Source organism: Lepidochelys kempii, chromosome 24 (assembly GCF_965140265.1).
Source record: "Lepidochelys kempii isolate rLepKem1 chromosome 24, rLepKem1.hap2, whole genome shotgun sequence".
Taxonomy (NCBI): Eukaryota; Metazoa; Chordata; order Testudines; family Cheloniidae; genus Lepidochelys; species Lepidochelys kempii.
In genome coordinates, this window is record NC_133279.1 from 16,111,461 (window position 1) to 16,180,075 (window position 68,615).

The window sequence follows — 68,615 nt, forward strand, 5'->3', positions numbered from 1 at the left end:
ACCGCTCATCGTCTTGAACACGCTGCAGACACTAATCACTCACCCCGAGCTGAGATGTGTCCGCGTCTGGGGTGGGGCAGCTGGGGAAGAGCCGCACAGCGACACTGTCCAGGGGTTGCTCACCTGGAGCTGAGATGCGTCCGCCTCTGGGGTGGGGCGTCTGAGAGCCGCACAGCGACACTGTCCAGGGGTTGCTCACCTGGAGCTGAGATGCGTCCGCCTCTGGGGTGGGGCGTCTGAGAGCCGCACAGCGACACTGTCCAGGGGTTGCTCACCTGGAGCTGAGATGCGTCCGCCTCTGGCGTGGGGCGTCTGGGAACAGCGCACTGGAACAGCAGATGCCCAGTTAGGACGGCTAGCCAATCCTGACTCCAATGGGAAGAGCCGGGTGCGTGCAGAGACCTGCCTGGCAGGGAGCGGGTGCGAGTGTCAGGGCGAGGGCTGGGGCGAGAGGTGAGATTTCAAGACAGGAAGGGGAAGTCAGTGTGTGAACCTGGCCCTCGCATGTCTTGCACAAGCTGGTTCCAGTGGCTGGAGATCTCGGGGCCATCGACAGAAGAGGGAGATTGTCACAGATACAGGCCAGCTCCTCCTGGCAGCCGGCTTCCGGCCCCACCGTGGGGGGATTGGCTCGGGGTGGGAGGAATGGGGCATGGGGCCTTTCCCCTCTCGGGAGCGCTGGATGTGATCTGCTGCAGGGTGGGGAACTGGCTGGCTCTGGGGGGTGGGAATGGGACCCGGGGTCCTTCCCCTCTAGTGTCTCTCAGCAGGGGAGAAGCCAGCAGATCGGAGCTGGTCCATTGAGCGCAGATGTTTGTTTTCTGTCTCTCAGGTCCTCAAACGCCTGTTTGAGGTCACTGAGTCTGGGGACTCCCTTGTGATGGGACCCGGGTCATCGGCTGGATCAGGAGAGGCAGCTGGATTCCACGGCCCGCCACAGACTCCGTCCTTCGACTTAAGAGGTGAGATGCAGCTGAATCTGGCCTGGGTCCTGGGGGCTGTTTACACAGGGACCTCTCCCCAGCGCTGAGATGTGGCTGCCTCTGGGGTGGGGCTCGGGGGCTGTTTATACAAGGACTCCTTGCCCAGTGTTGAGATACACAAGGATTTGGGGGAAACCTATAACTAAAAGAAACACAGCACCCCCTAGGGGCATTGGGACCAGCCCCAATAGCCAGGCCCTTGCGAGTCTCCCACCCCAGCCAGACCTTGGCCTGCTCTGCCCCAGGCCAGCGGTACCTCAGCTCTGCCCCCCTGCGTGTGGGCACCGGCGGCTGTGCTGGGAAGCTGGTCGCTGAGCGGATCTTGCATAACAGGAAGTTTCCAGTTGGTGAGTTTGCTCCACCTCCGGCCGGTCGGCCCCAGTTCGGGGCTGAGTGAGAGCCACTGAGAGCAGGTGAGAGGGTCCCATTGAACAGTGGGGCGCAGCTGCTTGGACATAGGTCCCCAGCCAGTGGGGGAAGGAGAGAGCCCGGGGCAGATTCCTGCTGGGACTGTGGCTGCCAGGTCTAGTGGGTTAGAAGTCGCTGCGCTGATCCATGCGGATCAGGCAGACCCCTGGTCGCTGGGGTGAGCTCCGGGGCAGGAACCCCGGGGTCTGGGCCGGCCCCGAGTTTGGTGTGTTACATTCTGCCTGTGGTTAATCCCCGTTTGGTTTCTGACTCTTTTTAATGAGCTGCCCGGGAGGTTTCCCTCCGTTGCTGTTTAATAGATGCCCCTGTCACGGAGTCCCTGGGCGATGCTCTGGAACTGCTCCCTACGAAGCCGGTCAGGACTCTGGGGATTTCGCCTTTCTGGGAGCAGCCTGTGTGCAGGACACACAGCTCACCCAGCTTCCACCTTCCTGGGTCTGACCTCGGAGCATTCAGCCTCCTCTGCCCCTCTGTGCGCTTCCCAAAGCGAGTCCACCCAGGCGGGCTCCTGGGGAAGCCAGAGGGTCCTGCACCCCAACTTCGCAGTCAACGTGACTCTCAGTCAGACAGTAAAACAGAGGTTTATTAAACGACAGGAACATGGTCTAAAAGAGAGCTTGCAGGTGCAGAGAACGGGACCTCTCGGCTGGGTCCATTTTGGGGGGCAGTGAGTCAGACATCCACGTCTGCCCTTCACTCCCTGGATTGGTTCCCTGGATTCAAATTCAAACCCTCGGCAGTTATCGGAGCATGGCCTGGATCCTGTCCCAAAGAGACACAGTCACCCCACAACAGGGTCTCGCAGCTGGTGTCCTGGAGAACCCCAACGACCAGCCAGCCCCACCCCCTCCTGGGTCTGCACAGGGATCTGGGCCATAGGCAGGGCGAGGGGCTTCGTCCCTGGGACCCTCACCCAGCTCACACAGCCCCTCAGCCTCTGTGGGTGCACCACCAAGGGCCTGACAACAGTTCTCTCTGTCCCAGGATCTCGCCACCCCAGGAATGTCTCCCCATTGACCATCACCTTCCGCTCCCACTGGGGGTCCGAGGGGCCTGTGTGACGAAGTGGGACTCTTCTTAATGGTTCCTCTGAATAGTGTGGGGGTGCCTCAGTTTCCCCTAGGCAGTTCTTAAGTATCTAGGGGGTGGGGTAAGGGTGTATGATCATTGCAGAGCCCTAGAGGGCCGGTGTGTGCAGGAGTCTGGACACAGAGAATGGCCGACACCCTGTTTCCTGGCCACTGATGGCCTGGGCCCTTCCCCCCTGCCAGGTGAGAGCTAAAGGGTTGGAGAACAAAGGAATCAGGTGACCACCTGGCCCAGGAAAGGAACAAAGCCCAGAGGAGGAGGGGCTGGAGGGAGTTTCAGTTTGGGGCTGGCTGGGACATGGAGTGAAGTGCAGATGTGGTTGTCTGGCTCACTGCCCCCCAAAATGGACCCAGCGGAGGGGTCCCGTTCTCTGCACCTACAAGCTCTGTTTTAGACCATGTTCCTGTCGTCTAATAAACCTTCTGTGTTACTGGCTGGCTGAGAGTCACGTCTGACTGCGGAGTTGGGGGGCAGGACCCTCTGGCTTCCCCAGGAGCCCTGCCTGAGCGGACTCGCTGGGGGGAAGCGCACAGAGGGGCAGAGGAGGCTGAATGCTCCGAGGTCAGACCCAGGAAGGTGGAAGCTGTGTGAGCTGTGTGTCCTGAAGACAGGCTGCTCCCAGAAAGGCGACTACCCCAGAGTCCTGACTGGCTTCATGGGGAGCAGTTCCAGAGCATCGCCCAGGGACTCCGTGACAGCCTGGCCCCAGGAAACTCCACACAGACAGATAGGTTGGGGTCAGGAGTGGGAGCCTGTCCACCTCCCCACCCATCTGGCTGACAGAGTCTATGGCCTTGGGACCCAGCAAGGGAGCTAGACACCGGAGCTCTTCCGCAGGGTCCCCCTGGTTCAAATCGCCAGCCTGCTCAAAGGCAGAGAGGTGGCATCCACATCCCCCCCCCTCCTTAACCGGGGCAGCAATTTAGTTTCGAGGTTCCCTGCGGAACTGGCCCCCCGGGGTCTATCCCCACTCGCCCCTGGGAGGTCCCCTAGGCCTCTCCGCTCCCCCATCGCCAGTTCATGCTGCTGCTGCAGCTCTTTCTCGGGCTCTCGCCGTCTCTCACAGTCCTCTTGCTCTCTCGGACTCAGCTTCAATCCCGTCTGTCTCTGATTCCCCGATGGGGAACCCGATCGTGAAGACCCTCGTCTGGTAGGGGACAGGAGTCTTGGGGGTGCCTGGCTCCCACTCCAGCTGCTCCCAGATCCTGCTGTAGCCTCATTTGGGGTCAGGAATCTGTTCCTTAGAGCGGTCATCCTCCTCCAGCTGCACGATGAACTGTGCCTTGGTGAACTTTCCAATGCTCAACCCTCTCTTTCTGCACAGGGTTACAATGTCCTTCTTCAGGAGACGGTGACAGGCCATCACTCCGCTCTTCCCAAGCTGTTGTGGACTCACAGGCCTGTGTGCTCTCAGCTCCCCACGGTTTCCAGGAAGAACCCCTAGTGTGCCAGCCCTTCTCGAGGTCACCCCCTCTTTGCCAGGGTTGAGCTGCAGACTCCTCCGCTCCTGGGACCGCTCGCTGCAATCCCCAGGGGACCCTGTTACTGCAAAAGTCCTTCTCTCTCCCAGGGCCAAGCCGCAGGCTCCTCCACCCCTGAGACTGCTCATCGCAGTCCCCAGGGGCACCCCATTACTGCACATTTCTTCTCGCTGGTCACAAACTCCCAGGGTTTAACTGCCCCCCGAAACCGTTCCTCTCTCAGCCTTCAGCACGCCTGGTCCTCGTCCGTTCCCCTTCGTTTTATTGCTCCCCAGTCACTTACTGCAGGAAGCGCCATCCGTGGGGTGCAGTACATCCCACCGCTCCCACCAGTTGTCACGGAGTCCCTGGGCGATGCTCTGGAACTTGTCCCTACGAAGCCGGTTAGGACTCTGGGGAAGTCACCTTTCTGTGAGCAGCCTGTCTGCAGGACACACAGCTCACCCAGCTTCCACCTTCCTGGGTCTGATCTCGGAGCATTCAGCATCCTCTGCCCCTCCGGGCGCTTCCCACAGCGAGTCCACCCAGGCGGGGTCCTGGGGAAGCCAGAGGGTCCTGCACCCCAACTTCGCAGTCAGACGTGACTCTCAGCCAGACAGTAAAACAGAGGTTTATTAAACGACAGGAACATGGTCTAAAACAGAGCTTGCAGGTGCAGAGAACGGGACCCCTCAGCTGTGTCCATTTTGGGGGGCAGTGAGTCAGACAACCATGTCTGCCCTTTACTCCATGTCTCCAGCCAGCCCCAAACTGAAACTCCCTCCAGCCCCTCCTCCTCTGGGCTTTGTCCCTTTCCCGGGCCAGGAGGTCACCTGATTCCTTTGTTCTCCAACCCTTCAGCTCTCACCTTGCAGGGGGGATGGGCCCAGACCATCAGTTGCCAGGAAACAGGGTGTCGGCCATTCTCTGTGTCCAGACCCCTGCACACCTGCCCTGTAGGGCTCTGCAATGATCATACACCCTTATCCCACCCCCTAGATACTTAAGAACTGCATAGGGGAAACTGAGGCACCCCCACAATATTCGGAGGAAACATTAAGAACAGTCCCACTTCGTCACAGCCCCACCTGGAGGTGGCTGCATCTCAGCGCCAGCCGGGATCCTTATATAAACAGCCCCCATTCCCCACCCCAGAGGCGGTCACATCTCAGCGCTGGGCAAGGGCTCTTTGTGCATTGTATTGAGCTCAGTATTTGACACGTGTGTGTTTCCTGGGTCTTGGGAATTACCAGATTCAGATGCAGGAAAAAAATGAAATTCTCTGGGACACCTTGGACCCACCAGGTCGAGATAGAAACCTGACATGGCTGATAACGCTGGGATCATGGTGACTGCGTCTGTCGGTATGGGAGGGCAAGGGTTAATCATCTATCTATCTATCTATCTATCTATCTATCTATCTATCTATCTATCTATCTATCTATCTATCTAATAATTCAAATGTCTGTTTTTTTCTGTGTCCTGAAGATATTTTAAAGCCGAGGAGGTGTGGGGGCGGGGGGGAGGGGGAGGCAGGAGAGATTGAAACATTTGGGATATTTTTGTGAAAAATTCCTAGCTAGTGAATGTTTCCCAGGGATCATTAGTTTTAAGTGGCCCAGATCCCTGTGAAACCTTTCTAAAAACCAAAAAATCCCGTGATTAGTTTTTGGGGCAGGGAACCTTCGCACAAAACTTTTATTTTGAAAAGCACCTGTGACGAAGTGGGGGATTTTGTTAGAGTTTTGCATGAATACTGTGTCTGCCTCAGTTTCCCTGTGTGCTGTGTGCGGAACGAGGTGGTGGGAGAGGGGGATAGTGGTTGCAGAGGGCCAGGTGTGATGTCACCTGGCAGCCGGGACCCTGGACAATGGCCGGGATATTATGGACATTAGCAACCAGTGGCCCAGAGGCCGAGCCCATCTTGGGAGCCAGACGGTTCTGGCAAGTGGGAGGACAATGGAGGGAAGAGAGGAGGCCCAGGTGACCTGTTCTATGTCTGCTTCTACCCCTGGGCTCAGCTGAGGTCTCGTTCTCCTTTTCCTCAATCCTGTGAGATTCCAATTCCTTGTCGGCTCTTCGGTGGCTGAGGAACGGCCCGATCTAGACACCGGACTCGGGCACCATGGATTCCCGGGCCCCCGGCCTGTCCTTTCTTCTCCTTCCACGACAGCAGCAGGGTGTCCTGGGAGAGAGATTCTGGGATATGTATGTGGGTGGAGGTGTGGATAGATAGATAGATGGGGTGTATGGGGATAGATAGATAGATCGATAGAGGGGTGAATGGGGATAGATAGATAGATCGATAGATAGAGGGGGTGGATGGGGATGGATGGATAGATAGATAGAGGGGTGGATGGGGATGGATAGATAGATAGATAGATAGATAGATAGATAGATAGATAGATAGATAGATAGATAGATAGATGGGTGTATGGGGATGAATAGACACAGAGGTTGGTGGGTTGGTACATAGTTGGGTAGGTGGATAGATAGACGGTAGGTAGGTGGGTAGATGGGTGGGTGGGTAGGTTGGTGGGTGGGTCAGTGGCTGAGTTACCGTCCGTAATAGAGCAGGGTGAGGTAATAGGCCAGGAAGAATCCAGTCGCCATGAAGACGAGTTTGCAGCTGATTTCAATAAATGCCCGAGTGAGGCCACCTGTGGGAGCTGGAACAAGCCGAGAGTCTGGGATAGATGCCTGCAACCCCTGCCCCAAGCCAGCCAGGCCCAGCCCTGGGACCAGGTCGGAGCCAGTGGCCCCTAGAGAGGAAATTCCCCATTCCCTGAGCCAGCCAACCCCACCTTGGGGTCAGGTCGGAGCCAGCACCCCCTAGAGGGGAAATTCCCCAGCCCCTGAGCCAGCCAACCCCGCCCTGGGGTCAGATAGGAGCTGGCATCTCCTTGATGGGAAAGGTCCCGTGGCCCAATCCCCGCCCCACACCAAGCCAGCCAATCCCCCGCCGGGGTCAGATCAGAGCCAGCGCCCCATAGAGGGGAAGGGCTCCCACCTGTTTCTAGTGGGCTCAGCAGGACAGTGTAGATCCCATGGGGGTTGGAGCCGAGGCAGAAGAGAAACTTAGTGGCAGGGAGTCCCATGGGTTAACACTTCTAACACCCAGAAGAAGGGAGTCCCATAGATTAAACTGTAAATATCCAGTGGGAGGGAGTCCCACAGGTTCTTCTGCCCTTGTTTGTCAATTTTGGCTTGCCCCAAGGTGCTGATCCGGCCCCATCCTTGGCCCGCTGCGCTTCACACCAACCCACCTGTTTCTCCACCCTTAGCCTGGGTGCTCACGGCCCTTTTATGCAGCCTCAGCTGCCCCTCTTGGGGCTACCCCGAAGCAGCTAATTAACTATGGCACGGAGGTGGGGGGGTTGGCTGATTTAAAAGGGCCAGGCACCCTGCGACACCAGCTAGAACTCAGTGGCGAGGAGTCCCACGGATTAACACTGCTACTCTCCAGTGTCAGCGTCCCAGGGCTGATCCCCACTCACACTCGACGAGCAGCTGGAATGTCCCCTGGGCAGAGCTCTCCCCGTTCCGGGCCCAGCACCCGTACAGCCCCCCGTCCTCCGCCGTCACGTTGGGCAGTTCCAGCTGCAGCTGATTCTCCCCCGTGGGGCGGGCGCCCTCGACGGCTCGGCCCCCCCTCACCCAGCCCAGCACAGCCGGGGGGTTGCTGGCGACGGAGCAGAGGAACCGCAGGGAGTCGCCCTCCCGGGCTGTGAGTTGTGAGCCGTTCCCCACCGGGGTGCCGGGATCTGGGAACGGGAATAACACAGAGCCACTCGCACCCTGAGCCAGCCAGGCCCTGCCTGGGGGCCGGATTGGGGCCAGCGCCCCCTAGAGGGGGAAGGCCGCATGCCCCTTGCCCTGCCCCCTAGCGATACCTTGGAACAGCTGGGGGTCGCTCCTGTTGGCTCTGGAGACGGTGATTTGCAGAGTCCCCACTGGAGCTGAAATACCCACGGCAACATATTAGATTGGAGAGCGCCCCCCACGGACCCCCTGCTCCGCTGCCCAGCACCCCCCACTGACCCCCTGCCCCCCTGCAGCCCCGCGCCCCCCATGGATCCCCCGCCCACCCCCTGTACCACAGCCCCCCCTCCTGACCACCCCCACCCCCTGCAGCCCAGCACCCCCCACTGGGGCCCCTCTGTCTCGCCCAGCACCCCCAAATGCCTTACACCGCACGTGCACACACAGGGCCCGGCTGGCCGACCCAAAGGGATTCTTCGCCCAGCACCGATACTCCCCAGCGTCCCCTCTGCTGAGATTCAGCAGCTCCAGGCGCCCGGCCCCTCCCTGGCCGGGGCTCAGGGACTCGTTCCCCTTGGCCCAGCTCAGGGTGGCCTCGGGTCTGCCCCCAGCCTCACAGCCCAGGCTCAGGGAGTCGCCCTCCTGGGTCTCCAGAGACACGACGTCGCCCTCAGCTCCCCAGGCATCTGGCACTGGAAGAGAGGAGCAGGCGGGTTTGGTCCCCCCAGAGATTCCCCACCAAGGAGCCAAGATGCGGAGTCACTACTGGGGTGGGGTGGGGGGCTGGTTATGCAGGGACCCCTCACCCGGCGCTGAGACCTGGCCCCTCTGGGGTGGGCGCACAATCTCGGTGCCTTGCCATGGCAGCAGGTCTCCGTCGCAGCGATCGGTCCCTAACCCATCTCCTGCCCGCTGCCCAGCGCCCCCTTAACGCCACCCTGGGCTCTAGAGAGAGGGAACCAGGCTTGCTCCCCCCACCACTGCTCCCCACAGCCCCGCGGTTCCTCGGGCTCTCCGGACCGCGGGCAGAGCGTGACTCGGAGGCGATCGCTGATCCCCGGGGCTTGCAGCGCAGCCTCTCACCGGGACGTCCGTTCCTGGTCAGGGTCCAGGTGATGTTGGGAGGGCTGGGCAAGTCTGTAACACAAACCAGAGAGGGAGGATCAGGGGGGCTGGATATCACCGAGGGGGCGGGGGCGCTAGTGATCACTGAGCTTAGACAGGGACACTTGTGTGACAAAGTGGGACTGTTCTTAATGTTTCCCCTGAATAGTGTGGGGGTGCCTCAGTTTCCCCTAGGCAGTTCTTAAGTATCTAGGGGGTGGGGTAAGGGTGTATGATCGTTGCAGAGCCCTAGAGGGCAGGTGTGTACAGGGGTCTGGACACAGAGAATGGCCGACACCCTGTTTCCTGGCAACTGATGGCCTGGGCCCTTCCCCCGTGCAAGGTGAGAGCTAAAGGGTTGGAGACCCCCCTTGTGGGTCCTTTGCCTTCTCCGCTCGGTTCGTCTCTCCCCAGCCTTCTCCTTTGGCCCCCGGCCAGGCCTGGGTATTTTGAAAGCAACATCCGGAGGAGCCGGATGCTGGTGCCCTCTGGCCAGGCCTGGCAGGGTCCGTCCATGCTGCCCTCAAAGCCCCGCGGCGCCGAGGCCCAGAGCCTGGGTCCGTTGGGTCGGGCTCGCGGGGCTCGGGCTGCGGGTCTGTGATTGCAGCACGGACGTTTCCTCCGAGGCCTGTGTAGACGTTCGGGGTCGGGCTGGGGCCTGGGCTCAGACACGGGGCAGGGCGGGGGGCGAGTTTCCTTCTAAATCTCCCTCCGGCTGATGGGAACAAGGGCCGTCCTTACAGTGAAGCCCGATTTGGTCCTTCACCTCCCAAAGGCGGCTGCTGATTTGCCCTCTGGCCTGGATCTGCAGCGCGGGGGTCACGGGCCAGTTAATGGGGGTTTGCCCTCGGGTAGGGCGGGCCGAGGTCTCTGGGCACGGACCCTGGAGTGTGTTTTGTGCCAGACAGCGACTGGGTCCCGTTAACACTCTGCCCCACAGAGAGCATCCACCGATCCCGGCAGAAAGGGGACGGGGTGGAGGAGAGGCGGTGGGACAGCGCGGGAGGATCTCGGGGGGAGTTGGGGTGTCTGGTGTGAGGGGGGGAATCCCAGCAAGGGGGGACTGGAATAGTGGGTGGATCCCAGCACAGGAGGATTCTGGGGGCAGGGCAGGTCGGGGGTAGAGAGGATCCCAGAGGAGAAGGGCCTGAGGACGGGGCATGTGGATGGGAGGAGGAAGCCATAGCCAACGTGGCAGGAAGGAGTGAAAATCCCAAGAGAGAAGGGGCTGCATGGTGTGGGGGAGAAGGGGTCTGGAGTAGAATTGGCTGAAGGTGCAGGGTGGGGGGTGGGGATCTCAGCACAGGGCTGAGTTAGGGGAGGGGCTGGAGGGCAGGGCTGGGGAGCCCAGGGGGGTGTGGATCCCAGCAGGGGGGGCTGGGGCCCGGCATGGAGGGGCTGGGGGGGTCACTCACAGCCGACGTGTAGCCGGACGGTTCTGCGGGTGGAAGGTCCCCGTGGTGGGCGGTAGGTAATTCTGCAGACGAGCACTTTGCCGTGGTCCCCCGGGGCGGGTGTGAAGTGCAGCGCGGAGCTGCGGGCCCAGGTGTCGTTCGCCAGCAGGGCTGAGACGTCCCGGGCTGTGTCGCTGAACGGCCCCGTCCAGGTGATTCGGGGAGGGGGCCCGGAGCAGCGCCCGGGGGCCGTGCAGGTCACAGTCACCGGCTCCCCGGCCAGCAGCGTCCCTGGCAGCCCCCGCGCCGGCGAGATCTGGATCTCTGGCTCTTCCGTCAGCCCTGAGACACGGGGAGAGGGGAGAGAATCACTGGGGGACACGGGGCCTTTCCCCCCAGGGGCTCTGGCCCCGATCCGGCCCCAGGCCAGGGACTGGCTCAGGGGGGCTGAGGAGCGGTGACTGCGGCTGCTCTTACCTGGAACAGAGATCGCGAGCGTAGGGTGAGCGCGATACAGATTGGGGCGGTAACTATATTTAAAGTTTCCTTTCTCAACCCTAAGGAAATATCTCCCTGCATCCGTCCGTCGGGCGTCGCTGATTTGCAGGGAGCAGTCGCCACGTGCCAGATCCCCCGCCAGCCGGAACCGGCCCTGGGTCTCTTGAGACACGCTCTCGCTGAGGTTAGTGCTGGCCACGGGCGGATCCTGGCCCGCAGTTGCGGGCTCCTTGTACCAGTGTCCTTAGAGCCAGTCCTGGGGATTGTCGGTGTCGTACCAGGCTGGGTACGCGAAGGTGCAGGGGACGAGAACGCAGAGACCCGTCTGCACCGACACCGACTGCGGCAGCCCCAGGGAATAACCAGACTCCAGGGACAGGGACCCTGCAGGGGACGGAGAGGGATCGAAGTGGGAGCCACAGAGAGCAGAGACCAACCCTGAGCTCCCCCGACACCTCTGCCGGTGCCCTCACTCCCGACCTGCAGCCCCCTGTGAGCCCAGCCCTGGGTCCTCAACCAAACCTCACTCCATTTAGTTTCCATCCCTCCCTAAGTCGAGCCCCCTGACCGCTCCCTGTTGCTCGGTGCCCCCTCGCACCGCACGAGGGCATCGGGCTCCCCTCCCCCTCTGGCCAGTCTCCCTTCCGTGGCCTGGGACAGACCTGGCCCTGCGTAGCGCGGGTTCTGCCCTTCCCCCTGCACTGGGGCTGCAGGGGCTGCTTACTTACCCCTCCAGAGCAGGGCGAGGATCAGGACTCTCAGCGTGGCCATATGGAGGGCAGGACTCCCTTCTCTCCAGGGGGGGCCCTGAGCTGGGAGCTCCCATTCTCCGGCATCCTGCTGTGGAAGCAGGGCTCTGCCCATGGCTGGGGCGTCCAGCTGGGACAGACCTAGAGACAGACCGGGAGGGTGGGGTGTGTGAGAGCAGAAGCTGTTTACAGGGGGAAAGATCTGCCTTGGGGACCATCAGTGCTGCTGGGCTCTGCAGGGGGCTGATCTGGGGCTACTGACAGCACAGTGACCCCTCCAAATCCCCAAATCAGGAGACGGTCCCGAGAGATCGTGGGCTAAAAAAATCCTTCAATTAGTGAAAAAGCTGAGATTTTCTCCAAGAATCACGAGATCAGCCAGAAAATCCCGAGCTGGTGAGAGAAGATGGTGGGAAGGCAGCGCTGCTCAGAGCCTGCTCTGCTTCCATCTTCCCACAAACACCAAGATGTGAGCGGGCGGCCAGCAAAGTTACCACGGATGACAAAGGGGAAGGGCGTCAGTTCGGGAGAAGGAAAGAACCCGTCAGAGATGTTCTGACCAATATGAATGAATTCAAATCAGTGGGGCAGCACGCTTTTCAACCTAGAATGCTGAAGGAATTAATTGAAGAAAACTTGGAGCCACTGGCAATAATATTTGCAAACTGATGGATGCTAGGAGAGGTCGCAGAAGACGGGAGAAGGGCTAACGGAGTGGCCATCTTTAAAAGGGGGAAAAGGAGCAGCTGGGCAACTGCGGACCAGTCAGCCTGACCCCGACACCTGGAATGCTACTAGAGCAATGTATAAAACCTTCAATACGGGAGGACGAAGGGGTGATCACCAGCCTGGATTTACCAAGAACAAATCCTGCCAAACCAGCTTGATTTCCTTCTTTGACAAGCTAATTGGTTAATGGCAGGGGAAAACGGTGGACATCACATACCTGGACTTCAGCAAGGCTTTTGACATTGTCCCACAGGACATTCTCATAAGTAAGCTGGAGAAGACTTCTGAAGGAACTCAAAAGTGAAACTGCAGAACTACTAATGATGGTATGTAACCTAGCATTTCAATCAGCTTCTGTACCAGATGACGAGAGGATAGCGAATGTGACACCAATTTTTTTAAAAAAGCTCCAGAGGTGATCCCAGCAATTAGAAGCCGCTAAGCCTAACTTCAGTGCCAGGCAAACTTTTTGAAACTATAGCAAAGAACAGAATGATCAGACGCCTAGATGAACATCATTTGTTGGGGAAGACTCAACACGGTTTTTCTAAAGATTCTCACCAATCTACTCAAATTTTGTGAGGGAGTCAACAAGCATGTGGACAAGGGTGACCCAGTTGATGTACTTAGATTTTCAGAAAGCCTTTGACAAGTTCGCTCCCAAAAGGCTCTTAAGCAAAGTAAGCTGTCATGGGATACGTGGGAAGGTCCTCCCCTGGATCAGTAACTGGTTAAAAGATAGGAAACAAAGGATAGGAATAAATGGTCAATTTTCACAGTGGAGAGAGGTAAATAGCGGTGTCCCCCAGAGGTCTGTATTGGGACCAGTGCTTTCAACATACTCATTAACGATCTGGAAAAAGGGGTAAACAGTGAGGTGGCAAAATTTGCAGATGATACAAAACTACTCAAGAGAGTTAAGTTTAAAGCTGAGTGCGATGAGCTACAAAGGGATCTCACAAAACTGGATGACTGGGTAACAAAATGGCAGATGAAATTCCGTGTTAGTAAATGCAAAGTCATGCACATTGGAAAGCATAATCCCCCCTATACATATACAATGATGGGGGGCTAAATTAGCTGTTACCGCTCAAGGGAGAGATCTTGGAGTCACTGCGGGTAGTTCTCTGAAATCATCCACTCAATGTGCGGCGGCCGTCAAAAAAGTGAACAGAATGTTGGGAATCATGAAGAAAGGGGCAGAGAATAAGACAGAAAATATCACATTGCCTCTATCGAAATCCATGGGGCGCCCACAGCTTGAACGCTGCGTGCAGTTCTGGTGGTCCCATCTCAAATTGGAATTGGAAAAAGTTCAGAAAAGGGCAACGAAAATGAAGCAGGGTATGGAACAGCTGCCATATGAGGAGAGATTAATAAGAGTGGGACTCTAAAGCTTGGAAAAGAGACGACTAAGGGGGGATGTGATCGAGGTCTGTAAAATCATGACAGGTGTGGAGAAAGTAAATCAGGAAGTGTTCTTTATTCCTTCCCATAACACAAGAACTAGAAGTCCCCAAATGGAATTAATAGGCATCAGGTTTAAAACAAACAAACACACAGTCTTCACACTACACACAGTCAACCTGTGGAACTCCTTGCGAGAGGATGTTGTGAAGGCCAAAACTATAACATTGTTCAAATAAGAACTGAATAAATTAATGGAGGATAGGTTGTTACCTAGCAGCTCTGTGTTCTTGGGGAAGCATGGCGCTGTACCCAGTCTGTCTGTCTCACGAAGACCGTGTCCCACCCCCCCCCCCCCAACCTCTGCTTGAACCAAATCTACACCAGAAGAATGACTTATGAAAACCAATGAAAAGGCCGTGGGAGACACACCTAAATCCCTGGGATAAGGATGACAGAATTAAGGCAACTCCCCTAGCCTCATTTGCATCGAAGATGGGACAAGGAGGCGTCTCCATTAGCAGACAGAATGGAGAACAGAGATTCCAAGGCAAGAACCGCAGGGAACTCTGGGGCCAGAAAAGCAGGGAAGCACTGCATGATGGGGGATCTCTGCTCCAGATGTTAATGAACCCACGCCTGCACACCCCCAGCTCATTAGTTATCAGACCAATTTGAGTAATAAATCCTTTATTGGGATCCAAAATAATGAAGCCGCCTGACTGCATTGTGAGCTCCCTCCAAGGAACACCGCCCATAGCCAGGAATGATCAGCTCCCATGGTCTAGCCTGATCAAAACAGCTTTGGTATTCTCCCTTGTTTACACATCAACAAATCTAGAGTTCTCCCTTGAACCATTGTTGTTTCTCTGGAAAATCCCCGACCCATGCTCAAGTAAGTGTTCTGATGCCTGGATCCAAAATCTGCATCACTTCCATTGGGACTTCATCTTCTCCTGACTGATCGTGCTGGGGGCTCTGCCTGTCTCCAGCACGCCGGACCCTCAGCTACCACCAACACCTGGGTCCCCCGATCGATTCCAGCTTCACGGAGTGGTGAGAACCCAGCTCTCGCTCTCTGTCTCTCGAGGTGTAGCCTTCTGACCCTGACTTGTGTGATCAGTTAGAGTGTTATAAACCTGAGTTTAATAATCAAATTTGAGTTGGATTTAATAGTATCACTGTTTTGTTTGTTTGGCTTCCCTGTGGTTATGACCTGGCAATAGAATCATAGAATCATAGAATATCAGGGTTGGAAGGGACCTCAGGAGATCATCTTGTCCAACCCCCTGCTCAAAGCAGGACCAATCCCCAACTAAATCATCCCAGCCAGGGCTTTGTCAAGCCTGACCTTAAAAATATCTAAGGAAGGAGATTCCACCCCCTCCCTAGGTAACGCATTCCAGTGTTTCACCACCCACCTAGTGAAAAAGTTTTTCCTAATATCCAACCTAAACCTCCCCCACTGCAACTTGAGACCATTACTCCTCATTCTGTCACCAGCTACCACTGAGAACAGTCGAGATCCATCCTCTTTGGAACCCCCTTTCAGTAGTTGAAAGCAGCTATCAAATCCCCCCTCATTCTTCTCTTCTGCACACTAAACAATCCCTGTTCCCTCAGCCTCTCCTCATAAGGCATGTGTCACAGTCCCCTAATCATTTTTGTTGCCCTCCGCTGGACTCTTTCCAATTTTTCCACCTCCTTCTTGTAGTGTGGGGCCCAAAACTGGACACAGGACTCCAGAGGAGGCCTCACCAAAGTCGAATAGAGGGGAACAATCACGACCCTCGATCTGCTGGCAATGCCCCTACCTATACTTCCCAAAATGCCATTGGCCTTCTTGGCAACAAGGGCACACTGCTGACTCATATCCAGCTTCTCGTCCACTGTCACCCTAGGTCCCTTTCTGCAGAACTGCTGCCTAGCCATTCGGTCCCTAGTCTGTAGCGGTGCATTGGGTTCTTCCATCCTAAGTGCAGGACCCTGCATTTCTCCTTGTTGAACCTCATCAGATTTATTTTGGCACAATCCTCTAATTTGTCTAGGGCCCTCTGTATCCTATCCCTACCCTCCAGCGTATCAACCTCTCCTCCCGGTTTAGTGTCATCTGCAAACTTGCTGAGGGTGTAGTCCACACCATCTTCCAGATCATTTATGAAGATATTGAACAAAACCGGCCAGAGGACCGACCCTTGGGGTACTCCACTTGATACCGGCTGCCAACTAGACAGGGAGCAATTGATCACTACCCGTTGAGCCCGACAATCTAGCCAACTTTCTATCCACCTTATAGTCCATTCATCCAGCCCGTACTTGTTTAACTTGCTGGCAAGAATACTGTGGGAGACACTGTCAAAAGCTTTGCTAAAGTCAAGGAACAACACTTCCACTGCTTTCCCCTCATCCACAGAACCAGTAATCTCATCATAGAAGGCAATTAGATTAGTCAGGCATGACTTGCCCTTGCTGAATCCATGCTGGCTGTTTCTGATCACTTTCCTCTCCTCTAAGTGCTTCAGAATTGATTCCTTGAGGACCTGCTCCATGATTTTTCCAGGGACTGAGGTGAGGCTGACTGGCCTGTAGTTCCCAGGATCCTCCTTCTTCCCTTTTTTAAAGATGGGCACTACATTAGCCTTTTTCCAGTCGTCCGGGACGTCCCCCGATCGCCATGAGTTTTCAAAGATAATGCTCAAAGGCAGTGAGGTGTTCTTAAGGTTTCCTCTGAATAGTGTGGGGATGCCTCAGTTTTCCCTATGCAGTTCTTAAGTATCTAGGGGGTGCGGTAAGGGTGTATGATCCTTGCAGAGCCCTAGAGGGCAGGTGTGTGCAGGGGTCTGGACACAGAGAATGGCCGACACCCTGTTTCCTGGCAATTGATGGCCTGGGCCTTCCCGCCCCTGCAAGGTGAGAGCTAAAGGGTTGGAGAACAAAGGAATCAGGTGCCCTCCTGGCCCGGGAAAGGGACAAAGCCCAGAGGAGATGGGGCTGGAGGGAGTTTCAGTTTGGGGCTGGCTGGGACATGGAGTGAAGTGCAGACATGGTTGTCTGGCTCACTGCCCCCCAAAATGGACCCACCTGAGGGGTCCTGTTCTCTGCACGTGCAAGCTCTGGGTTAGACCATGTTCCTGTCGTCTAATAAACCTTCTGTTTTACTGGCTGGCTGAGAGTCACGTCTGACTGAGGATTGAGGAGCAGGACCCTCTGGCTTCCGCAGGAGCCCCGCCTGAGCGGACTCGCTGTGGGAAGGGCACGGAGGGGCAGGGGATGCTGAATGCTCCGAGGTCAGACCCAGGAAGGTGGAGCCGGGGGAGCTGTGTGTCCTGAAGACAGGCTGCTCACAGAAAGGAGACTTCCCCAGAGTCCTGCCTGGCTTGATGGGGAGCAGCTCCAGAGCATCGCCCAGGGACTCCATGACAGCAGCGCCCTAAAATCCTGTGGGGTTTGCTCATCAAGCGGGTTACGACCAGAACAATTGTAACGTTGAAGTGGGGATAGAGACGTGCTGAACCAGGGACATAGGAGGGTGGGAGCTTAGAATAGCTGGTCGACCCAGCCTACTGGGGCCAGGGACATCTAAGGGGTTAGGTTGGGAGTGCTGATTAACCCGGTCCTCTCAGACACGCTCTGTTAATTTGTGTGTGTTTGTCTGATTCTGGGGCTGGAAGAGCCCAGCCCTGGGGAACCGAGGTCCTGCAGGATAGCGCCATTGGGAGGGCTGAGCAGCAGGGAGAAGTTGAGCTCCCTGTGAGAACACAAGTGACACAAGCGGTATCTTGATAGAAATACAGAACACCTCCCCCGCCCAGAAGGGTAACCCTAATAAATGAGCGTACCCCAAAGTAACGGGCAAAGCTGGTGAGAAAGTCAATCAATGGCTATTAGCCAGGATGGGCAGGCATGGTGTCCTTAGCCTCTGTTTCCCAGAAGCTGGGAATGGGAGACAGGGGATGGATCACTTGATGATTACTGCTCCGATCATTCCTTCTGGGGGCACCTGAAGTTGGCCAATGTCGGAAGATGGGATATTGGGCTAGACGGACCTTTGTTCTGACCCAGTCTGGCCGTTCTTGTGGAGAAGTGTGGGCTGGGTGGAACTACCATTAAGTGGATACATAACTGGTTAAACAACGGCAAATAAGGAGTAACTATTAATGGAAGATATTGGATTCTAGAGAAGTCTCAACGGAAGTCCCACAGGGGATCTGTTCTGGGTCCTGTGTTGTTTAACATCTTTCTCAATGACCTGGATGTAGGACTAAGGAGCAGACTGATCACATCTGCAGATGACACAAAGCTGGGGGGAGTTGCCAACTGGATAAATTGCAGGACTGGGCTGTAGACGACACAATGAAATTCATGAAGGACAAATGGAAGGTGCTCCACGTAGGGAAGAAAACCCAACTGCACAAATACAGGATGGGGAAGAACTGGCCGGGCAGCAGCACTGCTGAGAAGGAGCTGGGTGTTGGGGTGGATCACAACCTTGACAGGAATCAGCAATGCGATGCTGCTGCAAAGAAAATCAAATGCAATTTCCGGTTGCATTACCAGAGGCAGAGCATGCAAGTGTCAGGGAGTGTGGGGGAGTCCAGGCCCTGCACCCCTCTTCCTGGGATTCACTGAGACTCTCAGCCGGCCAGTAAAACAGAAGGTTTATTGTATTTATTATTATCAGGAACACAGTCCAAAACAGAGCTTGTGGGTACACCCAGGACCCCTCAGTCAAGTCCTTCTGGGGGAGCAGGGAGCTTAGACCCCAGCCCTGGGGTTCCCTGCGTTCCTCCACCCAGCCCCAAACTGAAACTAAACCCCCCCAGCAGGTTCCCTGCTGCAGCCTCCCTCCACATTCCCGGGCAGAGGTGTCACCTCCCCTTCCCCCTCCTGGCTCAGGTGACAGGCTCTCAGGTCTCCCCTCCCCAGGGCACATTCCCAGGTCAACACTCCCCCCTCCCTGCTGCGTCCCATCCTCACAGCAAGTCCCAGGAGGTGCCAGTCCCACTCTACTCGGCGCTGGCTAGGCCTCAGCTGGAGGACCGTGTCCAGTTTCGGTCACCAATGTGTAGAAAGGATGCAGAGAAACTGGAAAGGATCCGGAGGCGAGGGAGAAAGATGATCAAAGGGATGGAACGGAAGCCCTAGGGGCACAGCCTGAAGGAACTGGGCACGGTTAGTTTGGAAAAGAGATTGGGGGCGGGGGACATGATCAGGGTTTCAAATACTGGAAAGGCTCCCAGAAAGAAGCTGGAGAAAAGTTGTTCTCTCTCCCCACAGAGGGCAGGACAAGGGGCAATGGTTCAAACCACAGCAGAATTGATTGAGATTAAATCTCAGGGCAATCTCCCCAGCTGTGAGAGCAGTCAGACAATGGACCAGATGTCCAGGGAGGTCTTGGAAGCTCCTTCACTGGAGGGTTTTGAGAGGAGGCTGGAGAGCATCTGTCTGGGATGGGTTAGACCCAACAAATCCTGCATCTTGGCAGGGGTTGGACTAGGTAACCCCTGCGGTCCCTTCTCACCCTGTGGGTCTGTGATTCTAGGATTCACTGAAACATCCAGAGATTTAATGTGAACTTCATGACAACCCCTTGTCCCCGAAATTCGCTAATCAATCCCATGGTTTGCTTTAAAAATCTTGAGACTGGTTAAAAATTGTGAGATTTGCTCTAAGAATCCTGAGACTGGCTTTTAAAATCTACAGATTTGTGCTTTGACTCCACACATCCTGTTGTTTGTGGCCCGTTGGCTTATCCCCAGCTGGGACTCTCCTCCCCCGATGAAAATGGTACTGGCCACTCCCTCCTCCCCATTCTTCTGAGAATGGTAGGGGCCACTCCTCCCCCCCTCCCCCCCGCCCGAGGACAGGCTCTTGTGAGACTAGTAAAGGCCACTCCCTCCTCCCCGCTGCTCACATGTTGTCATAAATATAAAGGGAAGGGTAACAACTTTTATGTATGCAGGGACATAAAATCCCTCCTGGCCAGAGGTACAGAATCACTTTACCTGTAAAGGGTTAAGAAGCTCAAATAACCTGGTTGGTATCTCACCAAAAGGACCAATAAGGAAAGAAGATACTTTCAAATCTGGGGGTGGGGGGAGAGGTTTTGTTTGTGCTCTCTTTGGGTGTTCCCTCTCTGGACAGAGAGAGAGACCTAGTAGGTAAAACATCTCCTGAAAAGATACCTGAAATGACACATCTAAAATTACAGAAAGTGTAAGTAAAGGCAAGGAAATGTGTTAGATTATCTTTTGTTTTAGCTTGTGAATTTTCCCTATGCTAAGAGGGAGTTTTATTCCTGTTTTTTGTAACTTTGAAGCTGAGCCTAGAGGGGAATCCTCTGTGTTTTAAATCTTTTTATTACTCTGGAAAGTTACCTTCCATCCTGACTTTGCAGGTGTGATTCTTTTACTTTTTCTTTAAATAAAGTTCTTCTTTAAGAACCTGTTTGATTTTCAGTGTCCTAAGGACAAAGGGTCTGGTCGGTATTCTCATTATTCTCAAGCCTCCCCAGGAAAGGGGGTGAAGGGGCTTGGGGGAATATTTTGGGGAACAAGGGACTCCAAGTGACTCTTTTCCTGAATTTTTGTCTCAATCACTTGGTGGTGGCTGCAGTACCATCCAAGGACAAGGAAGGATTTGTGCCTTGGGGAAGTTTTTAACCTAAGCTGGTAAGAATAAGCTTAGGGGGTCTTTCATGCAGGTCCCCACATCTGTACCCCAGAGTTCGGAGTGGGGAGGGAACCCTGACACACGTAAAAATGGTATTGGCCACTCACACCTTCCCCCCCTTCTCACCTGTTAATAGGGTTTGGGCCACTCCCTCCTACCTCTTCCTCACCCATGAGAATGGTATGGGCCACTCACTCCTCTCCCCTCCCCCCTATGAAAATATTGTGGACTACTGACTCCTCACCCCTCCTTTCCATTTAAAATGGTATGAGCCTCTCTCCTCCTCCCCCTTCCCTTTCTGTGCAAATGGTATGGGGCAATGGCTCCTTGCACCCCCAAGAAAATGGTACAGGCCGCTCCCCCTCTTTCCCTCCCCTACCTAAAAACTCCTCTCAGCTCCTGAAGGGGGAGCTGCCTCCCTCCTGCAGCACCCCTGATTGGCTGCCCTTCTCCAGGAGGCGGGATAAGTGGGCAGGACAGGAGGAGCATGGACCAGCCCTGAGAGGTCCAGCCCCCATCCCCATCCCTGGGGGGCTGCCCTGACCCCGTGCAGTGTCTGGGAGCCCCAAGGGGTCTGTGCCCCGCCCAGCTCCATGCGGGGCAATATGGGGAGCACAGCTGGGGGTTGGGAGAGAAGTTTGCACGTATGTGCTCCCCCTGGGGTATCTATAACTGCCTCCTCTGCAATGCCTGGCCTCCCTGCCCCCAAAACCCACCCCCATGGGGAAGGGGAAACCCCCGGCAGTTCCATTTCCCACCATCCCTCTGCTGCCCTCAGGTGCTCTCGGGAAGGAGGCGGAGAGATGAGAGCTGGGGAACCCCGGGCTGTACGTGGCCCCCTGAGCCGACGCCTCCAGTGTTGTCCCCAGGGTGGGGGAGCCCTGGGGCAGGACCCTGCTCGGGCTTGAGGGGCAGTGGCAGAGCTGTGGGGGCAGGGAGCCCAGGGCTGGGATAAGAAGGGGCTGCGGGTCGGGATTGAGGGGCACCCCAGTCTCCACAGACCATCCAGCTCCTTCCCGCACCCTAGTTCCACTCACCCCTAGACCTGCAGAGGGGGGCCCAGGCCTGGCTCTCCCACCCTGCAGCCCGGGTTCCTCACGCTTTGTGACTTGGAACCCGGGGAAGCGGCATGCATAGGAATGTGAAAGCAGAAGTCGGTGCGGACAGGGATGAAGGGGAGATGATGTCTCAGAAACCCCAGCATCAGCATCCTGCCGACTTCCTCTCCCTCTGTCTGGGGCTGCCTGTGGCTTCCTTGCAACAGAGGCAGGCTGCATCTTGCTTGTGGGGCTTGAAATAGAACCCAGGAGTCCGGGTCTCTGAGCCCTGCTAATCCCCACTCTCCTCCCAGAGCTGGGACACAACCCAGGAGTCGTGACTCCCTGCCTCCGCCCCCCACTCTAACCCACTGGACCCAGCTCCCCTCCCAGAGCCAGGGACAGAACCCGGGAGTCGTGGTTCTGAGACCCTCTACATCCCACTCTCCTCCCAGAGCCGTGGATGGAACCCAGGAGTCCTGGCTCCCATTACCCCCCGGCTCTGACCACTAGACCCCACTCCCCACCCAGAGCCTGGAGAGAACCCAGGAGACCTGGCTCCCAGCCACCCTGCTCTGACCACTAGACCTCACTCCCCTCCCAGAGCAGGGGGTAGAACCCAGGAGTCCTGACTACCTGCCCCCCGTCCCCACCCTATCCCTTTCTGACTGCGTTTTCCAGTCACACAATAATATTTGAACGCTAGCAGCTCACACCGCTCATCGTCTTGAACACGCTGCAGACACTAATCACTCACCCCGAGCTGAGATGTGTCCGCGTCTGGGGTGGGGCAGCTGGGGAAGAGCCGCACAGCGACACTGTCCAGGGGTTGCTCACCTGGAGCTGAGATGCGTCCGCCTCTGGGGTGGGGCGTCTGGGAACAGCGCACTGGAACAGCAGATGCCCAGTTAGGACGGCTAGCCAATCCTGACTCCAATGGGAAGAGCCGGGTGCGTGCAGAGACCTGCCTGGCAGGGAGCGGGTGCGAGTGTCAGGGCGAGGGCTGGGGCGAGAGGTGAGATTTCAAGACAGGAAGGGGAAGTCAGTGTGTGAACCTGGCCCTCGCATGTCTTGCACAAGCTGGTTCCAGTGGCCGGAGATCTCGGGGCCATCGACAGAAGAGGGAGATTGTCTCAGATACAGGCCAGCTCCTCCTGGCAGCCGGCTTCCGGCCCCACCGTGGGGGGATTGGCTCGGGGTGGGAGGAATGGGGCATGGGGCCTTTCCCCTCTCGGGAGTGCTGGATGTGATCTGCTGCAGGGTGGGGAACTGGCTGGCTCTGGGGGGTGGGAATGGGACCCGGGGTCCTTCCCCTCTAGTGTCTCTCAGCAGGGGAGAAGCCAGCAGATCGGAGCTGGTCCATTGAGCGCAGATGTTTGTTTTCTGTCTCTCAGGTCCTCAAACGCCTGTTTGAGGTCACTGAGTCTGGGGACTCCCTTGTGATGGGACCCGGGTCAACGGCTGGATCAGGAGAGGCAGCTGGATTCCACGGCCCGCCACAGACTCCGTCCTTCGACTTAAGAGGTGAGATGCAGCTGAATCTGGCCTGGGTCCTGGGGGCTGTTTACACAGGGACCTCTCCCCAGCGCTGAGATGTGGCTGCCTCTGGGGTGGGGCTCGGGGGCTGTTTATACAAGGACTCCTTGCCCAGTGTTGAGATACACAAGGGTTTGGGGGAAACCTATAACTAAAAGAAACACAGCACCCCCTAGGGGCATTGGGACCAGCCCCAATGGCCAGGCCCTTGCGAGTCTCCCACCCCAGCCAGACCTTGGCCTGCTCTGCCCCAGGCCAGCGGTACCTCAGCTCTGCCCCCCTGCGTGTGGGCACCAGCGGCTGTGCTGGGAAGCTGGTCGCTGAGCGGATCTTGCATAACAGGAAGTTTCCAGTTGGTGAGTTTGCTCCACCTCCGGCCGGCCGGCCCCAGTTCGGGGCTGAGTGAGAGCCACTGAGAGCAGGTGAGAGGGTCCCATTGAACAGTGGGGCGCAGCTGCTTGGACATAGGTCCCCAGCCAGTGGGGGAAGGAGAGAGCCCGGGGCAGATTCCTGCTGGGACTGTGGCTGCCAGGTCTAGTGGGTTAGAAGTCGCTGCGCTGGATCCATGCGGATCAGGGCAGACCCCTGGTCGCTGGGGTGAGCTCCGGGGCAGGAACCCCGGGGTCTGGGCCGGCCCCGAGTTTGGTGTGTTACATTCTGCCTGTGGTTAATCCCCGTTTGGTTTCTGACTCTTTTTAATGAGCTGCCCGGGAGGTTTCCCTCCGTTGCTGTTTAATAGATGCCCCTGTCACGGAGTCCCTGGGCGATGCTCTGGAACTGCTCCCTACGAAGCCGGTCAGGACTCTGGGGATTTCGCCTTTCTGGGAGCAGCCTGTGTGCAGGACACACAGCTCACCCAGCTTCCACCTTCCTGGGTCTGACCTCGGAGCATTCAGCCTCCTCTGCCCCTCTGTGCGCTTCCCAAAGCGAGTCCACCCAGGCGGGCTCCTGGGGAAGCCAGAGGGTCCTGCACCCCAACTTCGCAGTCAACGTGACTCTCAGTCAGACAGTAAAACAGAGGTTTATTAAACGACAGGAACATGGTCTAAAAGAGAGCTTGCAGGTGCAGAGAACGGGACCTCTCGGCTGGGTCCATTTTGGGGGGCAGTGAGTCAGACATCCACGTCTGCCCTTCACTCCCTGGATTGGTTCCCTGGATTCAAATTCAAACCCTCGGCAGTTATCGGAGCATGGCCTGGATCCTGTCCCAAAGAGACACAGTCACCCCACAACAGGGTCTCGCAGCTGGTGTCCTGGAGAACCCTAACGACCAGCCAGCCCCACCCCTCCTGTGTCTGCACAGGGATCTGGGCCATAGGCAGGGCGAGGGGCTTCGTCCCTGGGACCCTCACCCAGCTCACACAGCCCCTCAGCCTCTGTGGGTGCACCACCAAGGGCCTGACAACAGTTCTCTCTGTCCCAGGATCTCGCCACCCCAGGAATGTCTCCCCATTGACCATCACCTTCCGCTCCCACTGGGGGTCCGAGGGGCCTGTGTGACGAAGTGGGACTCTTCTTAATGGTTCCTCTGAATAGTGTGGGGGTGCCTCAGTTTCCCCTAGGCAGTTCTTAAGTATCTAGGGGGTGGGGTAAGGGTGTATGATCATTGCAGAGCCCTAGAGGGCCGGTGTGTGCAGGAGTCTGGACACAGAGAATGGCCGACACCCTGTTTCCTGGCCACTGATGGCCTGGGCCCTTCCCCCCTGCCAGGTGAGAGCTAAAGGGTTGGAGAACAAAGGAATCAGGTGACCACCTGGCCCAGGAAAGGAACAAAGCCCAGAGGAGGAGGGGCTGGAGGGAGTTTCAGTTTGGGGCTGGCTGGGACATGGAGTGAAGTGCAGATGTGATTGTCTGGCTCACTGCCCCCCAAAATGGACCCAGCGGAGGGGTCCCGTTCTCTGCACCTACAAGCTCTGTTTTAGACCATGTTCCTGTCGTCTAATAAACCTTCTGTGTTACTGGCTGGCTGAGAGTCACGTCTGACTGCGGAGTTGTGGGGCAGGACCCTCTGGCTTCCCCAGGAGCCCTGCCTGAGCGGACTCGCTGGGGGGAAGCGCACAGAGGGGCAGAGGAGGCTGAATGCTCCGAGGTCAGACCCAGGAAGGTGGAAGCTGTGTGAGCTGTGTGTCCTGAAGACAGGCTGCTCCCAGAAAGGCGACTACCCCAGAATCCTGCCTGGCTTCATGGGGAGCAGTTCCAGAGCATCGCCCAGGGACTCCGTGACAGCCTGGCCCCAGGAAACTCCACACAGACAGATAGGTTGGGGTCAGGAGTGGGAGCCTGTCCACCTCCCCACCCATCTGGCTGACAGAGTCTATGGCCTTGGGACCCAGCAAGGGAGCTAGACACCGGAGCTCTTCCGCAGGGTCCCCCTGGTTCAAATCGCCAGCCTGCTCAAAGGCAGAGAGGTGGCATCCACATCCCCCCCCCTCCTTAACCGGGGCAGCAATTTAGTTTCGAGGTTCCCTGCGGAACTGGCCCCCCGGGGTCTATCCCCACTCGCCCCTGGGAGGTCCCCTAGGCCTCTCCGCTCCCCCATCGCCAGTTCATGCTGCTGCTGCAGCTCTTTCTCGGGCTCTCGCCGTCTCTCACAGTCCTCTTGCTCTCTCGGACTCAGCTTCAATCCCGTCTGTCTCTGATTCCCCGATGGGGAACCCGATCGTGAAGACCCTCGTCTGGTAGGGGACAGGAGTCTTGGGGGTGCCTGGCTCCCACTCCAGCTGCTCCCAGATCCTGCTGTAGCCTCATTTGGGGTCAGGAATCTGTTCCTTAGAGCGGTCATCCTCCTCCAGCTGCACGATGAACTGTGCCTTGGTGAACTTCCCAATGCGCAACCCTCTCTTTCTGCACAGGGTTACAATGTCCTTCTTCAGGAGACGGTGACAGGCCATCACTCCGCTCTTCCCAAGCTGTTGTGGACTCACAGGCCTGTGTGCTCTCAGCTCCCCACGGTTTCCAGGAAGAACCCCTAGTGTGCCAGCCCTTCTCGAGGTCACCCCCTCTTTGCCAGGGTTGAGCTGCAGACTCCTCCGCTCCTGGGACCGCTCGCTGCAATCCCCAGGGGACCCTGTTACTGCAAAAGTCCTTCTCTCTCCCAGGGCCAAGCCGCAGGCTCCTCCACCCCTGAGACTGCTCATCGCAGTCCCCAGGGGCACCCCATTACTGCACATTTCTTCTCGCTGGTCACAAACTCCCAGGGTTTAACTGCCCCCCGAAACCGCTCCTCTCTCAGCCTTCAGCACGCCTGGTCCTCGTCAGTTCCCCTTCGTTTTACTGCTCCCCAGTCACTTACTGCAGGAAGCGCCATCCGTGGGGTGCAGTACATCCCACCGCTCCCACCAGTTGTCACGGAGTCCCTGGGCGATGCTCTGGAACTTGTCCCTACGAAGCCGGTTAGGACTCTGGGGAAGTCACCTTTCTGTGAGCAGCCTGTCTGCAGGACACACAGCTCACCCAGCTTCCACCTTCCTGGGTCTGATCTCGGAGCATTCAGCATCCTCTGCCCCTCCGGGCGCTTCCCACAGCGAGTCCGCCCAGGCGGGGTCCTGGGGAAGCCAGAGGGTCCTGCACCCCAACTTCGCAGTCAGACGTGACTCTCAGCCAGACAGTAAAACAGAGGTTTATTAAACGACAGGAACATGGTCTAAAACAGAGTTTGCAGGTGCAGAGAACGGGACCCCTCAGCTGTGTCCATTTTGGGGGGCAGTGAGTCAGACAACCATGTCTGCCCTTTACTCCATGTCTCCAGCCAGCCCCAAACTGAAACTCCCTCCAGCCCCTCCTCCTCTGGGCTTTGTCCCTTTCCCGGGCCAGGAGGTCACCTGATTCCTTTGTTCTCCAACCCTTCAGCTCTCACCTTGCAGGGGGGATGGGCCCAGACCATCAGTTGCCAGGAAACAGGGTGTCGGCCATTCTCTGTGTCCAGACCCCTGCACACCTGCCCTGTAGGGCTCTGCAATGATCATACACCCTTACCCCACCCCCTAGATACTTAAGAACTGCATAGGGGAAACTGAGGCACCCCCACAATATTCGGAGGAAACATTAAGAACAGTCCCACTTCGTCACAGCCCCACCTGGAGGTGGCTGCATCTCAGCGCCAGCCGGGATCCTTATATAAACAGCCCCCATTCCCCACCCCAGAGGTGGTCACATCTCAGCGCTGGGCAAGGGCTCTTTGTGCATTGTATTGAGCTCAGTATTTGACACGTGTGTGTTTCCTGGGTCTTGGGAATTACCAGATTCAGATGCAGGAAAAAAATGAAATTCTCTGGGACACCTTGGACCCACCAGGTCGAGATAGAAACCTGACATGGCTGATAACGCTGGGATCATGGTGACTGCGTCTGTCGGTATGGGAGGGCAAGGGTTAATCATCTATCTATCTATCTATCTATCTATCTATCTAATAATTCAAATGTCTGTTTTTTTCTGTGTCCTGAAGATATTTTAAAGCCGAGGAGGTGTGGGGGCGGGGGGGGAGGGGGAGGCAGGAGAGATTGAAACATTTGGGATATTTTTGTGAAAAATTCCTAGCTAGTGAATGTTTCCCAGGGATCATTAGTTTTAAGTGGCCCAGATCCCTGTGAAACCTTTCTAAAAACCAAAAAATCCCGTGATTAGTTTTTGGGGCAGGGAACCTTCGCACAAAACTTTTATTTTGAAAAGCACCTGTGACGAAGTGGGGGATTTTGTTAGAGTTTTGCATGAATACTGTGTCTGCCTCAGTTTCCCTGTGTGCTGTGTGCGGAACGAGGTGGTGGGAGAGGGGGATAGTGGGTGCAGAGGGCCAGGTGTGATGTCACCTGGCAGCCGGGACCCTGGACAATGGCCGGGATATTATGGACATTAGCAACCAGTGGCCCAGAGGCCGAGCCCATCTTGGGAGCCAGACGGTTCTGGCCAGTGGGAGGACAATGGAGGGAAGAGAGGGGGCCCAGGTGACCTGTTCTATGTCTGCTTCTACCCCTGGGCTCAGCTGAGGTCTCGTTCTCCTTTTCCTCAATCCTGTGAGATTCCAATTCCTTGTCGGCTCTTCGGTGGCTGAGGAACGGCCCGATCTAGACACCGGACTCGGGCACCATGGATTCCCGGGCCCCCGGCCTGTCCTTTCTTCTCCTTCCACGACAGCAGCAGGGTGTCCTGGGAGAGAGATTCTGGGATATGTATGTGGGTGGAGGTGTGGATAGATAGATAGATGGGGTGTATGGGGATAGATAGATAGATCGATAGAGGGGTGAATGGGGATAGATAGATAGATCGATAGATAGAGGGGGTGGATGGGGATGGATGGATAGATAGATAGAGGGGTGGATGGGGATGGATAGATAGATAGATAGATAGATAGATAGATAGATAGATAGATAGATAGATAGATAGATAGATGGGTGTATGGGGATGAATAGACACAGAGGTTGGTGGGTTGGTACATAGTTGGGTAGGTGGATAGATAGACGGTAGGTAGGTGGGTAGATGGGTGGGTGGGTAGGTTGGTGGGTGGGTCAGTGGCTGAGTTACCGTCCGTAATAGAGCAGGGTGAGGTAATAGGCCAGGAAGAATCCAGTCGCCATGAAGACGAGTTTGCAGCTGATTTCAATAAATGCCCGAGTGAGGCCACCTGTGGGAGCTGGAACAAGCCGAGAGTCTGGGATAGATGCCTGCAACCCCTGCCCCAAGCCAGCCAGGCCCAGCCCTGGGACCAGGTCGGAGCCAGTGGCCCCTAGAGAGGAAATTCCCCAGCCCCTGAGCCAGCCAACCCCGCCCTGGGGTCAGATAGGAGCTGGCATCTCCTTGATGGGAAAGGTCCCGTGGCCCAATCCCCGCCCCACACCAAGCCAGCCAATCCCCCGCCGGGGTCAGATCAGAGCCAGCGCCCCATAGAGGGGAAGGGCTCCCACCTGTTTCTAGTGGGCTCAGCAGGACAGTGTAGATCCCATGGGGGTTGGAGCCGAGGCAGAAGAGAAACTTAGTGGCAGGGAGTCCCATGGGTTAACACTTCTAACACCCAGAAGAAGGAGGTCCCATAGATTAAACTGTTAATATCCAGTGGGAGGGAGTCCCACAGGTTCTTCTGCCCTTGTTTGTCAATTTTGGCTTGCCCCAAGGTGCTGATCCGGCCCCATCCTTGGCCCGCTGCGCTTCACACCAACCCACCTGTTTCTCCACCCTTAGCCTGGGTGCTCACGGCCCTTTTATGCAGCCTCAGCTGCCCCTCTTGGGGCTACCCCGAAGCAGCTAATTAACTATGGCACGGAGGTGGGGGGGTTGGCTGATTTAAAAGGGCCAGGCACCCTGCGACACCAGCTAGAACTCAGTGGCGAGGAGTCCCACGGATTAACACTGCTACTCTCCAGTGTCAGCGTCCCAGGGCTGATCCCCACTCACACTCGACGAGCAGCTGGAATGTCCCCTGGGCAGAGCTCTCCCCGTTCCGGGCCCAGCACCCGTACAGCCCCCCGTCCTCCGCCGTCACGTTGGGCAGTTCCAGCTGCAGCTGATTCTCCCCCGTGGGGCGGGCGCCCTCGACGGCTCGGCCCCCCCTCACCCAGCCCAGCACAGCCGGGGGGTTGCTGGCGACGGAGCAGAGGAACCGCAGGGAGTCGCCCTCCCGGGCTGTGAGTTGTGAGCCGTTCCCCACCGGGGTGCCGGGATCTGGGAACAGGAATAACACAGAGCCACTCGCACCCTGAGCCAGCCAGGCCCTGCCTGGGGGCCGGATTGGGGCCAGCGCCCCCTAGAGGGGGAAGGCCGCATGCCCCTTGCCCTGCCCCCTAGCGATACCTTGGAACAGCTGGGGGTCGCTCCTGTTGGCTCTGGAGACGGTGATTTGCAGAGTCCCCACTGGAGCTGAAATACCCACGGCAACATATTAGATTGGAGAGCGCCCCCCACGGACCCCCTGCTCCGCTGCCCAGCACCCCCCACTGACCCCCTGCCCCCCTGCAGCCCCGCGCCCCCCATGGATCCCCCGCCCACCCCCTGTACCACAGCCCCCCCTCCTGACCACCCCCACCCCCTGCAGCCCAGCACCCCCCACTGGGGCCCCTCTGTCTCGCCCAGCACCCCCAAATGCCTTACACCGCACGTGCACACACAGGGCCCGGCTGGCCGACCCAAAGGGATTCTTCGCCCAGCACCGATACTCCCCAGCGTCCCCTCTGCTGAGATTCAGCAGCTCCAGGCGCCCGGCCCCTCCCTGGCCGGGGCTCAGGGACTCGTTCCCCTTGGCCCAGCTCAGGGTGGCCTCGGGTCTGCCCCCAGCCTCACAGCCCAGGCTCAGGGAGTCGCCCTCCTGGGTCTCCAGAGACACGACGTCGCCCTCAGCTCCCCAGGCATCTGGCACTGGAAGAGAGGAGCAGGCGGGTTTGGTCCCCCCAGAGATTCCCCACCAAGGAGCCAAGATGCGGAGTCACTACTGGGGTGGGGTGGGGGGCTGGTTATGCAGGGACCCCTCACCCGGCGCTGAGACCTGGCCCCTCTGGGGTGGGCGCACAATCTCGGTGCCTTGCCATGGCAGCAGGTCTCCGTCGCAGCGATCGGTCCCTAACCCATCTCCTGCCCGCTGCCCAGCGCCCCCTTAACGCCACCCTGGGCTCTAGAGAGAGGGAACCAGGCTTGCTCCCCCCACCACTGCTCCCCACAGCCCCGCGGTTCCTCGGGCTCTCCGGACCGCGGGCAGAGCGTGACTCGGAGGCGATCGCTGATCCCCGGGGCTTGCAGCGCAGCCTCTCACCGGGACGTCCGTTCCTGGTCAGGGTCCAGGTGATGTTGGGAGGGCTGGGCAAGTCTGTAACACAAACCAGAGAGGGAGGATCAGGGGGGCTGGATATCACCGAGGGGGCGGGGGCGCTAGTGATCACTGAGCTTAGACAGGGACACTTGTGTGACAAAGTGGGACTGTTCTTAATGTTTCCCCTGAATAGTGTGGGGGTGCCTCAGTTTCCCCTAGGCAGTTCTTAAGTATCTAGGGGGTGGGGTAAGGGTGTATGATCGTTGCAGAGCCCTAGAGGGCAGGTGTGTACAGGGGTCTGGACACAGAGAATGGCCGACACCCTGTTTCCTGGCAACTGATGGCCTGGGCCCTTCCCCCGTGCAAGGTGAGAGCTAAAGGGTTGGAGACCCCCCTTGTGGGTCCTTTGCCTTCTCCGCTCGGTTCGTCTCTCCCCAGCCTTCTCCTTTGGCCCCCGGCCAGGCCTGGGTATTTTGAAAGCAACATCCGGAGGAGCCGGATGCTGGTGCCCTCTGGCCAGGCCTGGCAGGGTCCGTCCATGCTGCCCTCAAAGCCCCGCGGCGCCGAGGCCCAGAGCCTGGGTCCGTTGGGTCGGGCTCGCGGGGCTCGGGCTGCGGGTCTGTGATTGCAGCACGGACGTTTCCTCCGAGGCCTGTGTAGACGTTCGGGGTCGGGCTGGGGCCTGGGCTCAGACACGGGGCAGGGCGGGGGGCGAGTTTCCTTCTAAATCTCCCTCCGGCTGATGGGAACAAGGGCCGTCCTTACAGTGAAGCCCGATTTGGTCCTTCACCTCCCAAAGGCGGCTGCTGATTTGCCCTCTGGCCTGGATCTGCAGCGCGGGGGTCACGGGCCAGTTAATGGGGGTTTGCCCTCGGGTAGGGCGGGCCGAGGTCTCTGGGCACGGACCCTGGAGTGTGTTTTGTGCCAGACAGCGACTGGGTCCCGTTAACACTCTGCCCCACAGAGAGCATCCACCGATCCCGGCAGAAAGGGGACGGGGTGGAGGAGAGGCGGTGGGACAGCGCGGGAGGATCTCGGGGGGAGTTGGGGTGTCTGGTGTGAGGGGGGGAATCCCAGCAAGGGGGGACTGGAATAGTGGGTGGATCCCAGCACAGGAGGATTCTGGGGGCAGGGCAGGTCGGGGGTAGAGAGGATCCCAGAGGAGAAGGGCCTGAGGACGGGGCATGTGGATGGGAGGAGGAAGCCATAGCCAACGTGGCAGGAAGGAGTGAAAATCCCAAGAGAGAAGGGGCTGCATGGTGTGGGGGAGAAGGGGTCTGGAGTAGAATTGGCTGAAGGTGCAGGGTGGGGGGTGGGGATCTCAGCACAGGGCTGAGTTAGGGGAGGGGCTGGAGGGCAGGGCTGGGGAGCCCAGGGGGGTGTGGATCCCAGCAGGGGGGGCTGGGGCCCGGCATGGAGGGGCTGGGGGGGTCACTCACAGCCGACGTGTAGCCGGACGGTTCTGCGGGTGGAAGGTCCCCGTGGTGGGCGGTAGGTAATTCTGCAGACGAGCACTTTGCCGTGGTCCCCCGGGGCGGGTGTGAAGTGCAGCGCGGAGCTGCGGGCCCAGGTGTCGTTCGCCAGCAGGGCTGAGACGTCCCGGGCTGTGTCGCTGAACGGCCCCGTCCAGGTGATTCGGGGAGGGGGCCCGGAGCAGCGCCCGGGGGCCGTGCAGGTCACAGTCACCGGCTCCCCGGCCAGCAGCGTCCCTGGCAGCCCCCGCGCCGGCGAGATCTGGATCTCTGGCTCTTCCGTCAGCCCTGAGACACGGGGAGAGGGGAGAGAATCACTGGGGGACACGGGGCCTTTCCCCCCAGGGGCTCTGGCCCCGATCCGGCCCCAGGCCAGGGACTGGCTCAGGGGGGCTGAGGAGCGGTGACTGCGGCTGCTCTTACCTGGAACAGAGATCGCGAGCGTAGGGTGAGCGCGATACAGATTGGGGCGGTAACTATATTTAAAGTTTCCTTTCTCAACCCTAAGGAAATATCTCCCTGCATCCGTCCGTCGGGCGTCGCTGATTTGCAGGGAGCAGTCGCCACGTGCCAGATCCCCCGCCAGCCGGAACCGGCCCTGGGTCTCTTGAGACACGCTCTCGCTGAGGTTAGTGCTGGCCACGGGCGGATCCTGGCCCGCAGTTGCGGGCTCCTTGTACCAGTGTCCGTAGAGCCAGTCCTGGGGATTGTCGGTGTCGTACCAGGCTGGGTACGCGAAGGTGCAGGGGACGAGAACGCAGAGACCCGTCTGCACCGACACCGACTGCGGCAGCCCCAGGGAATAACCAGACTCCAGGGACAGGGACCCTGCAGGGGACGGAGAGGGATCGAAGTGGGAGCCACAGAGAGCAGAGACCAACCCTGAGCTCCCCCGACACCTCTGCCGGTGCCCTCACTCCCGACCTGCAGCCCCCTGCGAGCCCAGCCCTGGGTCCTCAACCAAACCTCACTCCATTTAGTTTCCATCCCTCCCTAAGTCGAGCCCCCTGACCGCTCCCTGTTGCTCGGTGCCCCCTCGCACCGCACGAGGGCATCGGGCTCCCCTCCCCCTCTGGCCAGTCTCCCTTCCGTGGCCTGGGACAGACCTGGCCCTGCGTAGCGCGGGTTCTGCCCTTCCCCCTGCACTGGGGCTGCAGGGGCTGCTTACTTACCCCTCCAGAGCAGGGCGAGGATCAGGACTCTCAGCGTGGCCATATGGAGGGCAGGACTCCCTTCTCTCCAGGGGGGGCCCTGAGCTGGGAGCTCCCATTCTCCGGCATCCTGCTGTGGAAGCAGGGCTCTGCCCATGGCTGGGGCGTCCAGCTGGGACAGACCTAGAGACAGACCGGGAGGGTGGGGTGTGTGAGAGCAGAAGCTGTTTACAGGGGGAAAGATCTGCCTTGGGGACCATCAGTGCTGCTGGGCTCTGCAGGGGGCTGATCTGGGGCTACTGACAGCACAGTGACCCCTCCAAATCCCCAAATCAGGAGACGGTCCCGAGAGATCGTGGGCTAAAAAAATCCTTCAATTAGTGAAAAAGCTGAGATTTTCTCCAAGAATCACGAGATCAGCCAGAAAATCCCGAGCTGGTGAGAGAAGATGGTGGGAAGGCAGCGCTGCTCAGAGCCTGCTCTGCTTCCATCTTCCCACAAACACCAAGATGTGAGCGGGCGGCCAGCAAAGTTACCACGGATGACAAAGGGGAAGGGCGTCAGTTCGGGAGAAGGAAAGAACCCGTCAGAGATGTTCTGACCAATATGAATGAATTCAAATCAGTGGGGCAGCACGCTTTTCAACCTAGAATGCTGAAGGAATTAATTGAAGAAAACTTGGAGCCACTGGCAATAATATTTGCAAACTGATGGATGCTAGGAGAGGTCGCAGAAGACGGGAGAAGGGCTAACGGAGTGGCCATCTTTAAAAGGGGGAAAAGGAGCAGCTGGGCAACTGCGGACCAGTCAGCCTGACCCCGACACCTGGAATGCTACTAGAGCAATGTATAAAACCTTCAATACGGGAGGACGAAGGGGTGATCACCAGCCTGGATTTACCAAGAACAAATCCTGCCAAACCAGCTTGATTTCCTTCTTTGACAAGCTAATTGGTTAATGGCAGGGGAAAACGGTGGACATCACATACCTGGACTTCAGCAAGGCTTTTGACATTGTCCCACAGGACATTCTCATAAGTAAGCTGGAGAAGACTTCTGAAGGAACTCAAAAGTGAAACTGCAGAACTACTAATGATGGTATGTAACCTAGCATTTCAATCAGCTTCTGTACCAGATGACGAGAGGATAGCGAATGTGACACCAATTTTTTTAAAAAAGCTCCAGAGGTGATCCCAGCAATTAGAAGCCGCTAAGCCTAACTTCAGTGCCAGGCAAACTTTTTGAAACTATAGCAAAGAACAGAATGATCAGACGCCTAGATGAACATCATTTGTTGGGGAAGACTCAACACGGTTTTTCTAAAGATTCTCACCAATCTACTCAAATTTTGTGAGGGAGTCAACAAGCATGTGGACAAGGGTGACCCAGTTGATGTACTTAGATTTTCAGAAAGCCTTTGACAAGTTCGCTCCCAAAAGGCTCTTAAGCAAAGTAAGCTGTCATGGGATACGTGGGAAGGTCCTCCCCTGGATCAGTAACTGGTTAAAAGATAGGAAACAAAGGATAGGAATAAATGGTCAATTTTCACAGTGGAGAGAGGTAAATAGCGGTGTCCCCCAGAGGTCTGTATTGGGACCAGTGCTTTCAACATACTCATTAACGATCTGGAAAAAGGGGTAAACAGTGAGGTGGCAAAATTTGCAGATGATACAAAACTACTCAAGAGAGTTAAGTTTAAAGCTGAGTGCGATGAGCTACAAAGGGATCTCACAAAACTGGATGACTGGGTAACAAAATGGCAGATGAAATTCCGTGTTAGTAAATGCAAAGTCATGCACATTGGAAAGCATAATCCCCCCTATACATATACAATGATGGGGGGCTAAATTAGCTGTTACCGCTCAAGGGAGAGATCTTGGAGTCACTGCGGGTAGTTCTCTGAAATCATCCACTCAATGTGCGGCGGCCGTCAAAAAAGTGAACAGAATGTTGGGAATCATGAAGAAAGGGGCAGAGAATAAGACAGAAAATATCACATTGCCTCTATCGAAATCCATGGGGCGCCCACAGCTTGAACGCTGCGTGCAGTTCTGGTGGTCCCATCTCAAATTGGAATTGGAAAAAGTTCAGAAAAGGGCAACGAAAATGAAGCAGGGTATGGAACAGCTGCCATATGAGGAGAGATTAATAAGAGTGGGACTCTAAAGCTTGGAAAAGAGACGACTAAGGGGGGATGTGATCGAGGTCTGTAAAATCATGACAGGTGTGGAGAAAGTAAATCAGGAAGTGTTCTTTATTCCTTCCCATAACACAAGAACTAGAAGTCCCCAAATGGAATTAATAGGCATCAGGTTTAAAACAAACAAACACACAGTCTTCACACTACACACAGTCAACCTGTGGAACTCCTTGCGAGAGGATGTTGTGAAGGCCAAAACTATAACATTGTTCAAATAAGAACTGAATAAATTAATGGAGGATAGGTTGTTACCTAGCAGCTCTGTGTTCTTGGGGAAGCATGGCGCTGTACCCAGTCTGTCTGTCTCACGAAGACCGTGTCCCACCCCCCCCCCCCCAACCTCTGCTTGAACCAAATCTACACCAGAAGAATGACTTATGAAAACCAATGAAAAGGCCGTGGGAGACACACCTAAACCCCTGGGATAAGGATGACAGAATTAAGGCAACTCCCCTAGCCTCATTTGCATCGAAGATGGGACAAGGAGGCGTCTCCATTAGCAGACAGAATGGAGAACAGAGATTCCAAGGCAAGAACCGCAGGGAACTCTGGGGCCAGAAAAGCAGGGAAGCACTGCATGATGGGGGATCTCTGCTCCAGATGTTAATGAACCCACGCCTGCACACCCCCAGCTCATTAGTTATCAGACCAATTTGAGTAATAAATCCTTTATTGGGATCCAAAATAATGAAGCCGCCTGACTGCATTGTGAGCTCCCTCCAAGGAACACCGCCCATAGCCAGGAATGATCAGCTCCCATGGTCTAGCCTGATCAAAACAGCTTTGGTATTCTCCCTTGTTTACACATCAACAAATCTAGAGTTCTCCCTTGAACCATTGTTGTTTCTCTGGAAAATCCCCGACCCATGCTCAAGTAAGTGTTCTGATGCCTGGATCCAAAATCTGCATCACTTCCATTGGGACTTCATCTTCTCCTGACTGATCGTGCTGGGGGCTCTGCCTGTCTCCAGCACGCCGGACCCTCAGCTACCACCAACACCTGGGTCCCCCGATCGATTCCAGCTTCACGGAGTGGTGAGAACCCAGCTCTCGCTCTCTGTCTCTCGAGGTGTAGCCTTCTGACCCTGACTTGTGTGATCAGTTAGAGTGTTATAAACCTGAGTTTAATAATCAAATTTGAGTTGGATTTAATAGTATCACTGTTTTGTTTGTTTGGCTTCCCTGTGGTTATGACCTGGCAATAGAATCATAGAATCATAGAATATCAGGGTTGGAAGGGACCTCAGGAGATCATCTTGTCCAACCCCCTGCTCAAAGCAGGACCAATCCCCAACTAAATCATCCCAGCCAGGGCTTTGTCAAGCCTGACCTTAAAAATATCTAAGGAAGGAGATTCCACCCCCTCCCTAGGTAACGCATTCCAGTGTTTCACCACCCACCTAGTGAAAAAGTTTTTCCTAATATCCAACCTAAACCTCCCCCACTGCAACTTGAGACCATTACTCCTCATTCTGTCACCAGCTACCACTGAGAACAGTCGAGATCCATCCTCTTTGGAACCCCCTTTCAGTAGTTGAAAGCAGCTATCAAATCCCCCCTCATTCTTCTCTTCTGCACACTAAACAATCCCTGTTCCCTCAGCCTCTCCTCATAAGGCATGTGTCACAGTCCCCTAATCATTTTTGTTGCCCTCCGCTGGACTCTTTCCAATTTTTCCACCTCCTTCTTGTAGTGTGGGGCCCAAAACTGGACACAGGACTCCAGAGGAGGCCTCACCAAAGTCGAATAGAGGGGAACAATCACGACCCTCGATCTGCTGGCAATGCCCCTACCTATACTTCCCAAAATGCCATTGGCCTTCTTGGCAACAAGGGCACACTGCTGACTCATATCCAGCTTCTCGTCCACTGTCACCCTAGGTCCCTTTCTGCAGAACTGCTGCCTAGCCATTCGGTCCCTAGTCTGTAGCGGTGCATTGGGTTCTTCCATCCTAAGTGCAGGACCCTGCATTTCTCCTTGTTGAACCTCATCAGATTTATTTTGGCACAATCCTCTAATTTGTCTAGGGCCCTCTGTATCCTATCCCTACCCTCCAGCGTATCAACCTCTCCTCCCGGTTTAGTGTCATCTGCAAACTTGCTGAGGGTGTAGTCCACACCATCTTCCAGATCATTTATGAAGATATTGAACAAAACCGGCCAGAGGACCGACCCTTGGGGTACTCCACTTGATACCGGCTGCCAACTAGACAGGGAGCAATTGATCACTACCCGTTGAGCCCGACAATCTAGCCAACTTTCTATCCACCTTATAGTCCATTCATCCAGCCCGTACTTGTTTAACTTGCTGGCAAGAATACTGTGGGAGACACTGTCAAAAGCTTTGCTAAAGTCAAGGAACAACACTTCCACTGCTTTCCCCTCATCCACAGAACCAGTAATCTCATCATAGAAGGCAATTAGATTAGTCAGGCATGACTTGCCCTTGCTGAATCCATGCTGGCTGTTTCTGATCACTTTCCTCTCCTCTAAGTGCTTCAGAATTGATTCCTTGAGGACCTGCTCCATGATTTTTCCAGGGACTGAGGTGAGGCTGACTGGCCTGTAGTTCCCAGGATCCTCCTTCTTCCCTTTTTTAAAGATGGGCACTACATTAGCCTTTTTCCAGTCGTCCGGGACGTCCCCCGATCGCCATGAGTTTTCAAAGATAATGCTCAAAGGCAGTGAGGTGTTCTTAAGGTTTCCTCTGAATAGTGTGGGGATGCCTCAGTTTTCCCTATGCAGTTCTTAAGTATCTAGGGGGTGCGGTAAGGGTGTATGATCCTTGCAGAGCCCTAGAGGGCAGGTGTGTGCAGGGGTCTGGACACAGAGAATGGCCGACACCCTGTTTCCTGGCAATTGATGGCCTGGGCCTTCCCGCCCCTGCAAGGTGAGAGCTAAAGGGTTGGAGAACAAAGGAATCAGGTGCCCTCCTGGCCCGGGAAAGGGACAAAGCCCAGAGGAGATGGGGCTGGAGGGAGTTTCAGTTTGGGGCTGGCTGGGACATGGAGTGAAGTGCAGACATGGTTGTCTGGCTCACTGCCCCCCAAAATGGACCCACCTGAGGGGTCCTGTTCTCTGCACGTGCAAGCTCTGGGTTAGACCATGTTCCTGTCGTCTAATAAACCTTCTGTTTTACTGGCTGGCTGAGAGTCACGTCTGACTGAGGATTGAGGAGCAGGACCCTCTGGCTTCCGCAGGAGCCCCGCCTGAGCGGACTCGCTGTGGGAAGGGCACGGAGGGGCAGGGGATGCTGAATGCTCCGAGGTCAGACCCAGGAAGGTGGAGCCGGGGGAGCTGTGTGTCCTGAAGACAGGCTGCTCACAGAAAGGAGACTTCCCCAGAGTCCTGCCTGGCTTGATGGGGAGCAGCTCCAGAGCATCGCCCAGGGACTCCATGACAGCAGCGCCCTAAAATCCTGTGGGGTTTGCTCATCAAGCGGGTTACGACCAGAACAATTGTAACGTTGAAGTGGGGATAGAGACGTGCTGAACCAGGGACATAGGAGGGTGGGAGCTTAGAATAGCTGGTCGACCCAGCCTACTGGGGCCAGGGACATCTAAGGGGTTAGGTTGGGAGTGCTGATTAACCCGGTCCTCTCAGACACGCTCTGTTAATTTGTGTGTGTTTGTCTGATTCTGGGGCTGGAAGAGCCCAGCCCTGGGGAACCGAGGTCCTGCAGGATAGCGCCATTGGGAGGGCTGAGCAGCAGGGAGAAGTTGAGCTCCCTGTGAGAACACAAGTGACACAAGCGGTATCTTGATAGAAATACAGAACACCTCCCCCGCCCAGAAGGGTAACCCTAATAAATGAGCGTACCCCAAAGTAACGGGCAAAGCTGGTGAGAAAGTCAATCAATGGCTATTAGCCAGGATGGGCAGGCATGGTGTCCTTAGCCTCTGTTTCCCAGAAGCTGGGAATGGGAGACAGGGGATGGATCACTTGATGATTACTGCTCCGATCATTCCTTCTGGGGGCACCTGAAGTTGGCCAATGTCGGAAGATGGGATATTGGGCTAGACGGACCTTTGTTCTGACCCAGTCTGGCCGTTCTTGTGGAGAAGTGTGGGCTGGGTGGAACTACCATTAAGTGGATACATAACTGGTTAAACAACGGCAAATAAGGAGTAACTATTAATGGAAGATATTGGATTCTAGAGAAGTCTCAACGGAAGTCCCACTGGGGATCTGTTCTGGGTCCTGTGTTGTTTAACATCTTTCTCAATGACCTGGATGTAGGACTAAGGAGCAGACTGATCACATCTGCAGATGACACAAAGCTGGGGGGAGTTGCCAACTGGATAAATTGCAGGACTGGGCTGTAGACGACACAATGAAATTCATGAAGGACAAATGGAAGGTGCTCCACGTAGGGAAGAAAACCCAACTGCACAAATACAGGATGGGGAAGAACTGGCCGGGCAGCAGCACTGCTGAGAAGGAGCTGGGTGTTGGGGTGGATCACAACCTTGACAGGAATCAGCAATGCGATGCTGCTGCAAAGAAAATCAAATGCAATTTCCGGTTGCATTACCAGAGGCAGAGCATGCAAGTGTCAGGGAGTGTGGGGGAGTCCAGGCCCTGCACCCCTCTTCCTGGGATTCACTGAGACTCTCAGCCGGCCAGTAAAACAGAAGGTTTATTGTATTTATTATTATCAGGAACACAGTCCAAAACAGAGCTTGTGGGTACACCCAGGACCCCTCAGTCAAGTCCTTCTGGGGGAGCAGGGAGCTTAGACCCCAGCCCTGGGGTTCCCTGCGTTCCTCCACCCAGCCCCAAACTGAAACTAAACCCCCCCAGCAGGTTCCCTGCTGCAGCCTCCCTCCACATTCCCGGGCAGAGGTGTCACCTCCCCTTCCCCCTCCTGGCTCAGGTGACAGGCTCTCAGGTCTCCCCTCCCCAGGGCACATTCCCAGGTCAACACTCCCCCCTCCCTGCTGCGTCCCATCCTCACAGCAAGTCCCAGGAGGTGCCAGTCCCACTCTACTCGGCGCTGGCTAGGCCTCAGCTGGAGGACCGTGTCCAGTTTCGGTCACCAATGTGTAGAAAGGATGCAGAGAAACTGGAAAGGATCCGGAGGCGAGGGAGAAAGATGATCAAAGGGATGGAACGGAAGCCCTAGGGGCACAGCCTGAAGGAACTGGGCACGGTTAGTTTGGAAAAGAGATTGGGGGCGGGGGACATGATCAGGGTTTCAAATACTGGAAAGGCTCCCAGAAAGAAGCTGGAGAAAAGTTGTTCTCTCTCCCCACAGAGGGCAGGACAAGGGGCAATGGTTCAAACCACAGCAGAATTGATTGAGATTAAATCTCAGGGCAATCTCCCCAGCTGTGAGAGCAGTCAGACAATGGACCAGATGTCCAGGGAGGTCTTGGAAGCTCCTTCACTGGAGGGTTTTGAGAGGAGGCTGGAGAGCATCTGTCTGGGATGGGTTAGACCCAACAAATCCTGCATCTTGGCAGGGGTTGGACTAGGTAACCCCTGCGGTCCCTTCTCACCCTGTGGGTCTGTGATTCTAGGATTCACTGAAACATCCAGAGATTTAATGTGAACTTCATGACAACCCCTTGTCCCCGAAATTCGCTAATCAATCCCATGGTTTGCTTTAAAAATCTTGAGACTGGTTAAAAATTGTGAGATTTGCTCTAAGAATCCTGAGACTGGCTTTTAAAATCTACAGATTTGTGCTTTGACTCCACACATCCTGTTGTTTGTGGCCCGTTGGCTTATCCCCAGCTGGGACTCTCCTCCCCCGATGAAAATGGTACTGGCCACTCCCTCCTCCCCATTCTTCTGAGAATGGTAGGGGCCACTCCTCCCCCCCTCCCCCCCGCCCGAGGACAGGCTCTTGTGAGACTAGTAAAGGCCACTCCCTCCTCCCCGCTGCTCACATGTTGTCATAAATATAAAGGGAAGGGTAACAACTTTTATGTATGCAGGGACATAAAATCCCTCCTGGCCAGAGGTACAGAATCACTTTACCTGTAAAGGGTTAAGAAGCTCAAATAACCTGGTTGGTATCTCACCAAAAGGACCAATAAGGAAAGAAGATACTTTCAAATCTCGGGGTGGGGGGAGAGGTTTTGTTTGTGCTCTCTTTGGGTGTTCCCTCTCTGGACAGAGAGAGAGACCTAGTAGGTAAAACATCTCCTGAAAAGATACCTGAAATGACACATCTAAAATTACAGAAAGTGTAAGTAAAGGCAAGGAAATGTGTTAGATTATCTTTTGTTTTAGCTTGTGAATTTTCCCTATGCTAAGAGGGAGTTTTATTCCTGTTTTTTGTAACTTTGAAGCTGAGCCTAGAGGGGAATCCTCTGTGTTTTAAATCTTTTTATTACTCTGGAAAGTTACCTTCCATCCTGACTTTGCAGGTGTGATTCTTTTACTTTTTCTTTAAATAAAGTTCTTCTTTAAGAACCTGTTTGATTTTCAGTGTCCTAAGGACAAAGGGTCTGGTCGGTATTCTCATTATTCTCAAGCCTCCCCAGGAAAGGGGGTGAAGGGGCTTGGGGGAATATTTTGGGGAACAAGGGACTCCAAGTGACTCTTTTCCTGAATTTTTGTCTCAATCACTTGGTGGTGGCTGCAGTACCATCCAAGGACAAGGAAGGATTTGTGCCTTGGGGAAGTTTTTAACCTAAGCTGGTAAGAATAAGCTTAGGGGGTCTTTCATGCAGGTCCCCACATCTGTACCCCAGAGTTCGGAGTGGGGAGGGAACCCTGACACACGTAAAAATGGTATTGGCCACTCACACCTTCCCCCCCTTCTCACCTGTTAATAGGGTTTGGGCCACTCCCTCCTACCTCTTCCTCACCCATGAGAATGGTATGGGCCACTCACTCCTCTCCCCTCCCCCCTATGAAAATATTGTGGACTACTGACTCCTCACCCCTCCTTTCCATTTAAAATGGTATGAGCCTCTCTCCTCCTCCCCCTTCCCTTTCTGTGCAAATGGTATGGGGCAATGGCTCCTTGCACCCCCAAGAAAATGGTACAGGCCGCTCCCCCTCTTTCCCTCCCCTACCTAAAAACTCCTCTCAGCTCCTGAAGGGGGAGCTGCCTCCCTCCTGCAGCACCCCTGATTGGCTGCCCTTCTCCAGGAGGCGGGATAAGTGGGCAGGACAGGAGGAGCATGGACCAGCCCTGAGAGGTCCAGCCCCCATCCCCATCCCTGGGGGGCTGCCCTGACCCCGTGCAGTGTCTGGGAGCCCCAAGGGGTCTGTGCCCCGCCCAGCTCCATGCGGGGCAATATGGGGAGCACAGCTGGGGGTTGGGAGAGAAGTTTGCACGTATGTGCTCCCCCTGGGGTATCTATAACTGCCTCCTCTGCAATGCCTGGCCTCCCTGCCCCCAAAACCCACCCCCATGGGGAAGGGGAAACCCCCGGCAGTTCCATTTCCCACCATCCCTCTGCTGCCCTCAGGTGCTCTCGGGAAGGAGGCGGAGAGATGAGAGCTGGGGAACCCCGGGCTGTACGTGGCCCCCTGAGCCGACGCCTCCAGTGTTGTCCCCAGGGTGGGGGAGCCCTGGGGCAGGACCCTGCTCGGGCTTGAGGGGCAGTGGCAGAGCTGTGGGGGCAGGGAGCCCAGGGCTGGGATAAGAAGGGGCTGCGGGTCGGGATTGAGGGGCACCCCAGTCTCCACAGACCATCCAGCTCCTTCCCGCACCCTAGTTCCACTCACCCCTAGACCTGCAGAGGGGGGCCCAGGCCTGGCTCTCCCACCCTGCAGCCCGGGTTCCTCACGCTTTGTGACTTGGAACCCGGGGAAGCGGCATGCATAGGAATGTGAAAGCAGAAGTCGGTGCGGACAGGGATGAAGGGGAGATGATGTCTCAGAAACCCCAGCATCAGCATCCTGCCGACTTCCTCTCCCTCTGTCTGGGGCTGCCTGTGGCTTCCTTGCAACAGAGGCAGGCTGCATCTTGCTTGTGGGGCTTGAAATAGAACCCAGGAGTCCGGGTCTCTGAGCCCTGCTAATCCCCACTCTCCTCCCAGAGCTGGGACACAACCCAGGAGTCGTGACTCCCTGCCTCCACCCCCCACTCTAACCCACTGGACCCAGCTCCCCTCCCAGAGCCAGGGACAGAACCCGGGAGTCGTGGCTCTGAGACCCTCTACACCCCACTCTCCTCCCAGAGCCATGGATGGAACCCAGGAGTCCTGGCTCCCATTACCCCCCGGCTCTGACCACTAGACCCCACTCCCCACCCAGAGCCTGGAGAGAACCCAGGAGACCTGGCTCCCAGCCACCCTGCTCTGACCACTAGACCTCACTCCCCTCCCAGAGCAGGGGGTAGAACCCAGGAGTCCTGACTACCTGCCCCCCGTCCCCACCCTATCCCTTTCTGACTGCGTTTTCCAGTCACACAATAATATTTGAACGCTAGCAGCTCACACCGCTCATCGTCTTGAACACGCTGCAGACACTAATCACTCACCCCGAGCTGAGATGTGTCCGCGTCTGGGGTGGGGCAGCTGGGGAAGAGCCGCACAGCGACACTGTCCAGGGGTTGCTCACCTGGAGCTGAGATGCGTCCGCCTCTGGGGTGGGGCGTCTGGGAACAGCGCACTGGAACAGCAGATGCCCAGTTAGGACGGCTAGCCAATCCTGACTCCAATGGGAAGAGCCGGGTGCGTGCAGAGACCTGCCTGGCAGGGAGCGGGTGCGAGTGTCAGGGCGAGGGCTGGGGCGAGAGGTGAGATTTCAAGACAGGAAGGGGAAGTCAGTGTGTGAACCTGGCCCTCGCATGTCTTGCACAAGCTGGTTCCAGTGGCCGGAGATCTCGGGGCCATCGACAGAAGAGGGAGATTGTCTCAGATACAGGCCAGCTCCTCCTGGCAGCCGGCTTCCGGCCCCACCGTGGGGGGATTGGCTCGGGGTGGGAGGAATGGGGCATGGGGCCTTTCCCCTCTCGGGAGTGCTGGATGTGATCTGCTGCAGGGTGGGGAACTGGCTGGCTCTGGGGGGTGGGAATGGGACCCGGGGTCCTTCCCCTCTAGTGTCTCTCAGCAGGGGAGAAGCCAGCAGATCGGAGCTGGTCCATTGAGCGCAGATGTTTGTTTTCTGTCTCTCAGGTCCTCAAACGCCTGTTTGAGGTCACTGAGTCTGGGGACTCCCTTGTGATGGGACCCGGGTCAACGGCTGGATCAGGAGAGGCAGCTGGATTCCACGGCCCGCCACAGACTCCGTCCTTCGACTTAAGAGGTGAGATGCAGCTGAATCTGGCCTGGGTCCTGGGGGCTGTTTACACAGGGACCTCTCCCCAGCGCTGAGATGTGGCTGCCTCTGGGGTGGGGCTCGGGGGCTGTTTATACAAGGACTCCTTGCCCAGTGTTGAGATACACAAGGGTTTGGGGGAAACCTATAACTAAAAGAAACACAGCACCCCCTAGGGGCATTGGGACCAGCCCCAATGGCCAGGCCCTTGCGAGTCTCCCACCCCAGCCAGACCTTGGCCTGCTCTGCCCCAGGCCAGCGGTACCTCAGCTCTGCCCCCCTGCGTGTGGGCACCAGCGGCTGTGCTGGGAAGCTGGTCGCTGAGCGGATCTTGCATAACAGGAAGTTTCCAGTTGGTGAGTTTGCTCCACCTCCGGCCGGCCGGCCCCAGTTCGGGGCTGAGTGAGAGCCACTGAGAGCAGGTGAGAGGGTCCCATTGAACAGTGGGGCGCAGCTGCTTGGACATAGGTCCCCAGCCAGTGGGGGAAGGAGAGAGCCCGGGGCAGATTCCTGCTGGGACTGTGGCTGCCAGGTCTAGTGGGTTAGAAGTCGCTGCGCTGGATCCATGCGGATCAGGGCAGACCCCTGGTCGCTGGGGTGAGCTCCGGGGCAGGAACCCCGGGGTCTGGGCCGGCCCCGAGTTTGGTGTGTTACATTCTGCCTGTGGTTAATCCCCGTTTGGTTTCTGACTCTTTTTAATGAGCTGCCCGGGAGGTTTCCCTCCGTTGCTGTTTAATAGATGCCCCTGTCACGGAGTCCCTGGGCGATGCTCTGGAACTGCTCCCTACGAAGCCGGTCAGGACTCTGGGGATTTCGCCTTTCTGGGAGCAGCCTGTGTGCAGGACACACAGCTCACCCAGCTTCCACCTTCCTGGGTCTGACCTCGGAGCATTCAGCCTCCTCTGCCCCTCTGTGCGCTTCCCAAAGCGAGTCCACCCAGGCGGGCTCCTGGGGAAGCCAGAGGGTCCTGCACCCCAACTTCGCAGTCAACGTGACTCTCAGTCAGACAGTAAAACAGAGGTTTATTAAACGACAGGAACATGGTCTAAAAGAGAGCTTGCAGGTGCAGAGAACGGGACCTCTCGGCTGGGTCCATTTTGGGGGGCAGTGAGTCAGACATCCACGTCTGCCCTTCACTCCCTGGATTGGTTCCCTGGATTCAAATTCAAACCCTCGGCAGTTATCGGAGCATGGCCTGGATCCTGTCCCAAAGAGACACAGTCACCCCACAACAGGGTCTCGCAGCTGGTGTCCTGGAGAACCCTAACGACCAGCCAGCCCCACCCCTCCTGTGTCTGCACAGGGATCTGGGCCATAGGCAGGGCGAGGGGCTTCGTCCCTGGGACCCTCACCCAGCTCACACAGCCCCTCAGCCTCTGTGGGTGCACCACCAAGGGCCTGACAACAGTTCTCTCTGTCCCAGGATCTCGCCACCCCAGGAATGTCTCCCCATTGACCATCACCTTCCGCTCCCACTGGGGGTCCGAGGGGCCTGTGTGACGAAGTGGGACTCTTCTTAATGGTTCCTCTGAATAGTGTGGGGGTGCCTCAGTTTCCCCTAGGCAGTTCTTAAGTATCTAGGGGGTGGGGTAAGGGTGTATGATCATTGCAGAGCCCTAGAGGGCCGGTGTGTGCAGGAGTCTGGACACAGAGAATGGCCGACACCCTGTTTCCTGGCCACTGATGGCCTGGGCCCTTCCCCCCTGCCAGGTGAGAGCTAAAGGGTTGGAGAACAAAGGAATCAGGTGACCACCTGGCCCAGGAAAGGAACAAAGCCCAGAGGAGGAGGGGCTGGAGGGAGTTTCAGTTTGGGGCTGGCTGGGACATGGAGTGAAGTGCAGATGTGATTGTCTGGCTCACTGCCCCCCAAAATGGACCCAGCGGAGGGGTCCCGTTCTCTGCACCTACAAGCTCTGTTTTAGACCATGTTCCTGTCGTCTAATAAACCTTCTGTGTTACTGGCTGGCTGAGAGTCACGTCTGACTGCGGAGTTGTGGGGCAGGACCCTCTGGCTTCCCCAGGAGCCCTGCCTGAGCGGACTCGCTGGGGGGAAGCGCACAGAGGGGCAGAGGAGGCTGAATGCTCCGAGGTCAGACCCAGGAAGGTGGAAGCTGTGTGAGCTGTGTGTCCTGAAGACAGGCTGCTCCCAGAAAGGCGACTACCCCAGAGTCCTGACTGGCTTCATGGGGAGCAGTTCCAGAGCATCGCCCAGGGACTCCGTGACAGCCTGGCCCCAGGAAACTCCACACAGACAGATAGGTTGGGGTCAGGAGTGGGAGCCTGTCCACCTCCCCACCCATCTGGCTGACAGAGTCTATGGCCTTGGGACCCAGCAAGGGAGCTAGACACCGGAGCTCTTCCGCAGGGTCCCCCTGGTTCAAATCGCCAGCCTGCTCAAAGGCAGAGAGGTGGCATCCACATCCCCCCCCCTCCTTAACCGGGGCAGCAATTTAGTTTCGAGGTTCCCTGCGGAACTGGCCCCCCGGGGTCTATCCCCACTCGCCCCTGGGAGGTCCCCTAGGCCTCTCCGCTCCCCCATCGCCAGTTCATGCTGCTGCTGCAGCTCTTTCTCGGGCTCTCGCCGTCTCTCACAGTCCTCTTGCTCTCTCGGACTCAGCTTCAATCCCGTCTGTCTCTGATTCCCCGATGGGGAACCCGATCGTGAAGACCCTCGTCTGGTAGGGGACAGGAGTCTTGGGGGTGCCTGGCTCCCACTCCAGCTGCTCCCAGATCCTGCTGTAGCCTCATTTGGGGTCAGGAATCTGTTCCTTAGAGCGGTCATCCTCCTCCAGCTGCACGATGAACTGTGCCTTGGTGAACTTCCCAATGCGCAACCCTCTCTTTCTGCACAGGGTTACAATGTCCTTCTTCAGGAGACGGTGACAGGCCATCACTCCGCTCTTCCCAAGCTGTTGTGGACTCACAGGCCTGTGTGCTCTCAGCTCCCCACGGTTTCCAGGAAGAACCCCTAGTGTGCCAGCCCTTCTCGAGGTCACCCCCTCTTTGCCAGGGTTGAGCTGCAGACTCCTCCGCTCCTGGGACCGCTCGCTGCAATCCCCAGGGGACCCTGTTACTGCAAAAGTCCTTCTCTCTCCCAGGGCCAAGCCGCAGGCTCCTCCACCCCTGAGACTGCTCATCGCAGTCCCCAGGGGCACCCCATTACTGCACATTTCTTCTCGCTGGTCACAAACTCCCAGGGTTTAACTGCCCCCCGAAACCGCTCCTCTCTCAGCCTTCAGCACGCCTGGTCCTCGTCAGTTCCCCTTCGTTTTACTGCTCCCCAGTCACTTACTGCAGGAAGCGCCATCCGTGGGGTGCAGTACATCCCACCGCTCCCACCAGTTGTCACGGAGTCCCTGGGCGATGCTCTGGAACTTGTCCCTACGAAGCCGGTTAGGACTCTGGGGAAGTCACCTTTCTGTGAGCAGCCTGTCTGCAGGACACACAGCTCACCCAGCTTCCACCTTCCTGGGTCTGATCTCGGAGCATTCAGCATCCTCTGCCCCTCCGGGCGCTTCCCACAGCGAGTCCGCCCAGGCGGGGTCCTGGGGAAGCCAGAGGGTCCTGCACCCCAACTTCGCAGTCAGACGTGACTCTCAGCCAGACAGTAAAACAGAGGTTTATTAAACGACAGGAACATGGTCTAAAACAGAGTTTGCAGGTGCAGAGAACGGGACCCCTCAGCTGTGTCCATTTTGGGGGGCAGTGAGTCAGACAACCATGTCTGCCCTTTACTCCATGTCTCCAGCCAGCCCCAAACTGAAACTCCCTCCAGCCCCTCCTCCTCTGGGCTTTGTCCCTTTCCCGGGCCAGGAGGTCACCTGATTCCTTTGTTCTCCAACCCTTCAGCTCTCACCTTGCAGGGGGGATGGGCCCAGACCATCAGTTGCCAGGAAACAGGGTGTCGGCCATTCTCTGTGTCCAGACCCCTGCACACCTGCCCTGTAGGGCTCTGCAATGATCATACACCCTTACCCCACCCCCTAGATACTTAAGAACTGCATAGGGGAAACTGAGGCACCCCCACAATATTCGGAGGAAACATTAAGAACAGTCCCACTTCGTCACAGCCCCACCTGGAGGTGGCTGCATCTCAGCGCCAGCCGGGATCCTTATATAAACAGCCCCCATTCCCCACCCCAGAGGCGGTCACATCTCAGCGCTGGGCAAGGGCTCTTTGTGCATTGTATTGAGCTCAGTATTTGACACGTGTGTGTTTCCTGGGTCTTGGGAATTACCAGATTCAGATGCAGGAAAAAAATGAAATTCTCTGGGACACCTTGGACCCACCAGGTCGAGATAGAAACCTGACATGGCTGATAACGCTGGGATCATGGTGACTGCGTCTGTCGGTATGGGAGGGCAAGGGTTAATCATCTATCTATCTATCTATCTATCTATCTATCTATCTATCTATCTATCTATCTAATAATTCAAATGTCTGTTTTTTTCTGTGTCCTGAAGATATTTTAAAGCCGAGGAGGTGTGGGGGCGGGGGGGGAGGGGGAGGCAGGAGAGATTGAAACATTTGGGATATTTTTGTGAAAAATTCCTAGCTAGTGAATGTTTCCCAGGGATCATTAGTTTTAAGTGGCCCAGATCCCTGTGAAACCTTTCTAAAAACCAAAAAATCCCGTGATTAGTTTTTGGGGCAGGGAACCTTCGCACAAAACTTTTATTTTGAAAAGCACCTGTGACGAAGTGGGGGATTTTGTTAGAGTTTTGCATGAATACTGTGTCTGCCTCAGTTTCCCTGTGTGCTGTGTGCGGAACGAGGTGGTGGGAGAGGGGGATAGTGGGTGCAGAGGGCCAGGTGTGATGTCACCTGGCAGCCGGGACCCTGGACAATGGCCGGGATATTATGGACATTAGCAACCAGTGGCCCAGAGGCCGAGCCCATCTTGGGAGCCAGACGGTTCTGGCCAGTGGGAGGACAATGGAGGGAAGAGAGGGGGCCCAGGTGACCTGTTCTATGTCTGCTTCTACCCCTGGGCTCAGCTGAGGTCTCGTTCTCCTTTTCCTCAATCCTGTGAGATTCCAATTCCTTGTCGGCTCTTCGGTGGCTGAGGAACGGCCCGATCTAGACACCGGACTCGGGCACCATGGATTCCCGGGCCCCCGGCCTGTCCTTTCTTCTCCTTCCACGACAGCAGCAGGGTGTCCTGGGAGAGAGATTCTGGGATATGTATGTGGGTGGAGGTGTGGATAGATAGATAGATGGGGTGTATGGGGATAGATAGATAGATCGATAGAGGGGTGAATGGGGATAGATAGATAGATCGATAGATAGAGGGGGTGGATGGGGATGGATGGATAGATAGATAGAGGGGTGGATGGGGATGGATAGATAGATAGATAGATAGATAGATAGATAGATAGATAGATAGATAGATAGATAGATGGGTGTATGGGGATGAATAGACACAGAGGTTGGTGGGTTGGTACATAGTTGGGTAGGTGGATAGATAGACGGTAGGTAGGTGGGTAGATGGGTGGGTGGGTAGGTTGGTGGGTGGGTCAGTGGCTGAGTTACCGTCCGTAATAGAGCAGGGTGAGGTAATAGGCCAGGAAGAATCCAGTCGCCATGAAGACGAGTTTGCAGCTGATTTCAATAAATGCCCGAGTGAGGCCACCTGTGGGAGCTGGAACAAGCCGAGAGTCTGGGATAGATGCCTGCAACCCCTGCCCCAAGCCAGCCAGGCCCAGCCCTGGGACCAGGTCGGAGCCAGTGGCCCCTAGAGAGGAAATTCCCCAGCCCCTGAGCCAGCCAACCCCGCCCTGGGGTCAGATAGGAGCTGGCATCTCCTTGATGGGAAAGGTCCCGTGGCCCAATCCCCGCCCCACACCAAGCCAGCCAATCCCCCGCCGGGGTCAGATCAGAGCCAGCGCCCCATAGAGGGGAAGGGCTCCCACCTGTTTCTAGTGGGCTCAGCAGGACAGTGTAGATCCCATGGGGGTTGGAGCCGAGGCAGAAGAGAAACTTAGTGGCAGGGAGTCCCATGGGTTAACACTTCTAACACCCAGAAGAAGGAGGTCCCATAGATTAAACTGTTAATATCCAGTGGGAGGGAGTCCCACAGGTTCTTCTGCCCTTGTTTGTCAATTTTGGCTTGCCCCAAGGTGCTGATCCGGCCCCATCCTTGGCCCGCTGCGCTTCACACCAACCCACCTGTTTCTCCACCCTTAGCCTGGGTGCTCACGGCCCTTTTATGCAGCCTCAGCTGCCCCTCTTGGGGCTACCCCGAAGCAGCTAATTAACTATGGCACGGAGGTGGGGGGGTTGGCTGATTTAAAAGGGCCAGGCACCCTGCAACACCAGCTAGAACTCAGTGGCGAGGAGTCCCACGGATTAACACTGCTACTCTCCAGTGTCAGCGTCCCAGGGCTGATCCCCACTCACACTCGACGAGCAGCTGGAATGTCCCCTGGGCAGAGCTCTCCTCGTTCCGGGCCCAGCACCCGTACAGCCCCCCGTCCTCCGCCGTCACGTTGGGCAGTTCCAGCTGCAGCTGATTCTCCCCCGTGGGGCGGGCGCCCTCGACGGCTCGGTCCCCCCTCACCCAGCCCAGCACAGCCGGGGGGTTGCTGGCGACGGAGCAGAGGAACCGCAGGGAGTCGCCCTCCCAGGCTGTGAGTTGTGAGCCGTTCCCCACCGGGGTGCCGGGATCTGGGAACGGGAATAACACAGAGCCACTCGCACGCTGAGCCAGCCAGGCCCTGCCTGGGGGCCGGATTGGGGCCAGCGCCCCCTAGAGGGGGAAGGCCGCATGCCCCTTGCCCTGCCCCCTAGCGATACCTTGGAACAGCTGGGGGTCGCTCCTGTTGGCTCTGGAGACGGTGATTTGCAGAGTCCCCACTGGAGCTGAAATACCCACGGCAACATATTAGATTGGAGAGCGCCCCCCACGGACCCCCTGCTCCGCTGCCCAGCACCCCCCACTGACCCCCTGCCCCCCTGCAGCCCCGCGCCCCCCATGGATCCCCCGCCCACCCCCTGCACCACAGCCCCCCCTCCTGACTACCCCCACCCCCTGCAGCCCAGCACCCCCCACTGGGGCCCCTCTGTCTCGCCCAGCACCCCCAAATGCCTTACACCACACGTGCACACACAGGGCCCGGCTGGCCGACCCAAAGGGATTCTTCGCCCAGCACCGATACTCCCCAGCGTCCCCTCTGCTGAGATTCGGCAGCTCCAGGCGCCCGGCCCCTCCCTGGCCGGGGCTCAGGGACTCGTTCCCCTTGGCCCAGCTCAGGGTGGCCTCGGTTCTGCTCCCAGCCTCACAGCCCAGGCTCAGGGAGTCGCCCTCCTGGGTCTCCAGAGACACGACGTCGCCCTCAGCTCCCCAGGCATCTGGCACTGGAAGAGACGAGCAGGCGGGTTTGGTCCCCCCAGAGATTCCCCACTGTGAGAAAGTGGGACTGTTCTTAATGTTTCCTCTGAATATTATGGGGGTGCCTTAGTTTCCCCTATGTACCCAGGGTTGTGAGTTCAATCCTTGAGGGGGCCATTTAGGGATCTGGGGCAAAAATTGGGGATTGGTCCTGCTTTGAGCAGGGGGTTGGTCTAGATGACCTCCTGAGGTCCCTTCCAACCGTGATATTCTATGATTCTATGTAGTTCTTAAGTATCTAGGTGGAGGGATAAGGGTGTATGATCATTGCAGAGCCCTAGAGGGCAGGTGTGTGCAGGGGTCTGGACACAGAGACTGGCCGACACCCTGTTGACTGAGGACATCTGACTGAGGAGTTGAGGAGCAGGACCCTCTGGCTTCCGCAGGAGCCCCGCCTGAGCGGACTCGCTGTGGGAAGGGCACGGAGGGGCAGAGGAGGCTGAATGCTCCGAGGTCAGACCCAGGAAGGTGGAGCCGGGTGAGCTGTGTGTCCTGCAGACAGGCTGCTCCCAGAGAGGAGACTTCCCCAGAGTCCTGCCTGGCTTCATGGGGAGCAGGTCCAGAGCATCGCCCGGGGACCCCGTGACACCCACCAAGGAGCCAAGACGCAGAGTCACTACTGGGGTGGGGTGGGGGGCTGGTTATGCAGGGACCCCTCACCCGGCGCTGAGACCTGGCCCCTCTGGGGTGGGCGCACAATCTCGGTGCCTTGCCATGGCAGCAGGTCTCCGTCGCAGCGATCGGTCCCTAACCCATCTCCTGCCCACTGCCGAGCGCCCCCTTAATGCCACCCCGGGCTCTAGAGAGAGGGAACCAGGCCTGCTCCCCCGACCACTGTCCCCCACAGCCCCGCGGTTCCTCGGGCTCTCCGGACCGCGGGCAGAGTGTGACTCGGAGGCGATCGCTGATTCCCGGGGCTCGCAGCGCAGCCTCTCACCGGGACGTCCGTTCCTGGTCAGGGTCCCGGTGATGTTGGGGGGGCCGGGCAAGTCTGTAACACAAACCAGAGAGGGAGGATCAGGGGGGCTGGATATCACCGGGTGGGCGGGGGCGCTAGTGATCACTGAGCTTAGACAGGGACCCTCATGTGACGAAGTGGGACTGTTCTTAATGTTTCCCCTGAATAGTGTGGGGGTGCCTCAGTTTCCCCTAGGCAGTTCTTAAGTATCTAGGGGGTGGGATAAGGGTGTATGATCATTGCAGAGCCCTAGAGGGCAGGAGTGTGCAGGGGTCTGGACACAGAGAATGGCCGACACCCTGTTTCCTGGCACCTGATGTCCTGGGCCCTTCCCCCGTGCAAGGTGAGAGCTAAAGGGTTGGAGACCCCCCTTGTGGGTCCTTTGCCTTCTCCGCTGGGTTCGTCTCTCCCCAGCCTTCTCCTTTGGCCCCCGGCCAGGCCTGGGTATTTTGAAAGCAACACCCGGAGGAGCCGGATGCTGGTGCCCTCTGGCCAGGCCTGGCAGGGTCCGTCCACGCTGCCCTCAAAGCCCCGCGGCGCCGAGGCCCAGAGCCTGGGTCCGTTGGGTCGGGCTCGCGGGGCTCGGGCTGCGGGTCTGTGATTGCAGCACGGACGTTTCCTCCGAGGCCTGTGTAGACGTTCGGGGTCGGGCTGGGGCCTGGGCTCAGACACGGGGCAGGGCGGGGGGCGAGTTTCCTTCTAAATCTCCCTCCGGCTGATGGGAACAAGGGCCGTCCTTACAGTGAAGCCCGATTTGGTCCTTCACCTCCCAAAGGCGGCTGCTGATTTGCCCTCTGGCCTGGATCTGCAGCGCGGGGGTCACGGGCCAGTTAATGGGGGTTTGCCCTCGGGTAGGGCGGGCCGAGGTCTCTGGGCACGGACCCTGGAGCGTGTTTAGTGCCGGACAGCGACTGGGTCCCGTTAACACTCTGCCCCACAGAGAGCATCCACCGATCCCGGCAGAAAGGGGACGGGGTGGAGGAGAGGCGGTGGGACAGCGCGGGAGGATCTCGGGGGGAGTTGGGGTGTCTGGTGTGAGGGGGGGAATCCCAGCAAGGGGGGACTGGAATAGTGGGTGGATCCCAGCACAGGAGGATTCTGGGGGCAGGGCAGGTCGGGGGTAGAGAGGATCCCAGAGGAGAAGGGCCTGAGGACGGGGCATGTGGATGGGAGGAGGAAGCCATAGCCAACGTGGCAGGAAGGAGTGAAAATCCCAAGAGAGAAGGGGCTGCATGGTGTGGGGGAGAAGGGGTCTGGAGTAGAATTGGCTGAAGGTGCAGGGTGGGGGGTGGGGATCCCAGGACAGGGCTGAGTTGGGGGAGGGGCTGTAGGGCAGGGCTGGGGAGCCCAGGGGGGTGTGGATCCCAGCAGGGGGGGCTGGGGCCCGGCATGGAGGGGCTGGGGGGGTCACTCACAGCCGACGTGTAGCCGGACGGTTCTGCGGGTGGAAGGTCCCCGTGGTGGGCGGTAGGTAATTCTGCAGACGAGCTCTTTGCCGTGGTCCCCCGGGGCGGGTGTGAAGCGCAGCGCGGAGCTGCGGGCCCAGGTGTCGTTCGCCAGCAGGGCTGAGACGTCCCGGGCTGTGTCGCTGAACGGCCCCGTCCAGGTGATTCGGGGAGGGGGCCCGGAGCAGCGCCCGGGGGCCGTGCAGGTCACAGTCACCGGCTCCCCGGCCAGCAGCGTCCCTGGCAGCCCCCGCGCCGGCGAGATCTGGATCTCTGGCTCCTCCGTCAGCCCTGAGACACGGGGAGAGGGGAGAGAATCACTGGGGGACACGGGGCCTTTCCCCCCAGGGGCGCTGGCCCCCATCGGGCCCCAGGCCAGGAACTGGCTCAGGGGGGCTGAGGAGCGGTGACTGCGGCTGCTCTTACCTGGAACAGAGATCGCGAGCGTAGGGTGAGCGCGATACAGATTGGGGCGGTAACTGTATTTAAAGTTTCCTTTCTCAACCCTAAGGAAATATCTCCCTGCATCCGTCCGTCGGGCGTCGCTGATTTGCAGGGAGCAGTCGCCACGTGCCAGATCCCCCGCCAGCCGGAACCGGCCCTGGGTCTCTTGAGACACGCTCTCGCTGAGGTTAGTGCTGGCCACGGGCGGATCCTGGCCCGCAGTTGCGGGCTCCTTGTACCAGTGTCCGTAGAGCCAGTCCCGGGGATTGTCAGTGTCGTACCAGGCTGGGTACGCGAAGGTGCAGGGGACGAGAACGCAGAGACCCGTCTGCACCGACACCGACTGCGGCAGCCCCAGGGAATAACCAGACTCCAGGGACAGGGACCCTGCAGGGGACGGAGAGGGATCGAAGTGGGAGCCACAGAGAGCAGAGACCAACCCTGAGCTCCCCCGACACCTCTGCCGGTGCCCTCACTCCCGACCTGCAGCCCCCTGCGAGCCCAGCCCTGGGTCCTTAACCAAACCTCACTCCATTTAGTTTCCATCCCTCCCTACGTCGAGCCCCCTGCCCGCTCCCTGTTGCTCGGTGCCCCCTCGCACCGCACGAGGGCATCGGGCTCCCCTCCCCCTCTGGCCAGTCTCCCTTCCGTGGCCTGGGACAGACCTGGCCCTGCGTAGCGCGGGTTCTGCCCTTCCCCCTGCACTGGGGCTGCAGGGGCTGCTTACTTACCCCTCCAGAGCAGGGCGAGGATCAGGACTCTCAGCGTGGCCATATGGAGGGCAGGACTCCCTTCTCTCCAGGGGGGGCCCTGAGCTGGGAGCTCCCATTCTCCGGCATCCTGCTGTGCAAGCAGGGCTCTGCCCATGGCTGGGGCGTCCAGCTGGGACAGACCTAGAGACAGACCGGGAGGGTGGGGTGTGTGAGAGCAGAAGCTGTTTACAGGGGGAAAGATCTGCCTTGGGGACCATCAGTGCTGCTGGGCTCTGCAGGGGCTGATCTGGGGCTACTGACAGCACAGTGACCCCTCCAAATCCCCAAATCAGGAGACGGTCCCGAGAGACCATGGGCTAAAAAAATTCTTCAATTCGTGAAAAAGCTGAGATTTTCTCCAAGAATCACGAGATCAGCCAGAAAATCCCGAGCTGGTGAGAGAAGATGGTGGGAAGGCAGCGCTGCTCAGAGCCTGCTCTGCTTCCATCTTCCCACAAACACCAAGATGTGAGCGGGCGGCCAGCAAAGTTACCACAGATGACAAAGGGGAAGGGCGTCAGATCGGGAGAAGGAAAGAACCCGTCAGAGATGTTCTGACCAATTTGAATGAAATCAAATCAGTGGGGCAGGACGCTTTTCAACCTAGAATGCTGAAGGAATTAATTGAAGAAAACTTGGAGCCACTGGCAATAATATTTGCAAACTGATGGATGCTAGGAGAGGTCGCAGAAGACGGGAGAAGGGCTAACGGAGTGGCCATCTTTAAAAGGGGGAAAAGGAGCAGCTGGGCAACTGCGGACCAGTCAGCCTGACCCCGACACCTGGAATGCTATTAGAGCAATGTATAAAACCTTTAATATGTGAGGACGAAGGGGTGATCACCAGCCTGGATTTACCAAGAACATATCCTGCCAAACCAGCTTGATTTCCTTCTTTGACAAGCTAATTGGTTGATGGCAGGGGAAAGCGGTGGACATCACATACCTGGACTTCAGCAAGGCTTTTGACATAGTCCCACAGGACATTCTCATAAGTAAGCTGGAGAAGACTTCTGAAGGAACTCAAAAGTGAAACTGCAGAACTACTAATGATGGTATGTAACCTAGCATTTCAATCAGCTTCTGTACCAGATGACGAGAGGATAGCGAATGTGACACCAATTTTTTTAAAAAAGCTCCAGAGGTGATCCCAGCAATTAGAAGCCGCTAAGCCTAACTTCAGTGCCAGGCAAACTGTTTGAAACTACAGCAAAGAACAGAATGATCAGACGCCTAGATGAACATCATTTGTTGGGGAAGACTCAACACGGTTTTTCTAAAGATTCTCACCAATCTACTCAAATTTTGTGAGGGAGTCAACAAGCATGTGGACAAGGGTGACCCAGTTGATGTACTCTTTTCTTTTTGTGTAGTACTCCTTTCAAGTACTCCTTCTTTTCAAGTACTCCTTTTCTTTTTGTGAATACAGACTAACACGGCTGTTACTCTGAAATAGTATCACTGTTTTGTTTGTTTGGCTTCCCTGTGGTTATGACCTGGCAATAGAATCATAGAATCACAGACTATCAGGGTTGGAAGGGACCTCAGGAGATCATCTTGTCCAACCCCCTGCTCAAAGCAGGACCAATCCCCAACTAAATCATCCCAGCCAGGGCTTTGTCAAGCCTGACCTTAAAAATATCTAAGGAAGAAGATTCCACCCCCTCCCTAGGTAACGCATTCCAGTGTTTCACCACCCACCTAGTGAAAAAGTTTTTCCTAATATCCAACCTAAACCTCCCCCACTGCAACTGGAGACCATTACTCCTCGTTCTGTCACCAGCTACCACTGAGAACAGTCGAGATCCATCCTCTTTGGAACCCCCTTTCAGTAGTTGAAAGCAGCTATCAAATCCCCCCTCATTTTTCTCTTCTGAAGACTAAACAATCCCAGTTCCCTCAGCCTCTCCTCATAAGTCATGTGTTCCAGTCCCCTAATCATTTTTGTTGTCCTCCGCTGGAGTCTTTCCAATTTTTCCACCTCCTTCTTGTAGTGTGGGGCCCAAAACTGGACACAGGACTCCAGATGAGGCCTCACCAATGTCGAATAGAGGGGAACGATCACGTCCCTCGATCTGCTGGTAACGCCCCTTGTGACGATGTGACGCAGCAGGGACGGGGGAGTGTTGACCTGGGAATGTGCCCTGGGGATGGTAGATCTGAGAGCCTGTCCCCTGAGCCAGGAGGGGGAGGGGGAGGTGACACCTCTGCCCAGAAATGTGAAGACAAGCTGCAGGAGAGAGCCTGCGGGGGTGGGGGGTGGGGCGGGGGGGGGTTAGTTTCTGTTTGGGGCTGGGTGGAGGAACGCAGGGAACCCCAGGGCTGGGGTCTAAGCTCCCTGCTCCCCCAGGGGGACTTGACTGAGGGGTCCTGGGTGTACCCACAAGCTCTGTTTTGGACTGTGTTCCTGATAATAATAAATACAATAAACCTTCTGTTTTACTGGCCGGCTGAGAGTCTCAGTGAATCCCTGGAAGAGGGGTGCAGGGCCTGGACTCCCCCACACTCCGTGACAACTGGTGGAAGCGGTGGGATGTCCTGCATCCCGTGAATGGCGCTTTCTGCAGTAAGTGACTGGGGGACAGTAAAACGAAGGGTGATTGACGGGGACCGGGCGTGCTGAAGATTCAGAGAGAGACGGTTTCAGGGGGCGGTTAACCCCTGGGGGTGTGTGACCAGAGAGAAGGACTTTTGCAGTAAGAGGGTCCCCCGGGGGATTGCAGCGAGCGGTCCCAGGGGCGGAGGAGTCTGCAGCTCGACCCTGGCAAGGGGGTGGTGACCTCAAGAAGGACTGGCACACTAGGGGCTTTTCCTGGAAACCGTAGAAAGCTGCCCGGCCTGTGAGTGGCCAGCAGGGAGATGTACGCTAAATGCCTTAAGAGCGACCTGGTGGAGCTGTGTAGTCCACTGCGCACTGGGAGGTCCACCAAGGAACAGCTGATTGCCCAGTTGGAGGAGAGGGATCGTTGGATGACCCGATCCCTGTCCCGGAGGGAAGCCGCCCGGTGGACGCAGCCTGGGCCCTGGGGCCTGACCGGGCTGGGAGGGGTCAGACTGCTGCCGAGGACATCCCGAGACCCTTCCTACCTAGGCCTGGGGAAGGGGTTGGGGGAAGCCCAGCGAATACCGAGGGCACCCTGACCCCAGCAGCCAGCAGGGGATCCTCCCGGCGGAGCTCCCCATCCCTGGAGCGGATGCGGCTGGAATGGGAGAGGGAGATGAAAATGAGGGAGCTGGAGGATCATGAAAAACAACGTCAACATGAGGAGAAACAACGTCAACATGAGCAGGAGGAGAAGGAGAAACAACATCAACATGAGCAGGAGGAGAAGGAGAGGGAGCGTCAGGAGAAGGAGAGGGAACGTCAGGAGAAGGAGAAACAAAGACAGCACGAACTGGAGCTGGCCAGGCTGAAGAGCAGTGGGGCCCCAGCTGCGGTGAGTGAGGGGGGACCCAAGACTGCAAGGAGCTTTGATAAGTGCTTCCTGGCCCAGCGGAAGGAGGGGGAGGACATAGATAGCTTCCTGACGGCCTTTGAGAATGCCTGCGAGATGCACAGGGTTGACCCTGCAGACAGGCTCCAGTTCCTCACCCCCTTACTGGACCCCAAAGCCGTGGAGGTGTACAGCCGGATGACAGGGCCGGAGGCAGGGGACTATGAACTGTTCAAACAGGCCCTGCTCCGTGAGTTTGGGCTGACCCCCGAGATGTACCGGAGAAGGTTCCGGAGTCAGCGTAAAACGCCTGAGGTCACCTACCTACAACTGGTCAACCGGATGCAGGGGTATGCCCGCAAGTGGACAGCTGGGGCCCGAGCTAAAGAGGACCTGCTGGACCTAATCGTACTGGAGCAGCTGTATGATCAGTGCCCGTCCGACCTGAGGCTGTGGCTGGTGGACAAACAGCTCGAGAACCCCCAGCACGCAGGGCAGCTGGCCGACGAGTTTGTGAACAGTCGGTCAGGGGGTAGCCGGGAGGAGTCCCAAAAGAACAGGCCCCCCCCAATGCAGAGAGAGAGTCACAGGGGGCCTCCCAGCGGGGAAATAGGGAGAACCCCCTCCCAAGGGGAACGCCTGGCTTCGGGCCCCTCCGACCCGCTCGAGGGGACCAACGTGACCTGAGCTGCTATCACTGTGGCCAGAGAGGCCACGTACGGACCCAGTGCCCCGGACTCAGGGACAAACTGAGCAGACCCAACCTACCCAGGGTTAACTGGGTAGGGACTCAGCTGGACGAGGGGCAGACGACCCAGGAAAGGGGGCCTACCAGTTTACCACCTGCCCCGGAGGGAAGAGTACCCCAGGCCAGCTCCGCCAGAGGGCTGGAGGCTCTGGACTCAGGGTGCTCGGTTTACAGGGTGGGCGCGGGGCTGTCCCTCCGGAGAGAGTGCCTTGTTCCCCTGGAGGTGGATGGGAGGAAGGTCAATGGACACTGGGATATGGGCGCGGAGGTGACGCTGGTCCGGCCCGAGGTGGTGGCCCCAGATCAGGTGGTGCCCAACACCTATCTGACCCTGACAGGGGTGGGCGGGACCCCATTTAAGGTGCCCGTGGCAAGGGTACACCTGAAATGGGGGGCCAAGGAGGGCCCCAAGGATGTGGGGGTACACCACCATTTGCCCACTGAAGTTTTGATGGGGGGAGACCTAGAGGACTGGCCAAGCAAGCCCCAGATCGCCCTGGTTGTGACCCGTAGCCAGAGCCGGCGAGGGGCACTGCACCCTGACCTCGGGAAGGGTACCACACCGGAGGCGCAGGACCCTACCCTGGTGGGGAGGGAGGGCCGAGGGGCACGGCTCAGAGAGGCGGAGGCCTCAGACCTGGCCACTGAGGGGGAACCAGTCCCCATCCCTTCCCCAGCCGCTGAGTTCCAGGCCGAGTTGAGGAAAGATCCCTCCTTGCGGAAGCTCAGGGACCTGGCTGACCTCAGTGTGGTACGGACCATGAGGAGAGGCTGCCAGGAGAGGTTCCTGTGGGAGAAGGGGTTCCTGTACCGAGAATGGGCTCCCCCAGGGGAAGTGGAGTCCTGTGGGATCAGGAGGCAGCTGGGGGTCCCCCAGAAGTATCGCCGCAGGCTCCTGTACCTGGCCCATGACATCCCCCTCGCAGGGCACCAGGGAATCCAGCGCACCCGGCAGAGGTTGCTACAGAACTTTTACTGGCCCGGGGTCTTTACCACGGTCCGGCAGTATTGCCGATCCTGTGACCCCTGTCAGAGGGTGGGGAAGGCCCGGGACAAGGGGAAAGCGGCTTTGAGACCTTTGCCCATCATAGAGGAGCCTTTCCAGAAGGTGGCCATGGACATCGTGGGGCCTCTCAGCAGGACGACCCGGTCGGGGAAGAAATACATTCTGGGGGTGGTAGATTTTGCCACCCGCTACCCCGAGGCAGTGCCCTTAGCTTCCACTGAAGCAGACACCGTGGCCGACGCGCTCCTGACCATTTTCAGCCGAGTGGGGTTCCCCAAGGAAGTCTTGACAGACCAAGGCTCCAACTTCATGTCGGCCCTGCTCCGGTGCTTGTCGGAGAAATGTGGGGTCCGGCACGACTGGGCCTCAGCTTATCACCCCCAGTCCAATGGGCTGGTGGAGAGGTTCAATGGGACGCTAAAGATGATGCTGAAAACCTTTATGAACCAGCACCCGCAGGATTGGGACAAGTACTTACCTCACCTGCTGTTCGCGTACAGGGAGGTGCCCCAGGAGTCTACCGGATTTTCGCCTTTCGAACTGTTATATGGCAGGAGGGTGAGGGGCCCCCTGGACCTGATGAGAGACGAGTGGGAGGGGAAGGCCACTCCCGATGGAGAGTCAGTGGTGGAATATGTCCTGATCTTCCGAGAGAGACTGGCTGAACTCATGGGCCTGGCCAGGGAGAATCTGGCCAGAGCCCAGAAGAAGTAGAAGGTCTGGTATGACCGCACGGCACGGGCCCGTGCCTACGCCACCGGGGATCCGGTGATGGTTCTCATCCCAGTGAGAAAGAACAAACTACAGGCCGCCTGGGAGGGCCCTTTCAAGGTTGTCAAGCAGCTCAATGAGGTAAACTATGTGGTGGAGCTGTCGAACCGGGCGCACCACCGCCGGGTGTACCATGTGAATATGATGAAGCCATATTATGCCAGGGGGAATGTGGTGTTGGCCGTGTGTGGACAGTGGGAAGAGCAGGGAGATGACCCTTTAGTAGATCTATTCCCTGGGACCAGAGCTGGCTCCCCCCTGAAAACAATTCCCCTCTCGGATCAGCTAACCCCTGCCCAGCAAGCTGAGGTCAGGGGGGTGCTGCATCCATACCGACAGCTGTTTTCCAACCAGCCTGGACGCACTAATCTGACTGTCCACCGGGTGCAGACAGGGTCGCACCTGCCAATAAGATGCTCCCCCTTCCGAGTCACAGGGAAAACTGCTCAGGACCTGGAAAGAGAGGTCCGGGACATGCTGGCTTTGGGGGTGATCCAGCCATCGGCCAGCCCATGGGCCTCGCCAGTGGTGCTGGTCCCCAAAAAGGACGGGTCGGTCCGGTTCTGTGTGGACTATCGGAAGCTCAATGCCATCACTGTATCTGATGCCTACCCCATGCCCAGGCCGGACGAGCTCCTAGATAAGCTGGGAGGAGCTTGCTTCCTTACCACCATGGATCTTAAAAAGGGCTACTGGCAAGTGCCGCTGGATGCAGATGCCCGGCTGAAATCGGCCTTTATCACCCCTCTGGGGCTCTATGAGTTCCTGACTCTGCCTTTCGGCCTCAAGGGAGCGCCGGCCACCTTCCAGCGCCTGGTGGACCAGCTCCTGAGGGGGATGGAGAGTTTTGCCGTGGCGTATATTGATGACATCTGTGTCTTTAGCCAGACCTGGGAGGACCACGTGTCCCAGGTTAGACAAGTGCTGGACCAACTCCAGGGGGCTGGGCTGACTGTAAAAGCGGAGAAGTGCAAGGTGGGGATGGCGGAAGTATCTTACCTGGGCCATTGGGTGGGGAGCGGCTGCCTAAAGCCGGAACCAGCCAAGGTGGAGGTAATCGGAGACTGGCCCGCTCCCCACACCAAAAAGCAGGTCCAAGCCTTTATTGGGATGGCAGGATACTACCGAAGATTTGTGCCCCACTTTAGCGCCATCGCCACCCCCATCACCGAGCTATGCAAGAAGGGGAAGCCAGACAAGGTGGTCTGGACCGAGCAGTGCCAGGAGGTTTTCCGGGCGCTGAAGGAGGCTCTGGTCAGTGGCCCAGTCCTGGCAAACCCAGACTTTGACAAGCCCTTTGTGGTGTTCACCGACGCCTCAGACACGGGACTGGGGGCAGTGTTAAGGCAGGAGGATGAAAAGGGGGAGAGACACCCCATCGTGTACCTGAGCAAGAAGTTGCTACCCCGGGAGCAACACTACGCGGCCATCGAGAAGGAGTGCCTGGCCATGGTGTGGGCCCTCAAGAAACTAGAGCCCTATCTCTTCGGGCGACACTTCACCGTCTACACCGACCACTCTCCCCTGACCTGGCTGCACCAGATGAAAGGAGCCAACGCCAAGCTCCTGAGATGGAGCCGGCTCCTGCAGGATTACGACATGGACGTGGTCCACGTGAAGGGAAGTGCCAACCTGATAGCGGATGCGCTGTCCCGGAGAGGGGGCCCCGAACTTCCCCAGGTCACTGGTCACAGTGACCCCGCTCAGTTCAGTCTCGAAGGGGGGAGAGATGTGAGGATGGGACGCAGCAGGGAGGGGGAGGTGTTGACCTGGGAATGTGCCCTGGGGATGGGAGACCTGAGAGCCTGTCCCCTGAGCCAGGAGGGGGAAGGGGAGGTGACACCTCTGCCCAGGAATGTGGAGGGAGGCTGCAGGAGAGATCCTGCTGGGGGGGGGGGGGTAGTTTCCATTTGGGGCTGGGTGGAGGAACGCAGGGAACCCCAGGGCTGGGGTCTAAGCTCCCTGCTCCCCCAGAAGGACTTGACTGAGGGGTCCTGGTTGTACCCACAAGCTCTGTTGTGGACTGTGTTCCTGTTGTCCAATAAACCTTCTGTTTTACTGGCTGGCTGAGAGTCTCAGTGAATCGCAGGAAGAGGGGTGCAGGGCCCGGACTCCCCCACACTCTGTGACAGGAGCCCAGGGCTGGAATAAGGGGCTGCGGGTCGGGATTGAGGGGCACCCCAGTCTCCACAGACCATCCAGCTCCCTCCCGCACCCTAGTTCCACTCACCCCTAGACCTGCAGAGGGGGGCCCAGGCCTGGCTCTCCCACCCTGCAGCCCGGGTTCCTCACGCTTTGTGACTTGGAGCCCGGGGAAGCGGCATGCATAGGAATGTGAAAGCAGAAGTCAGTGGGGACAGGGATGAAGGGGAGATGATGTCTCAGAAACCCCAGCATCAGCATCCTGCCGACTTCCTCTCCCTCTGGCTGGGGCTGCCTGTGGCTTCCTTGCAACAGAGGCAGGCTGCATCTTGCTTGTGGGGCTTGAAATAGAACCCAGGAGTCCGGTCTCTGAGCCCTGCTAATCCCCACTCTCCTCCCAGAGCTGGGACACAACCCAGGAGTCGTGACTCCCTGCCTCCACCCCCCACTCTAACCCACTGGACCCAGCTCCCCTCCCAGAGCCAGGGACAGAACCCGGGAGTCGTGGCTCTGAGACCCTCTACACCCCACTCTCCTCCCAGAGCCATGGATGGAACCCAGGAGTCCTGGCTCCCAGCCGCCCTGCTCTGACCACTAGACCTCACTCCCCTCCCAGAGCAGGGGGTAGAACCCAGGAGTCCTGACTACCTGCCCCCCGTCCCAGCCCTATCCCTTTATTACTGTGTTTTCCAGTCGCGCAATAATATTTGAACGCTAGCAGCTCACACCTCTTATCGTATTGAACACGCTGCAGACAGTAATCACTCACCCCAAGCTGAGATGCGTCTGCGTCTGGGGTGGAGCGGCTGGGAACAGCGCACTGGAACCGCAGATGCCCAGTTAGGACGGCTAGCCAATCCTGACTCCAATGGGAAGAGCCGGGTGCGTGCAGAGACCTGCCTGGCAGGGAGCGAGTGCGAGCGTCAGGGCGAGGGCTGGGGCGAGATGTGAGATTTCGAGACGGGAAGGGGAAGTCAGTGTGTGAATCTGGCCTCAGAACTTCTTGCACAAGCCGGTTCCAGTGGCTGGAGATCTCGGTGCCATCGACAGAAGGCAGGAGAGATTGAAACATGTGGGATATTTTTGTGAAACATTCCTAGCTAGTGAATGTTTCCCAGGGATCATTAGTTTTAGGTGGCCCAGATCTCTGTGAAACCTTTCTGAAATCAATAAAATCCTGTGATTAGTTTTTGGGACAGGGAACCTTTGCACAAAACTTTTATTTTGAAAAGCACCTGTGACGAAGTGGGGGATTTTGTTAGAGTTTTGCATGAATACTGTGTCTGCCTCAGTTTCCCTGTGTGCTGTGTGCGGAACGAGGTGGTGGGAGAAGGGGATTGCGGTTGCAGAGGGCCAGGTGTGATGTCACCTGGCAGCCGGGACCCTGGACAATGGCCGGGACATTATGGACGTTAGCAACCAGTGGACAAGCCCATCTCGGGAGCCAGATGGTTCTGGCAAGTGGGAGGACGAAGGGGGGAAGAGAGGGGGCCCAGGTGACCTGTTTACCTGGGACCGAAGACAAAGGATGGAGGAGGGGCTGAGACTGGCCAGGCCCGAGGGCCCTGAGAACTGCCTGTGGTGGGTTCAGACGTTTGATAAACTTTCTGTGTTACGCTGGCGGAGAGTCACTGAGGGGCAGAGATCGGGGGGCGCTGCTCCCTCTGGGGGTGGGCGCAGAGCGAGGGGACTCCCTGAGGGGGCCCACGGCAGACCCAGGCTGCAAAAGGCTCAGAGGTGGGGTCCTAGGAGGCGGCGGGGCCAAGGCGTAACCCCGCATGGGGAGTGCACCCCCGAGACGGGCTGCCACCCTGCAGGGGCAGTACGGAGCCGAGAGATCCCCGGCCTGGGAGTCCGGGTCAGCCGGGGTTCCCTGCCCCGGTGGTCTGGAATTGGGGTGCACAGCGAAGGAGCTGGAACCCACCGAGGCATCGCAGGGGTCGGGCTCAGGGAAACCCGGAGGTGTCGGAGAGGCCGAGGGGGCAGGACGTCTCCAGGGGGCGAGAGCCCGGAGATGTGGTCACTGCAGGCACAGAGGGCCGGGGTGCAGGGCCCAGGGACACAGGAAATCTTGGCCCAGGAGAACCTCAAAGGGTTAACGTGGCGGAGGGGAGACAGCGGGAAACAGGCTCACAGAGCGAGCTGTGACTAGCCCGGGGGAGGAAGCAGCCACCCACCAGCCCCTGGGGCAGAGCTGGCCAGGGGAGGGAGGGTGCAGACGGGTCCCCTCCGAGCCCAGCCGCTATGTCTGCTTCTACCCCTGGGCTCAGGCCCCGCTGACCCCCAGTGGGAGCGGACGGGGGTGGTCAGTGGGGAGACATTCGGGTGGTGGAGAGATTCTGGGAGCGACAGACTCTTGTCGGGGTGGGGCGACCCCCCCAGATGCTGAGGGGCTGCGTGACTGGGGGGAAGGCCCCCGAACTGGGGCCATTCCCCTGCGCACGGCTCAGATCCCTGGGCAGACACAGGAAGCAGGAGGGAAGAGCCGCTCAGCTCGGGGTCCCTGCCTGTCTGTAGCCAGACCCCTTGAGCTGAGCGGGGTGAGGGGGGAGGCTCCCACATGGGGGAGGTGGCTCACGCTGGCTCTGGTGCTGAGAGCAAAGCCGCGGGCTCGCTGCCTGCCCTCACAGGGACAGCGCAGACAGACGGGAGCCCAGAGGGGCTGGGACCCCAGCTGAGCGTGGGCAGAACCGGCAGGGCAGGACGGCTGCTGGGGATCAGGAGCAGGGTTGCCAGGTGTCCGGTTTTCGACCTGAACGCCCCGTCAAAGAGGGACCCTGGCGGCTCCAGTCAGCACCACTGAGCGGGCCGTTAACAGTCTGTCAGCTGCGCAGGGGGCTAAGGCAGGCTCCCTACTTGTCCTGACCACTTGTGGCTCCCGGAAACAGGGGCATGTCCCCCTCCGGCTCCTATGTGTAGGGTCAGCCAGGAGGCTCTGCATGCTGCCCCTGCCCCAAGCGCCGGCTCCGCAGCTCCCCTTTGGCCACATAGGAGCCATAGGGGGGACATGCCGCTGCTTCCGGGAGCTGCTTGAGGTAAGTGTGGGCCGGAGCCAGCACTCCTCACCCCCTGGTGTGCCCCAACCCCCTTCCCCAGCCCCGATCCCCCTACTGCCCTCCGAACCCCTCAGTTCCAACCCAGAGCACCTTCCTACACCCCAATCCTCTCATCCCACATCCCACCCAGAGTCTGCACCCCCAGCCGGATCCCTCAGCCACCCTGCACCCCAACCCCATGCCCCACTCCAGAGCCCCTCCTGCACCCTGAACCCCTCATTTCTGGTCAGACCTTGAAAGCTGCACCCCCAGCTCAGAGTCTGCACCCCCTCCCACACCACAACCCCCGCCTTAGCCAAGAGCCCCCTCCCATACTCCGAACCCCTCGGCTCTACCCCCCAGTCTGGAGCCCCCTCCTGCACCCAAAACCCCTCAATCCTGGTCTGAGCCCAAAGACTGCACCCCCAACCAGAGCCCTCACCCACTCCCGCAGCCCAGCCCACTGTCTCAGCCCGGAGCCCCCTCCCGCACCTGAACCCCTCATTTATAGCCCCACCCCAAAGTCTGCACCCGCACCCGGAGCCCTCACCCCCTTCCGCACCCCAACCCCCTGAGCCAGTCCAGTGAAAATGAGCGAGTGAGGGGGGACGGGGGGGTGGGGGCAGATGGAGTGAGCCTGGGATGGGCCGCGTGAAGTCATCAACCAGCTGAATGTGCCGGAGCTGCCCAGTGGGGCTCACAGCCAGCGAGGGGCCATGTCCACATGACGGAGCCGGACGGTGACAGGGAGACATTCAGGCCACGAAAGAAATTCCAGGTGGAAGTGACGAATCTGTCACTTCCGGGACTGCCACGAGGCACCCCAAAGCGCGGAGCCTGGTGCAGTCTCATGCCCCTGGGAGCCCTCCAGACCACCCGGGAGATTTAAAAGGGTCTGGGGCTCCCTTTTAAATCACCCGGGCCCCTAGGCAATTGTCCCCTTTGCCCCCTGCTGTTGGCAGGCCTGGAGACATTGGTGCAGCCACGTTTGTGGGCAGGGGGAGGAGAGGGGGAAAATCCCTGGTGGGTCTCTCCCCAGAGACCGGGGCCAGCCCCTCGCTGGAATCAGTCCCCCTCTCTGACCAGCCAACCCCTTCCCGGCAGGCAGAGATCAGAGGGCCTTCGTCCTCACTAGAAGCTGTTCTCCAGCCAGCCTGGGCTGACTAACCGAGCTGTCCACGGTGGAAGGGGGGATGGAAAATAACCCGCCCATAAGCTGTTCCCCGTTCACAGACACGGGGAAAACAGCCCAGGCCCTGGAGAGGGAGCTCAGAGACATGCTGGCACTAGGGGTGAGCCAGCCGACCACCAGCCCTCGGCGTCTCCCGTGGGCTTGGTCCCCAAGAAAGACGGATCGATACGAGGGGGGGGAGGGATAGCTCAGTGGTTTGAGCATTGGCCTGATAAACCCAGGGTTGTGAGTTCAATCCTTAAGGGGACCATTTGGGATCTGGGGCAAAAATTGGGGATTGGTCCTGTTTTGAGCAGGGGGTTGGACTAGATGACCTCCTGAGGTCCCTTCCAACCCTGGTATTCTATGATTCTGTGCGGACTGTCAGAAGCTCAGCGCCATCGACTTGTCAAATACCTGCCCCATGCCTCGGCCTGAGGAGACCCTAGACCACTTGGGGGGTGCCCGGTACCTTACTACTGCGGATCTCACCAGGGGCTACTGGCTGGTGCCTTTGGACCCAGATGCCAGGTTGAAATCTGCTCCCATCACCCCTGTGGGGCTCTGTGAGTTCCTGGTCCTGCCTTTCAGCCTCTAGGGGGCGCCGGCCACCTTCCAGCACCGGTGGGTCAGTTACTGTGGGGGGTGGATGACTTTGCCCTGGGGGGCATTGATGAATGGTAAGACCCATTGTT

At 57.7% G+C, this 68,615-nt stretch overlaps 3 protein-coding genes across 4 annotated transcripts; all 3 read right to left on the reverse strand.

Moving 5' to 3' along the window:
- Positions 1 to 7,192: 7,192 nt before the first annotated feature.
- Positions 7,193 to 11,583, reverse strand: LOC140902507 (sialic acid-binding Ig-like lectin 13). The gene is given in 7 exon segments (XM_073322654.1): positions 7,193 to 7,725; positions 7,855 to 7,920; positions 8,152 to 8,415; positions 8,807 to 8,860; positions 10,243 to 10,563; positions 10,699 to 11,103; positions 11,448 to 11,583. Coding segments are annotated over 7 exon segments (1,542 nt in total). The 3' UTR covers positions 7,193 to 7,429.
- Positions 11,584 to 27,792: 16,209 nt separating this feature from the next.
- On the reverse strand, positions 27,793 to 33,358 carry LOC140902608 (sialic acid-binding Ig-like lectin 13). 2 transcript variants are annotated; one of them, XM_073322864.1, is made up of 8 exons: positions 33,223 to 33,358; positions 32,474 to 32,878; positions 32,018 to 32,338; positions 30,582 to 30,635; positions 29,927 to 30,190; positions 29,630 to 29,695; positions 29,234 to 29,500; positions 27,793 to 27,991 (listed from the first exon to the last, which is right to left on the reverse strand). In XM_073322864.1, coding segments are annotated over exons 1-8 (1,515 nt in total). In that variant the 3' UTR covers positions 27,793 to 27,989. The 2 variants fall into 2 exon arrangements, with proteins under 2 accessions (XP_073178965.1, XP_073178964.1); XM_073322863.1 differs by lacking the exon at positions 27,793 to 27,991 and having other exon boundaries at positions 28,651 to 29,500.
- A 15,299-nt stretch (positions 33,359 to 48,657) lies between these two features.
- Positions 48,658 to 64,609, reverse strand: LOC140902959 (sialic acid-binding Ig-like lectin 13). Its single transcript, XM_073323542.1, has 11 exons — positions 64,484 to 64,609; positions 55,594 to 55,755; positions 54,845 to 55,249; positions 54,389 to 54,709; positions 52,689 to 53,006; positions 51,718 to 51,981; positions 51,421 to 51,486; positions 51,025 to 51,291; positions 50,158 to 50,266; positions 49,590 to 49,786; positions 48,658 to 48,970 (listed from the first exon to the last, which is right to left on the reverse strand). The coding sequence occupies exons 2-10, from the start codon at positions 55,727 to 55,729 to the stop codon at positions 49,705 to 49,707; spliced, it is 1,968 nt and encodes a 655-aa protein (XP_073179643.1). The 5' UTR covers positions 55,730 to 55,755; positions 64,484 to 64,609; the 3' UTR covers positions 48,658 to 48,970; positions 49,590 to 49,704.
- Positions 64,610 to 68,615: the final 4,006 nt, after the last annotated feature.

What these genes read in the sequence shown, in the direction of transcription:
- LOC140902959 (XM_073323542.1), bottom strand. Translation starts at nt 55,729, where the DNA reads ATGGGCAGAGCCCTGCTTGCACAGCAGGATGCCGGAGAATGGGAGCTC. An exon ending in CCTCGCCCTGCTCTGGAGGG is followed by an intron (nt 55,250 to 55,593) that starts GTAAGTAAGCAG and finishes CGTCCCCTGCAG; the next exon opens with GGTCCCTGTCCCTGGAGTCT. An exon ending in CGTCCGGCTACACGTCGGCT is followed by an intron (nt 53,007 to 54,388) that starts GTGAGTGACCCC and finishes TTTGTGTTACAG; the next exon opens with ACTTGCCCGGCCCCCCCAAC.
- LOC140902608 (XM_073322863.1), bottom strand. Translation starts at nt 33,358, where the DNA reads ATGGGCAGAGCCCTGCTTCCACAGCAGGATGCCGGAGAATGGGAGCTC. An exon ending in CCTCGCCCTGCTCTGGAGGG is followed by an intron (nt 32,879 to 33,222) that starts GTAAGTAAGCAG and finishes CGTCCCCTGCAG; the next exon opens with GGTCCCTGTCCCTGGAGTCT. An exon ending in CCTGTGTGTGCACGTGCGGT is followed by an intron (nt 29,696 to 29,926) that starts GTAAGGCATTTG and finishes TGGGTATTTCAG; the next exon opens with CTCCAGTGGGGACTCTGCAA.